General features: G+C 42.6%; 1 protein-coding gene across 1 annotated transcript; it reads right to left on the reverse strand.

The window, feature by feature from the left end:
• Window positions 1–26,628: 26,628 nt before the first annotated feature.
• Window positions 26,629–56,982, reverse strand: ISOC1 (isochorismatase domain containing 1). The gene is made up of 5 exons (XM_075835806.1): window positions 56,279–56,982; window positions 46,604–46,723; window positions 44,001–44,204; window positions 39,459–39,575; window positions 26,629–28,682 (listed from the first exon to the last, which is right to left on the reverse strand). Exons 1-5 carry the CDS (start codon window positions 56,585–56,587, stop codon window positions 28,536–28,538), a joined length of 897 nt encoding a protein of 298 aa, XP_075691921.1. The 5' UTR covers window positions 56,588–56,982; the 3' UTR covers window positions 26,629–28,535.
• Window positions 56,983–72,089: the final 15,107 nt, after the last annotated feature.

A 72,089-nucleotide genomic window follows, 5' to 3' on the forward strand; every position in this document is an offset into this window, starting at 1 on the left:
TCGTTCAGATAAAGGCATAATGAGGAAGGTTTCTGCCAGACAATTAATAGGAATAGGAGAGCAGCTGCTAAAATGCCATTGCAAAGCAGCAAACAGGTATTTGAAGCTGCTGGTGCCTCTGGAGTCCCGCGAACCTCAAGGTGTAGGATCCTCCAGAGGTTTGCAAGTGTGCATAAAGCTATTGCAGAGAAAGAGAAGGATGATCCAGCGCCAGTGGTAGTATTTAAAAGGGAAGAACAATTCCCATGTTTATTAGAGAAATATATTAAAATCTGTGGAGCGAGATGCAGTCTCAAGGCAGGAGTAAGCAGGGAATATACCCGAGCCTACGCGTTTCGAACGCACACTGCGTTCTTAATCATGGCAAAAAGAAGTTGATTGGCAAATAAAGCTATTATTCGGCCACCCCTAAACAATGCTCACAAGCAGAAACGGTTGCAGTGGGCTCAGAAATACATGAAGACTAATTTTCAAACCGTGTTGTTTACGGATGAGTGCCGTGCAACCCTGGATGGTCCAGATGGATGGAGTAGTGGATGGTTGGTGAATGGCCACAATGTCCCAACAAGGCTGCGACGTCAGCAAGGAGGTGGCGGAGTCATGTTTTGGGCTGGAATCATGGGGAGAGAGCCGGTAGGCCCCTTTAGGGTCCCAGACTGTGAAAATGACCGCTGCAAAGTACGTAGAGTTTATGACTGACCACTTTCTTCCGTGGTACAAAAAGAAGAACCGTGCCTTCCGTAGCAAAATTATCTTCATGCATGACAATGCACCATCTCATGCTGCAAAGAATACCTCTGTCTCATTTGCTGTTATGGGCATAAAAAGGAGAGAAACTCATGGTGTGGCCCCCCATGTTCCCCTGACCTCAACCCTATTGAGAACCTTTGGAGCATCCTCAAGCAAAATATCTATGAGGGTGAGAGGAAGTTCACATCAAAACAGAAGCTCTGGGAGGCTATTCTGACATCCTGCAAAGATATTCAAGCAGAAACTGTGCAAATACTCACAAATTCAATGGATGCAAGAATTGTGAAGGTGATATCAAAGAAGGGGTCCTATGTTAACATGTAACTTGGCCTGTTAAGTTTTTTTGGATTGAAAGAGCTTTTGATTTCTGTAAATATGACCTCCTGATGCTGCAAATTCAACAAATTACCATTGGGTGGTTTTCACCCACCCACTTAGTAAGTATGGCCTTTTTTGTGGTTTTGAAGTTTTCTATGTCCCATTCTTTCTATTGGTGTTTTTAAATTAGGAACGAAAAGTTCTAGTTAGGGACTCGCAAGGCACTGGGGACCCTTGACGTTGGGTTGCGAGCTTTGTGTATTTTGGCCAAAATAACAACTAATACCCCATGTTTCATGGATATTTTTACTATATATACGTTTTTCAGGACGCGGCCAGGTCTTATATGCTGGGAGGGCATGATGTGCTGGCGTTTGGGTTGGCATGCAGAGCAGCCCGCCTTAGCTAACAGTAGCGGCGTTCCAAATAGGCTGTTATCTGGCAAGATATGCTATGCCTGACGACCAGCACATTATCTCTCCACGTATTACACATAGTACTGACACCCCATGTACTATTCACAGCACTGACCCCTATTCATCACACATTTACTTTTTATTAGATTATCACAGTTCTGACACTTCCATACATACACATTTCTTTTTTTTACCACACATTCACACCCTAGTACTACACTGACACACATTTATTGCACACTTGTGAGCACTTAGTTCGCCACTCCCCTCACTGCTAGTGGGAGCGGCTATCACTATTTAATGCACCCTCCTTCTGCAGCATTTCTTGACCTGTCTGCGTCCTGCTGGGAACGGGTTTTCACCCACCCACTTAGTAAGTATTGTCTTTTTTGTGGTTTTAATATGTAACTTGGCCTGCTAAGTTTTTTTTGATTGAAAGCTTTTGATTTTTGTAAATATGACCTCCTGATGCTGCAAATTCAACAAATTACCATTTTAGAACTCTTTACAACATTTAAAATGTTTTGATCTCTGTTGTGCATAATTTGAAACAGTGCAATTTGAGTTTTTTACTTCTAAAAAAAAAAAAAATCTGTTATCATTAGGAGATTTGTTCAATAAAATTAGCATTATACTCCAACGGTTGATGGCTTGAAGATTATACGGACTGTCATTTGCATCGACCATTTAGGAAAATCAGCAAAAAATTGCATAATAATTTGGAACGCGGTGTAGATACCGGATTAATACCATAAAAAAAAAAAATTTTTTACTAAAACCTGGCATAAAACTAACAATGTTCAGGCAATTTTCACCTTCTTCCCGTCTAAATCTGTAAATACTCATCTGTGAGTGACGTCACTTCGGCCTCCTGTGCAGATTTGCTGGAGGGGAATGGAGTCTTACACAATACCTCATATTAAAGGGAACCTGTCACCAGCATTTTAGCTATAATAAATATGTTCTAAGTAAGCTCTGTAGCTTTAGTATTCAGTTTTTCAGTGGTCCCACGCCGTATGCAAATGAGCAGAAAAGAGTCAAATCTTCATCTGAAAAGAGTCAGGTTTTCATTCCTCCAGCATCTCAGAGTGGACTCCACCTCCTTCTTTTTGATTGACAGCTCCTTAGCCAGTCAGGGCCGGACAGGTGGTGGCAGTGGGCGTGGTTAAGAAGCTGCATCCCAGAGGGAAAAATAATTACCATAAAAGGCGGGAAAAGTTTAAACGACTATATTTACTGACAGAGGAGGACTTCTGGAAAGAAGAGAACAGGAACGCACTCTGGACAGCTGCGGCCATTGAGGGGTCATGCGAGTTTAACAGGTAAGATGTTGATGACAGGATCCCTTTAAGAGGTGAATACAGCACAGCAAACCCGGTGCCATATTGGCCATTCTGAAAGTATCTTGAATCATCTACACAGAAAAACTCAAAATCTGGGTTACTCATTGGGGTCTCACACACACACATTTTGAAGAGCTCCCAGCTCTAAATTCATTAATTCAAAACAAAATTGTGCGTGGTCACGGAGACGAGACGTACCTGATCAGTCTCATCACTACTCCACCCTTTTTGGACTCTGTGAAAGCAATGTAGCAGGGTTCAAAACGACATATGTCAACATAGTGAGGTTGGGCACTCAATCTGGTGGCACTAGTTTGGCCTCCTGTAATACGCAATAGCATAGTACAAAAGTGACTTTCTCCTGTCAAAACTTAATTTTATCTTTTAGATAACTTGCAGCTGCTTGCTTTTAAAAAACATACATTATCAAAATGACATTTTTGGCAGTACTATACCACTTGCCTGCATGTGTAAAAAAAACAAAAAAAAAAAAAAAAAAACAGAAATTTTTGTCATTCTTTATCTAGTAAAACAGAGAAGAATATGTCTGCGAGTAGGGTATAGAAGGGGTACATAAATTTTCAAGATATTCTCACAATATCTGTATTTTAATTCATTTGAATTAACTTCAAAACATTACAACGTCAAATCATATCTTATCATAACACATCAACATTCCAAAAGGTCCATATTTTATAACTTATTCCTTTATGCAGCTGTAATATTTTACTCCCTGCACACTTACAGACAAGAGGACACAGAGGTGAGGAACTGATTACATTTATAACTAATTATTTAACCCCATACACAAGACACTAAACTTTACACAGTACCGCTGTTAAGAAGGAGAGCATGCAATATAGACCTACAATCAATGCTATATTGTGGCCACTGGTCTCATCAAACTTTACACTGCACACATTACATCACACACGTCTCACAGATGTCCCATTACACTCACCCATTCCGACCCACATTTGTCACTGCAATGTACCTAGCTGCTCCGTATTCTTCACTCTTCATGTCAAAATCTACACCTGTATTCACATCTCTCTCTCACATCTACTTACTTGTAACCACCGGTAATCACTTACTCTGCCATTTTAAACTACGCCTACTTAACTCCTGGTCCTCCACCATCCCCTGTTCATCTCTCAACAAACCATTCTATTTACCACATGCAAACAACCAACTTTTCTTAACCCGTTAGTGACCGCCCCAGTGTTTTTACGGCAGCCACTAACTGGCTTTATTCCGATGAAATAGCCTTTTTACGGTGCTGCATCGGAATAAACAGAGCAGGGAGCCGTTAAATCTAACTGCTCTCAGAGGTAGCTGAGAGCTGGAGGCATCCCTGCTCGAATGGGTGAGATCGATAAACAGAAATCGAGCTCACTCGTTTAACCCCCTCAGATGCGGCGCTTAATAGCGAGCGCCGCATCGGAGTTGTTTGAGAGAGGGAGGGAGCTCCCTCTCATCCCACCAGCACCCGGCGATAAGATCGCCTAGTGTGGCGAAATTGTAGGTTTTTTTTCTATCCCCCCCCCCTCCAAAAAAAGTTAATATAAGTTAATAAATCCTATGTACCCCAAAATGGTGCTATTAAAAATTACAACTTGTCCCGCAAAAAACAAGACCTTATACAGCTATATTGACGCAAAAATAAAAAAAAGTTATAGCTCTTTGAATGAGACAATGGAAAAACTTAAAGGTCTAAAATAGTCTGGACATTAAGGGGTTAAACTAATTTATTTTTTTTTTACAGTGTGTTCTAAACCTTTTTGAAGCACGCTCTTCCAACGTTTCACAAAATCCAACTCCCATCACTTTTTAACATTCTTTACAATCACAGCGTCAGCTCCTTTTGTTCTTTCTGCTATAATGATGACCGGGAGCCATGCCTCAAGGCTGTCCCGCATTTTTGTCTCACTATCTCCTGACCCCACGGTCGGAGAGCAGTAGGGTAATTACCGTCAAATTCCCCACCTCCAAAAAGACCGGCTTAGTCTGTTGACCCGGGGTATATCTTTTGGTTCATATAGCCTGTGATGTAGCATATATTCAAAAGTCTTTCCTCTAGCACTGGACAATGGTTTTACATGCAAATTATATTTGGTCACATATGTCTCATCCTCCCCGCTCAAGCACTCTCTGGGTTGTAGTCTGGGGTTTGTCATGTATTTTGGTGAGGATTTCTTTAGGGGCCCTGGGTGTGAGCCAATACCAATCTCCTTCACTGTAATTTGTGTAGGTAGTTATACTACTACGATACAAGTGGCACTTGGGGTATGTGTCACGGTCGTACATTGAACGTAGGTTGTTATTTTACAACGGTATTCAATCCGGACAGTCTGATGTTATACTACTACAGACTTACCTGGTTGTTTTTCTACAAAAAAAAAAGTCTATAGGACGGATTATCAAACGTGTGCTAAAAATCAGTCTGTACTGATTCCTACCTTATGCCAGTCGGACAATGCATACAACTGGTGGTTTTTACACACAATACTACAAGCTAGCAGTATGATAGGAGTGTATCAATGGTTACTCAATACAACATTCAAATTTTTCCTTATTACACTAAGTTCCCCATTATCAGGACTTAACCGTAGAAGCCCTTGTGGTGCTACAAGATATTACTTACAAATATCCAAGCTTTCTGTCACCCAGACAGTCTGTACCTCGCCTGATACTATCTCAGAGCAAATGGGAAACAGGATAGCCTTCAATCCTAACGATTTCACACAACAGCTAAACAACAAATGGCACACTACAACAGATCAGCACACGTTTTTTCCTCACTGTCCAAGCTGAAATCCTTTAACTTCACATGTAAATTACAACTTCTCTCAAGCGTCCGCTATGTCACTGCATTCCAAAAGGGGGGGGGGAACTCATCACTCCCCACAACTTATTCTTGTTAACAGTTTAATTGCCGGCAAAAATCATAGCAACAATTCAAGATTTACACATCTTCAACAACTCAAGATAACGTAGGCACCTGCAATCACTCATCACACAAAAAGCTTTAACATGCCTTTTTTTGATCCATTCTTTCATACCATTTCTGGATACATTTCCCGGTATCCGAGAGATGTTACGTCATGACAGCAGTCCAAAGGCTTATGCAATACACGTGTGAAAGGTTGTGTAAGAGTAAGCTCCTTACCTACTGCAGTATTGTTTTAATTCACAAATGCAATGCCCGACCTCTCCTGTGAAAGCTATCAGACGATCAATCTCCGGGGTTTTGGCGCCAAAAAACAGTTGCAGAAGTCATGGCTCAAAATATATTAGACTGAAATTTAGACGAGTGTTCCAACAGACACTCCAGGAAATTTATTCAGATCCTAAATCATTAGATTTTCGATCGATATATATTGGAGAGGAATAAGACACACAGACTCTGCTTGTATGCCCATAATACTGCTCTGAGGTTTATTGCCAAAACAATTACAGTAATATCATTCATTAAAGTGAGTCGGCTTAATTTCAGCCACTCATTTACAATATGACAATAACTCTGATTCAGCCAATAGCATACAATGAATGATATTTCATATTGAGCCAATCACAGACATACAATAAATTTCAAATGCAATATTATAATGCTCATGAAACGGACGTCAGGTTTGCAGCTGGGTTATTTCTCTTGGCAAAAATATAATGGATTGTTCTTCTAGATATGTAGGAGTTATATTCACTTACATAAGGAATGTTGCGACAAAGATAAATACAGTGAAGAAAATAAGTATTTGATCCCTTGCTGCTTTTGTAAGTTTGCCCACTGTCAAAGTCATGAACAGTCTAGAATTTTTAGGCTAGGTTAATTTTACCAGTGATAGATTATATATATATAAAAAAAACAAAAACAGAAAATCACATTGTCAAAATTATATATATTTATTTGCATTGTGCACAGAGAAATAAGTATTTGATCCCTTTGGCAAACAAGACTTAATACTTGGTGGCAAAACCCTTGTTGGCAAGCACAGCAGTCAGACGTTTTTTGTAGTTGATGATGAGGTTTGCACACATGTTAGATGGAATTTTGGCCCACTCCTCTTTGCAGATCATCTGTAAATCATTAAGATTTCGAGGCTGTCGCTTGGCAACTCGGATCTTCAGCTCCCTCCATAAGTTTTCGATGGGATTAAGGTCTGGAGACTGGCTAGGCCACTCCATGACCTTAATGTGCTTCTTTTTGAGCCACTCCTTTGTTGCCTTGGCTGTATGTTTCGGGTCATTGTCGTGCTGGAAGACCCAGCCACGAGCCATTTTTAATGTCCTGGTGGAGGGAAGGAGGTTGTCACTCAGGATTTGACGGTACATGGCTCCATCCATTCTCCCATTGATGCGGTGAAGTAGTCCTGTGCCCTTAGCAGAGAAACACCCCCAAAACATAATGTTTCCACCTCCATGCTTGACAGTGGGGACGGTGTTCTTTGGGTCATAGGCAGCATTTCTCTTCCTACAAACACGGCGAGTTGAGTTAATGCCAAAGAGCTCAATTTTAGTCTCATCTGACCACAGCACCTTCTCCCAATCACTCTCAGAATCATCCAGATGTTCATTTGCAAACTTCAGATGGGCCTGTACATGTGCCTTCTTGAGCAGGGGGACCTTGCGGCCACTGCAGGATTTTAATCCATTATGGCGTAATGTGTTACCAATGGTTTTCTTGGTGACTGTGGTCTCAGCTGCCTCGAGATCATTAACAAGTTCCCCCATGTCGTTTTCAGCTGAGCTCTCACCTTCCTCAGGATCAAGGATGCCCCACGAGGTGAGATTTTGCATGGAGCCCCAGATCGATGTCGATTGACAGTCATTTTGTATGTCTTCCATTTTCTTACTATTGCACCAACAGTTGTCTCCTCACCCAGCGTCTTACTTATGGTTTTGTAGCCCATTCCAGCCTTGTGCAGGTCTATGATCTTGTCCCGGACATCCTTAGAAAGCTCTTTGGTCTTGCCCATGTTGTAGAGCTTAGAGTCAGACTGATTAATAGAGTCTGTGGACAGGAGTCTTTTATACAGGTGACCATTTAAGACAGCTGTCTTTAATGCAGGCATCAAGTTGATTTGGAGCGTGTAAGGGCGGGTTCACACATGGCGGATTTTCACTTAAATTCCGCTGCGGACACTCCGCAGCGTTAATCCGCAGCGGAGCCGTTTCTCCATTGACTTTCACTTTAATTTAGCAGTGTTCGTTTACACGATGAGTACAATTCCGCTGCGGAGCATAGGCTGCGGAGCGGAATGTGGTGTCCGCAGCATGCTCTGTCTGTTGCGGAGCAGTGGCGGACTGGTTGCGGACTCATTGCGGAAGTTCTCCATTCACTTCAATGGAGAATCGAAATTCCGCAATGAAGTCCGCAGATGTTATGTGTGGTGCGGATTTCGTTTGTGGTGCGGTGCGTATTTCCTGCCGGAGCAGGATATGACATCAGCATTCAGCATATTAGAAAAGGAAGACGCCATTTTCGGCTTGCAGCCTGCCAGTGTTTTTTGAAAAAGTTAAGTGACAACTCTGAACACAGGCTGCCATGTCGAGGTATAGACGTATGGACATGGAGGTTTCGGCCCTCATTAATCTGGTAAGTACATGTATATGTTTGTGTCATGTTGTTTCAAGATGTCTACTATGTATGGATTAACACTAGCAGCACCTGCAGAATGTCCATTTTCTTAAGGCAGATCACCATGTAACAGCTCCACTGTGATTCCAGAGTACCAAGCAAACTGCAATATGCCATTTTTTTGGTTTTTTATAGGTGCATAGTAGGCCAGAAATCTGGGACAGCTCTATAGCTGCCTACAGCGACCGCAACGCCCGTGACGAGGGATGGTCGTTTGTGTGCCGCGGTCTGTACCCCGAGTGGGACGGGATGCTGGAGAGGGAGCAGGGAGTGATTGGTAAGTTTGCATTTAGTTTGTAATGCAGAGAGGTCAAAACACAGTTTCCAAAGGTTGTTTTGCATCATTAGCATGCTGGCAAAAATCAGCACTAATTTCCTTTCCTGCCTTGCTAAACCATACCCCAACTTTTGGCATGTCACTATGGCACATGCGCAGTTGCTGATCACTTTTTCCCCGACTGTAAGGGTATGTGCACATGGCCTATTGACGGCACTAAATCCTGCCTTACACACTCCATTTAACGACCTGAAGTACCTTTTGCAAGCGTGGACAACCATATGCACATTTAAATGCATGGGCAGATGTTTGCCAGCATCTTGGCGGCGTCGTGGCCTATTTTTGCCATGGCAAGAGGTCGTGGGAACCCAGCCGTAGCCATAGTTGCTGGCTACTCAAGTTCTGCCCCAATGATGTGGTTGCATTGATGATATATCCTCACGACAGGCCAGAGGACGCAATTGATCTGTATACACCTGACTTCATCCACTATGCCCTAATTTTAAACACATCCTTCCTTTTCCAGAAAATGATGTGCGCAATAGGTGGAGGACAGTACGCGACCGGTTCCGCAAACAGGTATCAAAGACACCTGCAAGTGGCTCCTCTCCTTCACGGGGCCGTGCCATAGCCTACTATGAAGAACTGGCTTTCCTCATTCCCTGCAGGGAGCTACGAAGGTAAGTCTCTATTCGCACACACACCTGGGCTATAAAAGGGAGCGCATGAACCATGTGATTCAAAACGAACGGAATGCAATTTCTATTGTGTGCAGATTATATTCCACATGTTTGTTTTCCTTTTGCCAGTGTTGTCACGAAAATGCCCCTTGACCGTACACATTATCACATATCACTCTGTGTTGCTTATGTAACTCATTCTCTTCATGACGAGAATACGTCTTTAGTTTCCCCCCCCCCCCCAAGATTGGTGTCAGATGGGGTGTGTGTAGAATGGCAAAAGGATATGTTAACGAGATTAGCGACTGACAAACTGTCTGAGAAATGTCTTCTGAATCCCCAAAGTCAATGAGCGTTTTTTTCCCTGCAGAACGTCCGGGAATGTACCACCCCGGACGCCACAAGGGAGTGCACGTGGCCAGGTGCAGCAGCAGGCCGTGGCAGGCTCGTCATCAATTGTGGCTGAGGAAGATGCGCCCTACCAGCCAACCCCGGCACCAGCAACTCCTCGTGGCGACACCTCTCCAGCCCCCACGGCAGGAACTTCCCGACCGCGCCAAAGAGTGGGTGGCCGAAAGCGCCAGACGCCAGCGGACCAAAGCGACACGGTAGAGGGCCAAGCCTTGCGCATGATTCGGAGGGTGGAGGCAGAAGATCAATATACCAGTTTCGGGAATGCCGTTGGTGGCCGATGTCGCGAGATGGAAAATACTCGCCGGGCAGCATATATGACGTGTGTCTTCGCCCTGGCCGATATCTTTGAGGCCCCCCAGCCCCTACCCGATGTGGGAGATCTCATTTTTCACATGCGCACATTAACTGGCCGTAGGGCTGACACGTCTGCCGCTGTGCCGCACGCCCCACCTCCTGCCTCTGCACCCTCCCTGCAGCCCGATCCCTATTTTTCCCCCTGGACTCATGGACATCCCTCTGGTTCCACTTTCCGCCCATACCCCAATGTCCCAAACCCTTTGCCCACCCCATACTCGTCCACTCTCCCACCTCTTCATATCCATCCTCCCACCTCTGCGGCATACATGCCCCCTACCTCAACCTCCTCCTCTGCCCCCTCGTCGCATCCCCAATTAAGCCCCCCGCGCTTCCACATCTTGTAGTATGTTTGGGTTTTTGTTTGGTCGCTAGTGTACCACGTATTTAATGTTTGTTACAAGTAGTTACGTGATTCTACTCGTATATAGTTGTGATGTGCATACGTTCCATCAAAGTTCCGTTTAATTTATGACTCTGACTTGTGTATTTGTTGTTTTGGATGGGAGGAGGCCAAAATGCGGAAGGGCATCAAGGGGACGATACCGATTGTTCACGGTGTGGCCGTTTTCATTTAGTAAATACTGTGTGGTTTGAGATGCTATGGTGTGCTCAACCAAGAAAGGCAACCTATACATCATACTCCCTATTCAGACATGCGATTCCTCAAATACACACACTTAGGCCAAATCCAAGTAATAGTGCATTATTTTATTGCAAAGGAAGCACATCCAACACACAATTTTCCATTCCATAGGAGTATCATTGACAGAATTGCCTACTGTTTGGACATTAAACCGATTACTGCTGGGTAGGCCGCACACCGCCAACACAGGAGTATTGCCAAGGTACGGCCCCTTCAGAAGTGAGGAAATAATCCGAGTAAATATCTCGTACGCGTACACCACTACTGGCCTGACCAGCAGAACCCCAGTTAATGGCACTGCCAACATAGGGCAGAAGTGAGTCGCCCTCAACTTCTTGACGGTATTCCTGGAGGTAGTTATGGAGGACACAACATGCCTTGATGACCGCATCAACGGTGGTTTCCTCCAATTGCATGGCCGAGGTAAAGACCCGCCACTGATTTGCCATGATGCCAAACGTGCACTCGACGAAACGTCGTGCCCTGCTCAGCCTATAATTAAAAATCCGACGACGGACATTCAGTCCCCTTCGTGGGTATGGGCGCAGCAGGTTAGGGCTCAAAGGAAATGCCTCATCCGATACCATAACGAAGGGGACTGGACGCGTGGTTCCTGGAAGAGGTGTCGGAGGTGGTAGAGACACGTTATCTATGAGAATTTGGAGGCCAATCTGGGAGGCTCGCAGCACCCGTGAGTCCCCAGTACTACCATAGGCACCAACATCAATGGTAACAAATTTGTAATGTGCATCAGCCACCGCCATCAGGACGACCGAAAAATACTTCTTGTAATTAAAGAAGCGTGATCCTGAGTGCGGTGGCTGCTGCACCCTTACATGCTTGCCATCAACTGCGCCTATGCAGTTTGGGAACTGGGTGACATTTTGAAAGCCAGCTGCGACATTTAACCAAATCTCTGGAGTGGGGCAAGGCATGACAATGGGCTGCAACTCTTCCCACAGAACTTTGCATGTGCTCTTCACAATTTGGGAAATGGTGGATTTGCCCACACGAAATTGGAGGTGCAGGGATGCATACGTCTCGCCTGTGGCCAAAAATCTGAAAAAAAAAAAACATCAGGCATTACATTACATCCCACTATTTAGGAAGAACAACATGTAGGGAGACTATAATACATATGTTTGGGGAAACAAGAAACGTACCCAATCTCGCAAAATGCACAATAGGGAAAATGATTGTATGTTAGATGACACGCAGAAATGTGGCAACTTACCGCAAGGTGATGAGCAACCTTTCCTCAGCAGTAATCGCCATCCTCATCCAGGTATTCTGCTTGGTAATGTGTGGCCTGACAATTTCGAGCAGCCTGTCAAATGCTTGGATGCTCATCCGGCAGAATCCCGTAAATTTGTCTGGATATCTAGACCAAACCACAAAGAAGATTAACCTAAATGCGGGGTAAACAGCCTAAGTGGGAAACACATGCCAGCATTTACACACACCATGTGGTGTGCACTAATTAAACCCTTCGTCCGTCTGTACTACTTTTACGTAGGTTTGCCCCAGGTGTGGTCCAGACACCAGTAATGAATGTGGTATGCTCAGGATAGGCCATCAATATATCATCCCTCTGGGTCCTCCACACGAGACCGTCAGCAAATAGCTGTTTGGAAGCACACGCTGTGCTCGGACGACTGATACTACCCCTGGATTTCCTTGACTTGATTAGGCTGTCAATCGCCAATGCACATGTAGTGTATGTAGTGACTATGCGATCATTCTCAGATGCACTTCAATGGGATAGTCTTTGAATTCGTGGGATTGGCCAATGCAGCTCTGTGAGCTATTGAATTGTGAGTAACTTAAGCCAAAGAAGGGTATGCGAACACTATGGACCCTTCACGGCAACTGATCGGTGACAGGGACGACTGTCCGAGGGCAAGCGCTGATAAATCAATGGCCTATCCACTGCACAGAACAGCGCGTTTGCAAGCCGGGCACTTTACTCTACACCCTACTCTCACATATAGCAGCCAGGTGAGTAGAGGTGAGCAGAGACTCATTACAAAACATATGAAGCATGTTCTGTTAAGTTACCCAACAGAACAACAGGGGCAGTGACAATTAAAGATTGTATCCCAAATATATACCTTCTTAGATCGCAGCAAAGAAGTGCAAAATGACCTTTGGTTGATCTTTCAGCAACCAAAGGGTGAAGCCACAGTCGAACACGGCCTCGTTCTTCAGCCTGTGTGCAAATAATGATTGTGAAATCCAAGAAACCTGTTACTATATCATTAGCAGACAGAAACATATACTTTTGCATAGGACGTGTGTAGGTGACTAAATATTACTTACACGTTGCCTTTGCCGACGACGGACAATGCTGACTATGGTGCGCAGCAGCAGAATCAAATATTGTCGGCGTAATTGAAGTGGTCGCTCCTGGATGTCAGCCATTATCCAACACTTCGGACTAGTATACTTCTCCGGCGAGATTCACTTCTCTTTCTGGCCACACTTATACATGCCATGGGTGTGTCCAGCACGTCGTCATAGGAACTGAACTCACAAATGATGTCAGTTCCCTTTTTGGAAGACTTGCCTTTGAAATCCGCAACGAAATCCGCAACTAAATCCGCAAGGCAATCCGCAGCACTTTGCCAAAATCCGCAGCGTAATCCGCAATGCGGATTCTGTGCGGCATTGATGCGGACAGTTGCGGAGGAATTCCGCCATGTGTGGTCATGCCCTAACTGGTCTGGAGGAGGCTGAACTCTTAATGGTTGGTAGGGGATCAAATACTTATTTCTCTGTGCACAATGCAAATAAATATATATAATTTTGACAAATGTGATTTTCTATTTATTTATTTTTTTATATATATATATAATCTATCTCTCACTGGTAAAATTAACCTAGCCTAAAAGTTCTAGACTATTCATGTCTTTGACAGTGGGCAAACTTACAAAATCAGCAAGGGATCAAATACTTATTTCCTTCACTATAATTGATAACTTTATGTCTGAGCGTTAAGCCATATTGCTAATTGCAAGGTTACAGTAGAAATATTCAAAGATTACATATATTTCTGAAATAGAAGGTGTGCGTGTGTGTGTGGGGGGGGGGGGGGGGAGTCATTACAGGTGGAATACAAAATACATCTCTGCATGATTCAGCATCCTGCTTGATAATTCACAATGTAATTTAATAAAGAGAATATAAGCAAATTGACCATCCACCACACTGTAGTTCTGAGCACTTTTCAATTTTCCAGCGAGTTTTAGAAAATCAGAGGCAACTGCTGATTGGTTGCTAAATGAACAAGGCCATTTTTTCATATATGTGGCACATTATACATTTTTAATTGGGTCGCTGCAGTCAAAGAGCGATAATATTCACGTATTTTTTCCGTCAATGGAGCTGTAGGAGAACGTATTTTTTTTTTGTGGGACAACTTTGTTTTCATTAGTAGCATTTTGGACTGTTTGATCGCTTTTTTTTTTGCGAGGAAGGATGAACAGGAGTTTTTTTTTCACTTTTCATAATAAAGCATTTTGTGAGGGAAGAAATATTTATTTATTTTTTTACTCTGAGTTTTTTTAATAATTTTTTTTAGTCCCACTATGGAACTTTACTATGCGATCATTGGATCACTTTTATAATACACTGCAATACTTCTTTACACGGTTAATCGGACTGGCATACACGGATGGCAGACCTGGGGGTCTTTGTTAGGCCTCGGTCTGCCATGGAAACCAATAGTCACCCCGCGATTGTGTTAGGGTGACAGAGGGAGTACTCTCCCACTAAAGCCACAATCACTATTTATTTTCCATCGATCCCTGTCATTGGAGCAGAAGCTCGGGTATCATTAGACACCAGAATACCCACTCTACCTGGCATGGGACACCTGTGCCAGGCTTAATCCACAGCAATGTAAAAAGGTTGTGCTGTGGAAGAAGGCCTGAAGTGACCACCGTAAAAAAGCGTATTGGCGTCTTTAACGGGTTAAAACATCACATGTGCCCTCTGGACACTTTTGATTGGAACAGTGTTACTATTAGGGTACATTTACACATGCAGGTTTTGATGCTTTTGTGTAGCAGTTTTAATCCATTTTTCCGTACTACTTTGGTAGAAATGGCAGAACAGTTTCATATCGGACAGCGAAGGGAATGTACAGTGTGTGCCAGATTGATCAACAGAGCACATGACATGTTGATGAATCTGACAGACTTAAAACAGTGCCAGGTCAGACCTGGTGTTGTTTTCTGACACTTTTCTAAGTAGATGATGTTTGGTCTGCACATCATATTTTCAATATATTTACATCAGCAAACAAATAAAATAAGTACATTGATAAATCAGTCCAATTTTGTATTATTTCCCATTATTTCACAGTAGTGTAAGAAGCAGTCATACTAACTCCTGGACCATAAAACTGGGGCTCCAAAATCGCTGGTATTAGGGTAGGAAATCAAAGTTACATAATATTACAACATCAGTAGTCTGTCACTGTATTGTGCATCTAAACCAGATGTCACAGGGCTGATCAATGGCAGTACTTTTTTTTTTTTTTTTTAGACAAGTTATATAAAAAGCACTCATTGAATTTGTTGAACGCAGACTGTAATGCATTACAGGTCAGTGGCTCAGTCTACTTCATTTACATTGATCACTTTGTTGGCACATACAACTAATGCTGAGGCTGTGTCCTAGTTCTGAAAAGACATTGATCTGACCTATTTTTAGGAAGCAGTCTGTTGGGAACAAATTTGCAATATAAAAGTGTAAAAAAAACAAAAAGCAAAAAAACAAGAAACCTACTCAAACATGAAAACAAAAAACTCAGAACTTCATGGTAGCTCACAAAAAAACACTTTGCTAAAACATGTAGGTCACAGAAAAAAAAGGAACTCATTCAATTTAGTGGTATAACTACCGCTGTAGCAGTCATAGCGGTGGAGACAGAGCCTGCCACATGAGGGGGCCCGTGCAAGCTGGCCGAACATATTATTGGCGGGGCAGCATGGCCCCCTCATGCCCGGTGGTGTCACTAGCACCAGGCATCACGGGTGACTGCCACATTTAATTGCATCCGCGTCCATGGGACGCAGATACAATTGAATACTATTGCAGGGCAGCGAGCTTGTCACTGGGACAGGATCCCTGCGCAGGCTGGATCACGCCGGCATACGCTATGGTCCCATCTCATAGGCTGCGGAGGAGGCTCCGTTTGTCGCGGGAATGGGGTTGAGAATAAGGTTTTATTTTTTTTAAATAAAATTTGGGGAACACTATCTACAAGGGGGGCTTCCAGGTCTGTATGGCACTAAACAGGGAGGTTGTGTGTGGCACTATATACACAAGGGGAGGTTGTGTGTGGCACTATATACAAGGGGAGGGGGTAGGCGGCAGCATCTACAAGCAGGGGGTAGGCAGCAGCATCTACAAGCAGGGGGTAGGCAGCAGCATCTACAAGCAGGGGGTAGGCAGCAGCATCTACAAGCAGGGGGTAGGCAGCAGCATCTACAAGCAGGGGTATGCAGCAGTATCTACAAGCAGGGGTATGCAGCAGCATCTACAAGCAGGGGTATGCAGCAGCATCTACAAGCAGGGGTATGCAGCAGCATCTACAAGCAGGGGTATGCAGCAGCATCTACATGAGGCAGTGTGGCACTATATACAGGGCTGTGTCCCGAGGCTTTTTGGTCAGTTTTTTTAATAACCATTATGGCTATGAATATTGTAGTTGAGTGCACAAGACCAGGGTAGGTGCACGAATAGGGTCCCAACCCAATCTTATAGCAAAGAAGTATTCAGCACACAAGTAAATGATTTTTGAAAATCTTGAATTTTATTTAATCAAAAGGTGATGCCAGAGGTTTAGTGCAACGTTTCGGTCGAGATTTAGACCTTCATCAGGCACTATCTTGATCCTTCTGGTGGCAAGTGCATCCAGTCGTTGGCGCCAAGTCTCTCAAAGGCGGCTGACCGCTGTGTTTGCCGCTCACAGCGGTCAGCCGCCTTTAAGAGACGTAGCGCCCTTTAGGCGTTTCACAGGAAATAGAGCAAAGTGAAGGTAAAATTTACAATTTCTTTATTTTTTTCAGAGTGGTGGCCGAGCATGCACACTACCGCTCCGTTCCAATAGGGCTCCAAGGAACAGCAAGGTAAGCCCGTTCTCATGATCAGTGAGGGTTCCAGAGGTCTGTGCCCCACCAATCAGATATTTATCACCTACCCTGTGGAAATGTGATAAATAAAGATTATGGGAAAACCCCTTGAAATTAATATTTGGAAATATTATTAATGGACCCTATCTTAATTCAAACAATGTAAGATTCGATCTTTTTAAACAGAAGCTTAAAAATGAGTATATTTATTCAGGAAATAAAGCGGAAAATGATATTGTGCATAAACATAAGCAATCAAATGATTACATGAAGACATCATTCGATGCTAACAGATTATGCTTTCTGATTAATGACTAGGTCACATTGTCATTTATTTGATGGAATAAACGGCGGTGTCCTTTTTGTGGATTAATACATTGTATAAAACCACAAACATTGAAGTGATATAACAGCTCAGATCATACTTCATGTCCATTGACTTGATCTAATTTGATTATCACTTACCAAATTTGTAAATTTCACCAAATTTCCTCTTCAGTCTCCTTTAGGATAATATATGTGGAACTTAGACATAGAAACAAAACCTGTCATACTGCTAAAACCTTAGGGCTTTCTTCTTTGTCCTTTCCCATTTGGTGTACTAAAATACTTTTATTCTGTATTATTTAGCAGTTTTCCCCTCTGCAGGTTTTAGATCTATTCTCAGTTGTCTCTGAGCTAGAGGGCAGAGCCCATCATGTCTTCTATACACTGCACACAGATCGAAGAGGAGAATCCTGCTCTCCTATCTATTACATATATAAAAGCTGCAGCAGCATGGAGGACATTATACAGCAGTACTGAGCCTTATAGCTGAAAATCCAGCACTGGAGTAAGATACAAATCTTACCAGCAGTCTGTGCCTTTTACACTCTACTCCTGCTCCCCCTTCCCTTATTGTGATGATCAGTGTGTCCAGTCTTTAAAGGATATGTACACCTTCAAAAGTGATATTTTTTTTTATATAAAAATGTATATCAGTGCAACTTTGTAATTAGTTTTTATTTAAAATAATTTTTACATTTTGAGATACAGCTGCTTTGTATACAGAGCAGCTGTATCATGCGCGGAGACATGAATCCGTCAGGTCAGCGGGTCCTGTGTATCACAGACTCGCAGGATCCACCTCTAATCAATAATATGTGATCGGTAACACCTCGATCAGAGACACGCAGGACCCGCTGGTCCTGCTGACCTGACGGATACAGGATTCAGCGCAAGATAGAGATGCCCTGAATACAATGCAGCTGTATCTCAAAAAGCAAATATAATTTTTAATAAAATTTAAATGACAAAAGTTGCAACACACTGATACACATTTTTATTTAAAAAAAAAAAAGTATACAAAGCCTTTAAAGGGAACCTATCATCGGCATTTCACCTATTAAATCAACAATACCTGGTGGTAGTGGGTGAACGTCGCTAGGAGTCCCTGCCTCGCGGCGGGACAACTGTCCTGTACTGTAATCATGATTACAGTGCAGGACAGTAGTTCCACGGAGAGGCAGGGACTCCTAGCGTCGTACATAACTATGATGCTAGGAGCCCGGCTCCCTGCAGTGTGTTCGGTCCGGGACTTGCGGCCGAAACACGTTCCGTCCTTTACGGACCGAACATGCTCGTGTCAATCCAGCCTTATGCTGATTATACTTTTTTTCCATGAATGAAATATATTTTGATAAAAAGAAAAAAAATATGACAAGTATTTTTCTGTGCTTTCCTCTTTATACTATGTTAAATCATAAACACAGGAGGAGTCTCTTACAGCACACTGCACCTATTTGAAAACAAGGTCTACAAATTAGATTGCTTAGGCCCCATGCACACGAACGTGGTTTTGCGGCCGCAATTCCCCCGAAAATCCACGGGAGAATTGTGGACCCATTCATTTCTATAGGGCCATGCACACGACTGTAGTTTTTACTATCTGTGCATGGCCCGGGATCATTGAAAATAATGGCCGCAGCCATGTGCATAGCCCGCGATTTGCGGGCGGCTTGCGACTGAAAGTCTACTGCCGGCCGACCCGAAAATCACGGCCGTGCACATGGCTACAGTCGTGTGCATGAGACCTTACACTAAAAAAGAACTGGCGTCATGCTCCATAGCACGCGAATAGGGTGTTTTTACAGTTGGCTACTGGTCACTGTAAACTCACACAATTATCCATAAGGAACACCACATAAGTACACAGAGCTTATACGATACTCATACAGGAAAACTATACGGAAAAATATTGTAAAAAAAAAAAAAAAAAGCACCATTTGGAATTTATGGTAGTACATCCATACAGAGTGGCAATTGGTAACGATATATTATACAGCAGAGCACACGAGGCCTAAGGGCTCATTCAGAAGAGCGTGTAACTAGTCAGTGTCACGGCCGTTACATGGACATGTATTTCAATGGGGCCGCTCACACGGCCGTTGTTTCAATGGAGCGTGTGAAGGGTCCGTGGGAAAATAGGACATGTCCCATTTTCTTGCGTTTTCAAGAATCTCTCCATAGACTCTAGTCTATGAGGGATCAGTGATTAGGCGTCCAAGCAAGGGTGCACCTCGGACGTGAAAAACTGCAGTTCCTTATCAGAGGTTGCACACGTTCGTCTGAATGTAGCCTACGGGAATATTCACATGCAACAGATTTTTGCAGAAATCTATGTGCATGCCGCAGAAACAAACCCATTCAGACATATTGAACAGATTTTCAGTCACAAAATTTTTTCCACCAAATCTGCCAAGTGTGAATATACTAATAGGCCAGGATCACACAAAGTTTTGATGCAGCTTTTGACTTGTGTTTTGGCTAAAAAAAAACAAAAAACAAAGTGGAAACAAAAGAAAGGAGACGCATCAGTCCTTTCTTTTTATTTTTTTATTATTCACTTCTGGCTTTGGCTCAAAAAACGGAGCCAAAAGCTGCAACAAAGTGTGTGTATGTGTGTGTGTGTGTGTGTGTGTGTGTGTGTGTGTGTGTGTGTCTTTATGGGACAAGATGATTGAAATGATAGCTCAGGTAAACTTTATTTTTTTTTGCTCTCTCAAACTCGAATGTGAGCTTTATCATGAGCAGCAGGCTTTCTGCATTCTGTTCATGACAAAGTTCACAATATAAAATAAAAATTAATTTCTTACTTATCGGTAATTGTTTTTTCTGGAGCTCATGACAGCACCCATGTGAGGAGACCGCCCATCCCAAGACAGGAAACCTGATGAGATAAAAAGGTTCACACCCCCTCCACACCTCAGGTGATTTGCAATAAAGGAAGTAGTAACTGGAGGAGTGGAACAAAAAAAAAAAAAGTAAAAAAGGTATCTTGAAAAGGTAACACCACAAGAGGTAGAGCTGAAAGGGACCCAAATCTGGTAAGTTATATCCCTATTCTGCCTAGGCCAGACCCTGACCTATAGACCTCCACATGGAGGAAAGGAGAGAGAGAGTTAACGAACTCCAAGCCAAATAAAATTTTATAAAAAGGGAGGGATTAGGGAGGATTGCTCATGACAGCACCCATGCGAGACTAGACTAGTAGTCATCAGGGAGGAACAGCCTGCAGGAATTTGGTACCAAAAGGAAGCATCTGCTCCAAAAAGAACCTGAAGACGATAATGTCTAAAAAAAAGGTATGTGGGGAACTCCATGTAGCGGCCTTACAAATTTGAGAAAGAGGCTCCTGCTTTCTCAGCCCAGGAAGTGGCCACTGACATGGTTGTATAAAGTCCAAACCCTACTGGTGGAAGGAGCGATAAGGACACAAGCTAAATGTATTGCCTGCTTAATCCACCTGGCAATGGATACTGTAGAAGCCTTACTACCTCTACGTGGTCCCTGAAACTGTTGAAGATTTTTATCTTTCCTACAATGAGATGTAACCTCTAGATATCACAGAAGACATCTCCCGACATCCAGGATGTGGAATCTTTCTTCCTGAATGTTCTCGGGGCTGAGAAAGAAGGAAGGGAGAATGACATCCTGTGAAGTATGGAACTTTGACACTACCTTTGGAAGGAAGGAGAGGTGAGGTTTAATGATCACCCTGTCATCCAATACCTTAGTATAAGGGGGTGAGCTGGAAAAGCCTGAATCTTAGAAATCTTCCTGACAGAAGTAATGGCCATAAGGAAAGTACATTTGATGGTTAGTAGTTGTAACGTCTATGGCCGCGGACCGTTGTTCTGACTTCCCTTCTGACGGCCGCGGCCATGGACGAGAGTTTTCAGCGGCTTCTCCCTCCTGAGAGACGCCGGCACTCACTTCCTGGTTAAAGGGCCAGTGCGCATCCAGTTGCAGAGATTCTGCAATTAGCCCAGACTGCTGCTGGACTATAAAAAGGGCTCTGCCCTCTTGATCATTGCCTGAGTGTTGTTGTGTTACCTATAGTTTGTCTTGCAAATTGTCTCTAGTGTTTCCCAGTGTTACTTGTTCCTGCTGCCTGTACCCTGTTTCCCGCGCTACCGTGTCTCTGTGCCGTTTAGAGTTTAAGTCGAGTTGTGTCTTCCGCTGCATCTACTATGTCACACCCACCGGGTGTCTGTCTACTGCCGGAGCCTCATCTTAAGCCTGAATCACCGCTACTGTCTACATTGCCTCAGGTACCCTTTCTGAACTATAGACATTGTATTATACCTGTTTGGCCAGCGGCTATCCCGCTACTCCCCAGTGGGTCCACACCCTGCGCCGTGACAGTAGTCGAATAGAAATATTTTCAATAGGCTCAAAAGGGACTTTGAGAAAGACCCAAAAGGACAGTATTTAGATTCCAAGGTCGTACTACAGACCTAAGAGTGGAATTCAGACGTGATGATGCTCATATAAACCGGTTTACCCAGGGGTGTTAGGCTAGCCGAACATCAAAAAAGGAACTCCATGCCACGATCTGGACCTTCAGAGAACTGGGTCCAAGTCGTTTGTCTATACCTGCCTATAGGAAATCTAGAATGACTGGTATGTTAGGATCGTTCAGATGTTAGAGGTCACTTTCTTCTTACTGGCTAAGAGTGTCTACTACCTTGTCCGAAAGACCTTTTCCAGAGAGAATTAACCTCTCAAATTCCATGTAGTCAACTGAAGTTTGTTTAGATGCGGATGGAAAAGGGGACCCTGAAAGAGAACATCCTTCCTGATGGGAAGGACCCAAGGAGGAGCTACTGACAGAGACATGAGCCAAGTGAACTAGGCTCTTCTGGGTCACCTTGGAGCAATCATAAACACTGCAGCTCTGCCTTCCCTGATTCATGGTTCATACCAAACGCTTTCAAAAGCCATGCATTTCCTGATAGACACCCTACACAATATAAAATGTGGCAAAAAGATTAAACCACCCATTTCTCACCCCAAGTAAACACGACCCAATATTTGAACAAGTCATGTGACATTTTAGCTCTTACCCTGTTCCGCTAGGAACGATCAAATTGCCTAGAAACGCCCCAAGCAAACATGCACACAAGGTCTGTGTTGAGCCTCTGTGCACATTAGTATGCTCTCCTAGAAGAAAACTAGTATTACCTTTTCTTTGGTTTTCTTCTCCCATCATTCAGGTCAGCTATTAACATGTAAATATATTCCATTGACCGTTTTATACATACCAAAGACTTTTACAATGCACACTGCGTTTCTGCATAACACAGCATTACTTTTACTTTCTGATACCTGTACTGTATTGCACTGCTGGTCTTTTCGGTTTGAAAAGATGTATCAAGTTTGTATACCTTTTTCCACTTCTCAGTCGATTGACGGATCGGTCAAACGTTTCAGTATAGGCTATACTTATTGTGGAGCCCCAGATCTACCATATGACCAAGGACAGGCACTTTTTCTTTAGATGACCCAGTACCCCCATAAGGATGGTAGAAACCACATTTCGTTAATTATTGCACTTACTCCACAGCTATACCTTTCATGCCCTCCTCATACATAACTCTGCTCAGTTTGTGGTTAGAGTGTATAATAATTGTCAGAGAGTGTGTGAGACCCACACTAGCTAATAGCTCTGATAAAGACTGAAGTCTTTATATATTGCATGGAGCATTTGACTAGAAAAGAGGGGACACAAACAGAACCCCGAGAGTGGGTAGTTTTCTTATTCCGGAGAACAGCTTGGTGGCCTCACTTGAAAAATTACTGGTCCCCATACTGTTTAGCCACAATTGACTTATTGGGTATACTAAGGAAGGTATGAAAATGTATAATGCAGATCATGAAATACATGAGTGGGCCATGAAATTTGATGTGGATTGAGGGACAATCAAGAATAGGCAACAAGTGGTAGTATTATGTGGCAGAAACTGCAGCCTTGCCTCTGAATCTATGACATAAAACCTAAGGTTTTCTGAGTATGTCCCAAAACATACCCACTTTTCATTATTCATGTGGTAGTTGATTGAGAACTTCAGTGGCCATGAACAGGACACCCACATTTTGACAGCTGGACAGCCTAGTGGGGATGGCTTGTACTTTGTAGTCATTCCATCTTTAATATAAAGGAAAATCAGCACTGACCTAATTTAGAATATACAGCATAAGAACAGTAGGATTGAGGAAATACACAGAACTCAATCTGCAAAAGCAGAGCAGTGTTGTAAAGCGTAGGAGGGAGGGTGAGAGTTAAGACAGGAGCAACAGACTGAGCCTCGGACATAATCATAAATAAGACAGGAGGTTCTTTTGCGAATCTAAGACTACTACAGATCAAGCCATGCAATATGCCTTAAGAGGACCATACACAAGATAGCCGTCAGCCGAACGTTCGACTCCAAACATGTACGCTTGACTATGCAATTTTATTTCAATAGAGAAGGGTAGAAGCCGCTGCCAGACCCCTAACAAAATATCTGCAAGTAAATCTCAGACCAATCATGGAGACTTTGAAATTAGTGATTGGTCAGAAATCGGTGTGTGAAAACCTAGCTTTACGCTTGTACAGCCGTATATACAAGGTCAACTGAGCATGCATGTTTATTTCAATGGATGAGAGGGAGACAAGCTGCTGCCAAGCACCTCTGGCAGTACTTATCTTCCAGAACAACAAATGGATCAGACATGCTGAAATATAACATGCCCAATCCTTATTTCTCATGACATCTGCTTTCAAGGGAAAGTCTGGATGCCCCTAGACGTGTTTGATTGTTTGCGGATTCACCGATATTGATCAAATGTATATGGGCAGTATGTCATTTAACCTCTTCAGGACATTTAACGTAAATGTAAACTTCTGTCGGGAGGGGGGGGAAGAGTATGGAGTGGGCTTAGGAGTTGAGCCAGTTCTATGCACAACGGGTGTCAGCTGTATATTACAGACAACACCTTGCTCTAATGACCAGGATCGGAGAATAATCCAATCCTGTCTGTAGATGCTCCCAGCGATCACTGTGTGCAGATTGGTTGTGATGGTAACTGGCGGAATAATGAAGATACCAAAGTCTTTTATCTCGGTCCTCCTATTAAGACCTGGGAAATAGAAACACTGAAAGGGCAATGGAAATACATAAGTAATGCAGTGTACAAGCGATCCAACAAATCACATGTTCAAGTCTTCATATGGGACAAAAAATAAATAAAAATTAAATATGTCGAAAAAACGTTTAATAAAAGTTTAAGAATTAAAATATTAATAAATGACTATTAACTGTTGAAATATGATGTTATTTATCCAGCAAATTAAACACAGTTAAAACAACATATAACTGCCGTTTTCTGGGCACCAAAAAAATGGAATATAAAAAAAAAAAAAAAAGAAGAAGTGATGCAAAAGTCGTATGTACCCCAAAATGATACTAAGAAAAACTACAGCTCCATCACCGGAAAAAAAAACCCAAACTTTTGGACACAGAATATGGCAACACGACGCAAACATTTTAAAATTGTTTTTATTTTGTTAAAAGTAATAGGTCGTCATTTTTACTGTATGGTCGGCTATGTCGATGGTAAAATAAAAAAAATGTAATGGCTCCTTGAAAAGGTGAGGATGGAAAAAATAAGAAAAGAAGAAATAAAAACTAACTGCAGCGGGAAGGGGTTAAGACCAGTGCTCATACTTGGCAACTTTTGGGAGGAGATCATCAAGAAGATTCTGAAAAGACTTTGCCTTAAGTCCCACCTATTTTTATAGGGCCTCTCCCAACCAACAGCATTTGAATCATAAATAGTGCTTAGGACACCGACATCACACCCTAAAATGAATGCAGACCCCCCCCCCCCCCCCCCTCCCTAAACAACAACAGACCAAACTCCCTAAAGTAATACAGACCCAAGATCAGCCCTCCAGAGTAATACAGAACCCACAAAATTAGATACTCGCTTCTGCAGTCACATCCTGATGGCACACATGGGAGATTTGTCTGCTCGACAGGAGGGCTCCTTTTTTTTCGGGAGTCTCCTGAACATTCCGGTAGAGTTGGAAAGTATGCCAATACTGCACTGAAGGAAATGATGCTTCGATTAATGAAAAAAAAAACAAAACAAAAAAAAACGACAAATGCAGCCAGATAAAAATATATTTTTCTACCAATAGATGTGTAAAGAGGGGAAACAAAAGAAAACATTTACATTTCTAAAATGATGTAAATCACATGAAATTACTCTGTTGCCCCATCTGGAATCAATTTCTCTCCACTTGCCATGTAATTTGACATTGTAAGCACTAAACTGAAGTTCTGTGTTAATCTAACATTTCATTAACAAAGCAGACCCAACCCAGATTGAAGTCTTCCAGATGGACCGTTATGTGAGAGACAGAAAAGAATGAGATTAGGGCAGGATGTAACCACATTTTCTGCAGGACAGCAACCAGCATTAATCTAAGCTGCACAAGGTTTATGATCGGAAGAAAAGAATAAACTATAGTAGAGCACCAGTGGAAAAAAAGGTCACATTTTATTTAACAAGGACAGGTCATAAATGGAAACATACAAATGCAAAGTGTACAATCTGGAAAGATTTTCACAAAAAAACTGCACTTTATATAGATATACTCCAACTGAGGTACTGTATAGAACAAGCAGGCATCTTATTTCGTTACTCTAAGTGACAGAACAGTAATAACATAGTAATAATAATAATGTTACAGGAGATACAAAGTTTAGATTTCAAATGGAGCCAAAATATATCAATTGACTGACATCTAACATTAAAAGGATCCTTCCCCGTAAAAAAGAAATGGATCCTACACTACAGAACCACATATCAGCTAAGATGGTGCAATACGAATGAGACCTGTGTTTTTCAAATACAAACTCCCACTACAAGTAAGAAAGTAAAACTTGGAAAGGAGGAAACCTAAATTGTTTTTTTTTTTTTTTTAACACTGCAAATATGTTTGTTGTATTGCTAAATACTATAGTCAAACAGGATTTCAAGGATTTTACATTGATGACCTATCAAGCAAAATTGTATAAAATAGGCCATCCCTGTAGTAAAAGGGACTGACGCCCGAGACTCCCACTGATCGGCCAAACAAAGGGGCAGCAGTCACTAGAGTGAATGGCTAAAGAAAGGCCATCAATGTAAAATCTAAGAAAGCTAATTTTATCTGTTGTCATTTAAAACACCCTTCTTAAATTTAGATGTTCTCAGAACCCAATATAGAACATTCTCAGTTAGAGGATAATGTCTGTCACTTGTCAGTCCATAGATATAAAATAAGAAAAAAAATATATATAATATATATTTTGCATTACTACAAATACTGAGGAATTGTATCTGCAATATTTATGGAATAATTTTAATAAAATGTGCAGTTTTTGAGTATACAGCCCATATTGGAGATTTTATCCTATATCTGGACCAACAGATTGACAGGATGTGGATACAATTCCCAGTGTTACTTTTTCAAACTATGAATAAATCATTACTGGAGCATAGATACACAACAGCTTCCACACAGAAATGTCCCTTAATAATGTAGAAAGGATAGACAGATCTTTTTTTTTTCCTTTTGTAGCAGTAGTAGTAGTGTTAGTTCTAGTCCTTTTGAGAATAAGGTGGACAGAAAGGAACAAAACTTGTGGATCATTGGCCAACTCCATATCTAAAGTTCAATTTAAAGCATCTTCTTTATTACATGTTTTTGGAAAAGCCAATTATGCTCAAGAGAAATTAGAGGGTAAACAAAAACAGAACCACCCGCAAGATGGATGTATACTGGTATATTGATAAACGTGAGGAAACTAGCAAAAAACACAACATAGGAAAAACTCACCCAGAGAAAGAATATACTCAACTGCCCTTAAATATAATAAATAATAGTCTTTTCTACCAATAGGTTAGTGGACGTTGAATATAGTTTTCCCAATTTCTGTAACACAGCATTTACCTTATAGCAGGTCTGTGCAGATCCCAGGAGCCAGGTAGCAAAGTGTTCGTTTTTGCTTGTTTTTTTTTTTTATGAAAAATTTCTATGAAAGTTCTTATTGGCAGGCTACTAAAAAGTAAATTAAAAACTGATCCGACTAGTTTCTAAAATGTACAGTCTGTGTCTATGCCAGCCTTATTATATTTTATTGTATTTATTTTTCTTCTAACTGGGTTAGAGCTGGAATCTAATAGTGCAAAGTATGAACATAAAAGACGGTAACCTAAAAGACTTCAAATAAACGCTATAACAATTTGGATGATTACTCAAAATACATTGATTTTATGTAAATTATAGGCATCAGGTAAACTATCATTAATTTCCATTAATGGATCAATATGCTTCTTAAAGGGGTTGCCCACCTTCTGACAACTCATGACCTATCCACTGGATAAGTCATCAGTGCGGGTCCGACACCCGGACCCACGCACGGATAAGCCGCTCAGGTGGCCTGCGGGCACCGGATGTTGTGCCACATAATGTTATGTACGGAGGCCAGAAGCAGTTGGCTCCGTACATAGCATAGCGGCCGTGCTGCAGGTCTGCGCCTAGCCGCTATTCCGTGGCCGGAGCAAACTGCTTCTGGCTTGTTCGTCCGGTGCACGGAGGCACCGGAGCAGCTGATCTGCGCGGAGCCCGGATGTCGGACTCCCACAGATCATGTACGGATGACCTATCCGGTGGACAGGTCATCAGTCCTCAGGATCTGGAAAACCCCTTTAACATGTGGATGATATTTAATGAAAATTTATAAAAACAAGTTTTGGTGGACAAATGGCACAATATGTTTTCTCCCAAACTGTGGAGGTTGCACCAATTGACTGGCACTTATTCAGGTCATATACTTAACATTTATCCAACCTCTAATAGACTTACAGGCTTCCAGCTGTCGTCGTACTGCCTATTCCAAGTTAAATAGTAAATACAATTTGTTCGTAAAAGGGGAAACACCAAGATTGTACACAAATCTGACCCCGATCTACCACACAGAACCACTTTCCTAAGGAAAAAAAATATACATTAGAAGCTACGTACACAAATTACAGTATTCACTTCAGTTGACAAGCAGGCAAACAATCATTTAGTTTACGGTCCATGAAGATTTTGGAGTTATTAATTACTGCAAAGAATTCTCATGCAGAACTGTAATTTTGTAAGGGAAGAGACCACAAGTAAAAGGAATCCAATAAGCAGAGTCACTCATTTTGTAGTTACACTTTAGAAAGGAGTCCTGACTCGGGAGCACTTGCTTTAATAAGGTTTTGGATTTCTTTGAACTTCGGATGGTCCTTATCAGCAACCAACTGCAACAGTACAGCCTCACTTGTGGTAATTATAATTCCGTTTCTTGCAAGACGCTGCAAAATAAGAAGAAAATGAAACCGTGAAATACAATAAATCACAAAAAAAAAACAAAAAAAAAAACAAACTGTAAAATATTTTTTTTTTATTCCTTTCTGCTTTTGGATGCGGCCGTATAAGAACTTGTTTTTTGAAGGATGAGTTGTATATCTTTAATGGCACCTTTTCAGGTAACAATATATTGAATAACGTATTTTTTATTTTTTTTACTCAGGCCGGGCCTAATAAGCTTACATACATTATGTATGTTAAAGCGAACACAGACTGCTGATGGCACAGTCACAGCTCCTGAGCCCACATCATACGTTTACACATGGAGTAACCTGGAATTTACAGGACCTGATGGGTTGTAATTGTTCTGGATTATTTTACAGGAATAAAAAAAAATTAATAAAAGTATAGCAAGTAGAGAAGCTCCAGGAAAATAACTAAATATAGTTCCATCACTATTTGATCAGAGGGATCTTCTGGCGGTTTAGCCTTCAGTTTCCAGTTTTTCCAGCTTACAAATTATTGTACTGGACTGTGCTGTGCTAAGTAACGAATTATCACAATTTCTGTACTGCCAGAGGACGTCAAAAAGGAATTTTACTGTATATAGTAAGTTAAAATATGCCCCTCTTGCACAAGAGGATACAGTAACCTAAAAGGGTATCCTAACTAATCTAAAACTGGGTATAAAGTGCAAGTACGTGAAGTTCTTCCACTTTGTAATATATACCTTAACATTTTGCCACATGTGGTTACACAAGAACAGGGGTGAGGCGTAAGCAGGCAAAGAGTCTACAGTAGAGTCCGTAATATGGACATAATCTACAAAAGAAGATGGATTATCACAACACCGGAAAACAGTGCAAAATAACGGGTGCAAGCCTCAAAAGGAACCTGATTTCAAAGTCCCACAAATGGTATACACAAAGAAGAGACGAGGCAGCACTTCCAAAATGGGAATGTTATGCACCAACCAGTGCGATGTTTCAGACCAACAGGACCTTTCTCAAGCATAGAAACACCAAAAAGTTATCCTTACATGCTACAGTAAGACCAAATCAAAACGTATCTTAGAAAAATACAAAGAGACTTTATTGAAGACAAACAACACAGTTGATCAAGACACTTTAAAATTTAAAGAGGCTCTGTCACCAGATTTTGCAACCCCTATCTGCTATTGCAGCAGATCGGCGCTGCAATGTAGATAACAGTAACGTTTTTATTTTTAAAAAACGAAAATTTTTGGCCAAGTTATGACCATTTTTGTATTTATGCAAATGAGGCTTGCTAAAGTCCAACTGGGTGTGTTTAAAGTAAAAGTCCAACTGGGCGTGTATTATGTGTGTTACATCGGGGCGTTTACTTCTTTTACTAGCTGGGCGTTCTGACGAGAAGTATCATCCACTTCTCTTCACAACGCCCAGCTTCTGGCAGTACAGACACACAGCGTGTTCGAGAGATCACGCTGTGTGTCTGTGCACTGCCAGAAGCTGGGCGTTGTGAAGAGAAGTGGATGATGCTGATTCGTCAGCATCATACACTCCCATTCCTAACTCCCAGCTAGTAAAAGAAGTAAACACGCCCAGATGTAACACACATAATACACGCCCAGTTGTACTTTTACTTTAAACACGCCCACTTGGACTTTTGCAAGCCTCATTTGCATAAATACAAAAATGGTCATAACTTGGCCAAAAATGCTAGTTTTTAAAAAAATAAAAATGTTACTGTAATCTACATTGCAGCGCCTATCTGCTGCAATAGCAGATAGGGGTTGCAAAATCTGGTGACAGAGCCTCTTTAACACCCATAAAAACAATGTACAGGCAGTACAAAGAAATAGACAGTGTTGAATAGAAGGCAGGGCAAATAATGGTGGTATAATGCATACTATATCATAGAATATGAAGTATGTATGGTAACAATCATGGGAAAATCACCAAGACCTCAAAATATGCATACCAGAAACCCACCATGAGCCATTTCACTGCCACAACACTGTCAAAACACTCCAACGCGCGTTTCGCACCTGGCTTCGTCAGGGGGTGCTGGAAAAGTGTGACCAGAGTATTTAAAGAGGCTCTGTCACCAGATTTTGCAACCCCTATCTGCTATTGCAGCAGATAGGCGCTGCAATGTAGATTACAGTAACGTTTTTATTTTAAAAAAAACGAGCATTTTTGGCCAAGTTATGACCATTTTTGTAGTTATGCAAATGAGGCTTGCAAAAGTCCAAGTGGGTGTGTTTAAAAGTAAAAGTCCAAGTGGGCGTGTATTATGTGCGTACATCGGGGCGTTTTTAATACTTTCACTAGCTGGGCGCTCTGAAGAGAAGTAACATCCTTCTGCAGCATCAGCGTTTGCAGGTAAGTAGCTACATCGATCTTACCTGCAAACGCTGATGCTGCTGCAGAATCAACTGTAGCCTCTGGTGCCGATGTGGCCGTCACGATGCAGGACCTGTGAGTGACATCACAGATCTGCACTGTCAGAAGCTGGGCGTTCTGAAGAGAAGAGGATGTTACTTCTCTTCAGAGCGCCCAGCTAGTGAAAGTATTAAAAACGCCCCGATGTACGCACATAATGCACGCCCACTTGGACTTTTGCAAGCCTCATTTGCATAACTACAAAAATGGTCATAACTTGGCCAAAAATGCTCGTTTTTTAAAAATAAAAACGTTACTGTAATCTACATTGCAGCGCCTATCTGCTGCAATAGCAGATAGGGGTTGCAAAATCTGGTGACAGAGCCTCTTTAAATAGGTCTCACTTTTAGAGAACTTCGTGTGAGAATCCTTGAACATGTAAGGGACATAAAGGGAGCCATGAAAACTGATGATCCTGAAAAACTAAGCAAACTAAAACCGATACCTCGCCATTTTCGTGATCACCACCAAGGTAATTGGAGACTTCAGGGGAATTGACAAGTTCTCTTTAGGAAATAGAGGGGGTAATGTTCAGAGAATCCTTGTCCAACGTGAATGCAAATGGATTGTGAAATTACAGACAGTTTTCCCCAAGGGGTTAAATGAAATGGTCAGCTTTGCTCCGTTTTTATAAATGTTTATCTCTAGTAGGTGCCAACCTCTGTTATGTTTTATCCTTGTGTGTAGTGAGGATTAATTATTTAACTTTTGCTTGCTTGTCTTTTCAGAGTGGACTTTACTGGTCATATCGGAGTTGCATGAGGCGCATGGTTATATTGAGGCGCATGGTTGCATTGGAGGCACATGAGGATAGTTATCTTATACTTTCTGATATGAACGTGGTTTCGGTGTCATCATCTGCTAATGTCTTCTATGAAGTGATTGGTTCTTCTAACCCCCCCTTTTTCTATGACTTCGTGGCTATGTGATGATTGCATTAGGCGGCAATAGTAATATTTCTGCTATTGACCTGGTACAGTTATCTTTTGAGTGAATTGTCTCTATATTTTGGCATTCTATAGATGCATTATAACATTGATGGAAGTTTCGTTTAACACTGTTCCAATTATCATATGCTTTTTTCTATCCATAGGTCTTTTCACCTTTATTATTGTTGATGCTTCGAAGCTACACAATTGTGCTTTAAATGCACTACTAACTTAATTTATTTAGTATTTGACGGTTTGCAGTCTCTTTTTTGACCTATTGGGTCTATTTATGCACATTTATTACATATTCTAACACTCATTTTTATGTGAGCATGCATGCGATATATAAACTATATATATATATATAAATAAATAGTGTATGCGCGTATACATACATGCTTACTTATATTTTTTTATATATACACTCATAAATATATCCTTTTATATATTTACTTATTTTTCACCTACATACCTCTAAACCACATGTCACATTTTTATTCACATTTTTTATTTTTTGATTCATCTATGCAATATGGTATGATGTTTGGTCATACAATCCTATGTATATATGGTGATATTTCACCTTAAAAAAAAATATTAAAAAAAGTGATGTGTGTGCACAGTGGGCTCCTAGGCATGCATTGGGTCCCCCTTTGTACACTTTCTTCACATATTTTATTGCCCGAATTGTTGTTATCTTAGCTTTACCTGTCGGAACGAATTCTCGAGTTATAATATATATATATTCTTAAAGAGGCTCTGTCACCAGATTTTGCAACCCCTATCTCCTATTGCAGCAGATTGGCGCTGCAATGTAGATAAGAGTAACGTGTTTTTTTTTAAACGAGCATTTTTGGCCAAGTTATGACCATTTTTATATTTATGTAAATGAGGCTTTCTAAAGTACAACTGGGCGTGTTTAAAGTAAAAGTACAACTTGGCGTGTATTGTGTTAGTTACATCGGGGCGTTTTTACTTCTTTTACTAGCTGGGCGTTCTGACGAGAAGTATCATCCACTTCTCTACACAACGCCCAGCTTCTGGCAGTGCAGAGACACAGCGTGTTCGAGAGATCACGCTGTGACGTCACTCACTTCCTGCCCCAGGTCCTGCATCCTGTCGGACGAGCGAGGACACATCGGCACCAGAGGCTACAGTTGATTCTGCAGCAGCATCAGCGTTTTCAGGTAAGTAGCTACATCGACTTACCTGCAAACCTAAAATAGGTCAAAACAGCATTTATTAAAATAAATAAATATAAAAAATGATAATTATTATATATATAAATATATTAGTAATAATGGAATGCTAGTGTATACCCAAAAACTTTACTTACAAAAAATACAGTATGTCCTGCAAAAAAACAACGCCTCATACAGATTTTGTGTTAATGCAAAAAAAAAAAAAAAAAAGAGTCCGCTGTGGGGAAACCTGGAAGTAAGTTTCCTGCAAGGTCACCACAGGGGAAATTATGCATTACACAGTGACCATTTATATCAATGGACGGTCTGTGTAATGCAGGACAGGTACTCTAAAGTGAGACACGGATTCTATAATCGCTCTCCACATTAACCGAGAGATCAGAATCCTGAACAGAGGACCTTGTCCCATCTACTCGAAATTCCATAATAGGGTATATAAAAATGGGTTGTCTAAACTGGACAACATCTTTAAATATAATAAACTTAAATATTTTCTGTAAGAGATAGCAATACAGCTATATATATATATATATATATATATATATATATACACACACACACACACACTTTGTACAGATCAGGAACATTTTAAAAGCTTTGGCTCTACAGCAAATACAACCTTGTTTGCCTCTAATCCTCGACTATTTGCACAAAATGTCCATTATATTTGTGTAATGATTTCAAAGTGCACGGCAAATGATGCGTGGATTCTGCCCGCAGTGACTGCCTTTCAAAAGCTGTAAATGTCAGCAGTGTGTGTTTATTCGGATAATTCAATTTGCCCTTATGCCACAATACTTTAGTGGCAAACGCAGGGACCACCTAGGGGGCACAGAATGCAAGGTCTTAATGCATTTTAGCTGGGTCATTCAATGCTCTAAAGTTTCTACTCACTTTTACCCTCTCAACTAGAATATATCACTTAGGGCTTCATTCACATTTGCTCACAGTTTACACGGTTCTTCTCCGGGATCCAGCAGTGCCCGACGGAGCCCATTGATTTAAATGGGTTCCGCCGAATTTCCATCAATGTGTCGTTTTACCGTATAAAATAGAGCAGTATGCGGTCCGCCCTCCGATGGAGATGTGAAAAAAAGCCTTACAAAGCATGTCAGCAAACTGCTCATAGCGAGCTCCAACATCTCAAAGATTACATTGGAGAGAGTGGAATTATTCAGAGAAGTACTTGTACTTAAAAAAATGCTACCCTTAAAGGGTTTGTCTTACGTCATGCCCTATTATGGTTTGTAGACATCATAGAGGGAGTCCTCCATTCGGGACCCCCTCTATCAGCCAGAACAGAGAGCCACTCTGTAAGAAGAGAGCCACTTGGTGGACTTGAGCCATTCCTGTATTACACAGACAGTCATCAAAATAGCTGGCGGGTGATACTACATTCCTCTGCAGCGGTTGCTGTAGGGGAAGAGTTTGGCCAGAGAAGGCTAATCGTGCCGAGGGGGCTAGGAGCCGGATCTGCAAGCCAGAATAAATGCATGGATCAATCTACAGTAATCTAGTAACCATAGCTTGTAATATTACTACACTCAGGAAAAGGTGCCAGGCCTCTTTTGAACTCTTTCAGTGAATTCACCATAACAACTTCCTCTAGCAGAGAGTTCTATAGTCTCACTGCTCTTACAGTAAAGAATCCCCTTCTATGTCGGTGTAGGAATCTTCTTTCCTCTATACGTAGAGGATGCCCCTTGTTATAGTCCTGGGAATAAATAGATAATGAGAGAGTTCTTTGTATTGACATTTGATATATTTATACATAGTAATTAGGTCACCCCATAGCTGCCTTCTTTCTAAACTAAAATAACCTTAATATTGATAATTCTGAGTACTGTAGTCCACCTATCTATTTATTACTTGAGTTGCCTTTGAACCCACTCAAGCTGTATGTCTGTCTTGAGTGCTTGTGCCCAAAAATGTAAAATCTTCTCTGCCCAAGCCTCAAACTTCTCAAGATCCATTTGTAATTGAAAACTGTACTCCTGTGTTACTTTCAATTTTTACAGGGGATACTAAATTGTGTAAATTTGACTGTGCAATCCCTCTACAAAAGTCTTTAAGTTACTGCATAAACACCATTAATATAGAATGGTTAGCTGCACTTCATAGATCGGATTGTGGCTGTATTTTTATTATAATTATGATTTGTGTGAATATCCAGGACAGACTGACTTCGTAACATATGAATAGCCGACAACCAATTAGTCTGATGCAATATCAATATGTAATGATATACATGTATTGAGCATTAGGCTGTTTTGTGGATCCATCTAAGAGCTGTATATTTTACGCAAAACAAAGAATGAGATTGGATCCCATCAAGGAAATGTAGGAAGTCTTTACCAAAAGCTCAGTTTTTGTCACTAAATGTATGGCTCTCACACACAGTCGTGTGAATAAAGCCAAATTCCGTCAACGAGAAAGACTGAATGGGGTACTAAGGTGCTAAACTAGCCAATCAAACCGGCAACCCATTCACAGCAGCTCACTGTAAGGCTGGGTTCACACGACCATGTTACGTCCGTAATGGACGGACGTATTTCGGCCGGAAGTCCCGGACCGAACACAGTGCAGGGAGCCGGGCTCCTAGCATCATACTTATGTACGATGCTAGGAGTCCCTGCCTCGCTGCAGGACAACTGTCCTGTACTGTAATCATGTTTTCAGTACGGGACAGTAGTTCCATGGAGAGCCAGGGACTCCTAGCATCATACATAATAAGTATAAAAAAAGAAATGGAGACAGCACTACCAAATTTTCAAAGTGAAGATCCTTTTATTCCACGGTGCAACGTTTCAGCGCAAATTTATTTATTTATTATGCTTGAGAAAGGCTCGAATTGAGCTGAAACGTTGCACCGTGGAATAAAAGGATCTTCACTTTGAAAATTTGGTAGTGCTGTCTCCATTTCTTTTTTGTCTTGACTGAGGGGTCACTCGGACTGTGACCCAGGAGACGTGCACCCTCTTGAAAAATTTATCCTGTGCTGCTGATCTATACATATAAATAATAAGTATGATGCTAGGAGCCCGGCTCCCTGCAGTGTGTTCAGTCCAGGACTTGCGGCCGAAATACGTCCGTCCATTACGGACGTAATGTGCTCGTGTGAACACAGTAAGGCCCCATGCACACGACCGTAAAAAAAAATCGTAATAAAAGGTCCACAATTACGGACCCACCCGGTTCTACTGGCCGCGGACACCTTTCCATATCGCTACGTATAGGCTTCCGCGCCATAGAACCGTTCCGGGAATTATGGAGCATGTCCTACTTTTTGTATGTTACTGCCATGCTCCCATACTTTGTATGGGAGCACAGCCCGAAAATGCCGCCGTCGGCAGCCAGCCGTGCCCGCAAACCGCGGGCCGTGATTACAGGCACGGCCGTGTGCATGAGGCCTTAGAAGGAGAGATTAAAATTGACAGATCTGTCAAGGGCAACTAATTTATGGATTCCTTATAGCATTAGTAGATTTATTTTTTCTGATATGCAAAATCTGAATTTGCCCTCCCACCCCTATTGAAATAAACTGGAGAAAAAAAAAAAAACAGAATTGTGTGGCGCCACATAGTACAGGTAAACAACGGAAGAATAGGCAAAAAGCAGAAGAGCATATCAAGTGCTCACCTTTTGATATTGTGCAAACACAGGCACAACTCTGATGTAGGCTAGGAAATATATGATCCAGATAGTCAGCTGCAGCCATCCGGTACCGCAAGCAGTAACCGCAGTGGAAGAGACACGAGGTTAGGATAAAAAAATTTTAAGAGGCGCTGCTGGTATGATATGAATAAATGGAATCAAGGATAGAAGTGTTGCACCCAAAAGATAATAGATTTATTGAGGCTATGCATTTCGAGGTTGAACGTCTTCATAAGGCCAAGAACACGATAAAACACTTTATATAGAAAATTAAGTTAAAGAGGCTCTGTCACCAGATTTTGCAACCCCTATCTGCTATTGCAGCAGATAGGCGTTGCAATGTAGATTACAGTAACGTTTTTATTTTTAAAAAACAAGCATTTTTGGCCAAGTTATGACCATTTTTGTATTTATGCAAATGAGGCTTGCAAAAGTCCAAGTGGGCGTGTTTAAAGTAAAAGTCCAACTGGGCGTGTATTATGTGCGTACATCGGGGCGTTTTTACTACTTTTACTAGCTGGGCGTTCTGACGAGAAGTATCATCAACTTCTCTTCAGAACGCCCAGCTTCTGGCAGTGCAGACACACAGCGTGTTCTCGAGAGGTCACGCTGTGACGTCACTCACTTCCTGCCCCAGGTCCTGCATCGTGTCGGACGAGCGAGGACACATCAGCACCAGAGGCTACAGTTGATTCTGCAGCAGCATCGGCGCTTGCAGGTAAGTCGATGTAGCTACTTACCTGCAAACGCTGATGCTGCTGCAGAATCAACTGTAGCCTCTGGTGCCGACACGATGCAGGACCTGGGGCAGGAAGTGAGTGACGTCACAGCGTGACCTCTCGAGAACACGCTGTGTGTCTGCACTGCCAGAAGCTGGGCGTTCTGAAGAGAAGTTGATGATACTTCTCGTCAGAACGCCCAGCTAGTAAAAGTAGTAAAAACGCCCCGATGTACGCACATAATACACGCCCAGTTGGACTTTTGCAAGCCTCATTTGCATAAATACAAAAATGGTCATAACTTGGCCAAAAATGCTCGTTTTTTAAAAATAAAAACGTTACTCTTATCTACATTGCAGCGCCGATCTGCTGAAATAGCAGATAGGGGTTGCAAAATCTGGTGACAGAGCCTCTAAGTCATAAAAAAAACGCCAAATCACAGGTCAAAGCTCACCTCTGACATCAAGTGATGCAAAACAAGCTAACAACTGATAACAAACAGTCAAAATAACATAAGTGGTCAGGGTCTCGAGAATAAATCAGAACAAGAAAAAAAAATACATAACTATTGGGACAAAAATGTATAAAAACGGACAGGCGACTGACAGAAAATAGTCAACAGGCTTAGAAGGTAAGAGAAGTAAAGCGTATATGGGTAAAGTAGGCATAAATGAGATATGAGGGCGAGAGCTCACCCCTCTCTACCTGATACTTATGCATTATTTGTGCTTATTATTCTCGAGACCCAAACCACTAGTGGTGTTATTTTTACTGTAGATTATGCATTTGACTGTTTATTATCAATTGTAAGTTTGACTCCAGTTCTTGTTTTGCATCACTCGGACCCCACATGACGTCAGAGGTGAGCTTTAACCCGTGTTTGGCGTTTTTTTAATGATTTAAGTCAATGCTTCACTCCCTATATAAAGGGTCTGATTTTATCATTGTGTTCTTGGGCTGATGAGGACGTTAGTTCAACTTCGAAACGCGTAGCCTCAATAAATCTTATCTTTTGGATACAACACTTCTACCTTGATTACATTTACTCATATCATACCAGCAGCGCCACTCCTCATAGGGCCACATTTTTTACCCTAACCTTGTGTCACAATTGAAATAAACGGATCCCAATGTGAATGTTTATGCACCATCTGCTGACAATTTGAAATGGGTGCTCTGTTTAATATATGCCTAAAACAGTAAAAAGTTTAATATACTCACCTTACTGTTTTCACAAAATTTTACCACCACCAGTCTTGTTCAGTTTCTCGCTGCTCTCTGTGTACACGCCGATATGACTTCTCATCCACAAGGACGACATGTCATGTTACTGTCATGTCTCCAGTCACATTATCATGAAAGTTGGTGCATTCTGTACGCAGAGAGCGGCAAGAAACTGAGCAGGATTGGCAAAACAGGAACAGTATAAATACAGGAATACAGTAAGATTCCTTTAATCCAGAGAGTTTGATAAAACCAAAGAGTTTGACAAGACCAGAAAAAGACAAAAACAATTAGGTATTTTAGATCAAAATGTGAACTAGAATATATAGCAATATATTTTGTGTTTAAAATATTATTTTGAGCTAGTGAATATAGCTAATGTTTCCCTATGTACAATAATTCAAAAGGGTTAAAAACATGGAGAAACAGACATGCTATATAGAAATAATCTAGGGTCATAGGCAAAATCCCCCAGAATAAGACTTCGAGAAACAAGCACAACAGGCTGTTCGAATTCTACAATTATATACATTGCAACAATCTACAAACTAAATGAAACATTTTCTAGTCCTAAAGAACTCAAAAATGAGACAATACAATGAATACAAACAAACAGTCCATTCTTACCTCTAAGGCAAACATTCGATCCATCATGCTTCTTGAAGAGGAAGCATCTGCCACAATATGAACTTCTAATCCACGGCCAATGAGATCCAGTGCCGTTTGTTGAATACATACATGAGTCTAAAAACACAAAGCTATTAAATTAACAAACACAAAATGCACGTTATTAAAAGTCATTATTTTTCAACGGTTGTATAAGGTCAGAAACAGCGCCACTTTTGTTTATAGGCTGCTTCTGGTATTGCATCTCAGTCACATTCAAGTGAAGTCCCTAATCTTATATAACCTTTTTAAAGTAAAAAGCATCTCTCACATGCCCCTCAAGTGTAGAGCTATCAGTAAACGGCCCTGCACCATATCAATTTTTGGGTTACTACACCATGCACCACATATGCTAATGAGTGTACATGAAGCTCCTGTCTGCCACCCCTCTTGGCCAATAAGCAGCACTTAGAGGTCTCCCATATCACAACTCCCCATGTATGAAACATTTCATGTTCTTTTGCCCCAAGCCCGCTGTGCAGATGGCCCAAGTGTGAATGACATGTCAATATAGCATATGAATGATGTAAAGTAGGCCAACTCAGACAAGGTGGCAGTAATACAGGGTGAGCAAAAAGTCAATGTGTACCTATGCTACAGATGGTAGAACTGCCCAAGTCTTGGTATTAGGGGGGATTCACACGAGCGTGTATTCGGTCCGTGCGGGCCGTGTGGTTTTCACGCGGCACGCATGGACCAATACAAGTCTATGGGGCAGTACAGACAGTCCGTGCTTTTTGCGCAGCGTTTGTCTGCTGCGCAAAAAGCGCGACAGGTTCAATAACTCTGCGTATTTCGCACATCACGCACCCATTGAAGTCAATGGGTGCGTGAAAACCACACACCGACTGAAACAGCGCACCAGCTGTCAAAAGGATGAATGTAAACAGAAAAGCACCACGTGCTTTTCTGTTTCCGAACATCCAAACGGAGTGTCTTTGCGATGAGCGAAGCCGGACAAGCGAACCGAACTTCACCGGGTTCGGCCGAACTCGTTTTGGCCGAACCCGGCAAAAAAATTATCGGTACGCGACGTCAGGAGATAGTCACTGTCCATGGTGCTGAAAGAGTTAAACTGTTTCAGCACCATGGACAGTGACTTCCGATCCCAATATACATGAACCTGTAGAAAAAAAAACGAAGTTCTGACTTACCGATAACTCCCGGCGTCTTCCTCCAGTCTGACCTCCCGGGATGACAATTCAGTCCAAGTGACAGCTCCAGCCAATCACAGGCCAAGCACAGGCTGCAGCGGTCACATGGACTGGCGCGTCATCCAGGGAGGTGGGGCCCGATGTCGAGAGGCGCGTCACCAAGGACGCGTCACCAAGGCAACGGCCGGGAAGTTCTCGGTAAGTACGAACTTTTTCTTTTTTTTCCAACAGGTTTTTCGATATTGTGTTCGGCATTCACTGTCGAGGGTGCTGAAAGAGTTAGCTCTTTCAGCACCTTGGACAGTGACGGGCGTCGACTAGCCTCATCTCTATGATGGCGGCTGCGCGAAAGTCACGCAGCCGCGCATCAGACACGGATGACACACGCAGCTGTCAAATTGTTTTTGCGCGTGCAAAAACGCAACGTCCGTCTGTATCTCCCCTTAATCTTATTAAATTAAAGACGTCGCTGGTAACACAATCAAGCATTGGCCAAAGCATAATTGGTACAGTGACATTGGCCTCTCCTGAACATAGCTATTATATTTGTATTGTCAACAGTAGGTGCTAAATCGATTTTAAAATTCTTATTTAGTGAAGAGCTATTGTAGAATATATTTGATATTTTATAAATAGATATTTCCGTACAGACATTTCCTTAATTAAATACATTCATTTTTGTTTGCTTTACTGGGATGTTTCTAGTGCTTTCACAATTTCTCCTGGAAGCCTCCCTAGATTCAGGACCACTGACTGTGCAAGTCTCACAAGCTGGATTTGTGGAGTAAAAGAATAACCAGGAGAGAACATAGTGATGTCTATATGGGCTAGCCTCCCCCAAATCCCTAGATTTATCTTATTTCATATGATCATCAAGACCAGCGACACAAATAATGGCTCATTTAAATTGATACATTTAATACATTTTACTTATGGTATATTTTTCCAAAGCTAAACTGCTTAAACAATGTCAAAATTAGCAACATGTTGTTAGTGCCACAGAATCAGTTGGAAGGACTGCAAAAGTGGACATTTAACCGCTTAACAGCCGCCTATAAGTGCCATTGCCTGGCAATGAGAATTGTCGGGAGAGGGGACATGTGAAAGAGTTGCTAACGCAGCACAGCTCTGGTTGTGAAAACAGCAACTAAGAATTGAGTAATCTCCTAGATTTGCAGTGAATCTTCAAGAAGATGCAGACTTTTATTCCAGACTAAGTGATTCACGAGGATCTAAACTTCTTGTAGTTTTGTGGTTATGGAGGGGAGTGTAAAATAGATACCCTATTTTTTTTCAAATATCTTTTTATTAAAAAAAAAATATATATATATATATATATATATATATATATATATGCAGCACTCTGCATTCCGTCAGTGTAGGGTGCAAAAGCTCCTGTTCAGACACACGACCAGTGTCCCAAATAACCAGCAATGCTTGAGGAAGGCCCCATGGAGTAGGGCTGATTAAAGTGATCCTATTTTTCACTACATTTGGAATGCTGTCTTGTATCTTGGATTTTGAGATATATATATATATATATATATAAGCACCGTAGATACATACAGGGCTCGCATAACAAAATTGAGGTACATAAATACCCTATTCTAATAACTCCTCCACCAATCGTATCCTGCACCTTGAACACTGTGTAATTTCTCTATCTAGGCCATGTTATATATCAAACTACGCTCTGTGAGCCTAGACTTAGATTAAAGGGGTTATCCAGTGCCATAAAATGCTATTGCAATAATAAGCAAACCTAAAATAAGGTGACTTCCTAATATACTTCATGTTCTTGTTGTGCGCCAATTTCAAGTATAAAGATTAGGGACATGGTCCCGGAAGTTCAGTACTTCTTTCCGTATTGATGATGCACCAACACCAGCCCACGTGATTGAGAAAGCTCTCCCTCCTCCCCGGTGTTGGCACATCATTGAAGCATGTGACCGCAAGGGGACTGGCACTGCGAGGATGTTGAGAAAGTTAGCCAGCCCCCTTCTCTCACAGCACTATCTTGATTCCCTGCACATGCGGATTGTTCACACAGCGCCGGGAGCAATGACAACAGCAGAGCGGAACATGTGCAGAGCAGCGGGTGGCCGTGCCTTGAGGAGCTGAAGGAAAACTGCAAGTCCCGCCCAGAACACGGAAGGTTCAGAGCGGCAACATCGTTACACCGGAGTGCGGTGAGATATAAAAAAAATAAAAAATTAAATATATGATTTCTTGCAGGCAGAGTTAAATTAGCAATGTGTAATGTGGATTACACGTGTTTTTTTGGTTTTATGGTCCCTGGATAACCCCTTTAAGTCAACCAGCAAACCCCTAAAGTTCTGCTCATACTTTGTCATATACGCCGAACATATATCTGATGTATGCATCTGTACACCATATAAAAGATGCATATGTTGCCCATTGGCTCCCATTTAAAAAAAATATATATATACCGTGTGGTTGACTTTTTTGCGGGAACCCTCTCTTAATGAAAAGTGTAGTCGCACACACTTTTAAATACAGTACAAAGATAAGGTAAAGCGACATAAACCTCCCAAACGAATGCCAAAAGGACTCTTTTAGCATATCTCATACAAAAATCAGCGACAGCACACGAAAGAACCAATTGATGCTGATGTTGAAGGTCTTTTTTTAATACGTTAGGTCCATTACAGTCTATGGACTTGAACAGCAGCATCAATTAGAGCATTCCCTGGTGTATACACTGGACGCACACCCCAATATAACCAGTGAACATGGCTGAGCTTTTGTGACATTGTTATTTTATTACATCATATTACTATACAGAGCCTGACGCTCCCTACACTTCATACTTTTAGGTTCAAACCATATTGCTAAGAAATCAGTAGAAGTAGAAAATGTTAGAGGAATTCTTAAGTGCATACTCTATGTACCCAAATAACGTGCCCATTGTCTGCACAGAATTTCACATGATAGCTGGAGTTTGTGCCCAGAGTTGCTCTTCCTATGTTAATGGAGACAGGAGGTTACAAGCATAGCTAGTCATTCTGGAGGCTATAGCAAACTGTATTTGGCTATCTAGTATACACAGATACATCCTTGCTATCTTCTCACAGGAAACTCTACCAATGTTGCAGATCAGCATATATCTATGTGAAGAGACTAAAAGCGGTCCCATCGACCCAATGATGTTTGAGGTCTTGTGGAACTGTTCACTAGAGCAATAAACATCTTTTTTTTTTTAATAAAAGGTAAGAATCTACTTCATTTCACCAGGACTTTCCAACACTTGTCTCCTAAACCATTGTAAATATTGCAAGATGAGGGACTGGTAAATGCAACTCAAACCAACAGACCGAGCCAAACTTACCTCAACTCCAAACAGTACAACACTACGAACTCCAGGAATTTCACCTAGCGCAGCCTCTACCTCTGGTAAGACCATTGAGAATTTTGTTTTCGGGACAACAAGCTTAACTCCTGTAAGGTCAAGTTCTTGCACAGTGCTCCCAAGTCCTTTAGGATACTGCTCGGTGACAATCACTGGTATTCCTAATATACGTGCACCTTGTAGCTAAAATAAAGACATTGGAATATCCAGTTAAAGAAACTATAGATGACAAGATAAAGCACAAACTTGCATATTTTTATATGAAGTATACACCCTTATGGTTCAATACAAGTCAAAGCTTTCAGTTAACAGCTACAACAATTATAAATCTTTAGTTACACAGGCTAACACGACTAAGGGCCCTTTTACGCAGTCCAACGATCGGGTGAACGACATGTTGTATTGTCGACCGGCGATCATTAAAGTGGTTAAATACGGGCGAATATCTGCCTTTGTTAAAGGGAAACTGTCACCAGCATTTCACCTATTGAACCAGCAATACCCGGTGTGAGTGTGTTAAAAATCATTTTTATGTAACTTATAATTATGTTCTAAGTAGGCCCTGTACCTTTAGTATTCCCGCACCGTATGCCAATGAACGAGAGTCATATCATTCCTCAGGCCTTTCCGAGTTTATCCCGCCTCATTACTTTTGATTGACAGGTCCTCGCCTCCCCACAGCACACACGAAACCCCACGTTTGCGCATCTATGTCCTATTCTGGTGCGTGCACCATAGCGGCACATGCGCAGTAACTAGATTTGAGGAGGACGAAGCAGGGAAGGGTGTCGGACCATACATGACGGGCGCATGCGTGCTATCTCAAATGACATTTCGGCATTCAGGGCGGGCCAGTTTTTGGCGGTGAGTGGGCATAAGAAGAGTAACAAACAAGACTGCCGGATTACTACCATAAAAGGCGCAAAATGTTTGCAGACCATTATTTAAGGTCGGAGGAGTTTAGGGGAGGGGATAACGACAATGAACTTTTGACAGCAGCGGCCAGCGAGGGGTGAGCAGAGGTCAATAGGTGAAATGCTGGTGACAGGTTTCCTTTAAGGTGGTTTTATATGGGCAACTTGTCAATCGGCGCTCGTTTGTTCTATTCGAACAGAGAAATGATCAAGAGAATGGGGGTGAACGATCATTACTAAGATAGTTCGTCCCCACTCATTAGCATCTTGCCGGCAGCATACATCGTTTACACAGGGAGATGTGCTGCCAACTAGCGACCATTTTTTGGCCGCATAAAAGAGCCGATCAGCTAAGGAAGGAGCGTATGCTCATTTATCAGCTGATCGCTGCCATATTTACACGGGGCAATAATCGTGTGCGATCGCTCTTTCACTAGATCATTGGCCAATGTAAAAGGGCCTTTAAACCACCTTAATGCTCTTATATGTAAGTGGAAAATACTTATATTTGTAAGTGGTACAGTAAGAGCCAAGTAAAATCCAAACTAAAAGGTAGTATTACACAGCCATCGTTGATCGGCGCTCCTTTCACAAGGAGCTAGTATGGGGACGAGCGCTCGGCCCCATACAGTTCTATACATTTAAAACGATGCATCTAGCCGATGAACGAGCGTTTGCTTGTTCAATGGCTTATCGTTGCCCTGTTTACACAGGGCAATTATCGAGAACGAGCGTTCTATGAACACTCGTTTGCCCGATAATTGGCCAGTGTACAAGGGCCTTAAGCCCAATTATAGTGGCCCTATAAAATAAACGTGCAGCGTATTGAGGTTAAAACCGGATTTCATGCATAAAAAAAAAAAAAATGCTTAAAGTGACCAAAACATTCCCTGCGTTAGGCCACTTTTAAACTAAACCCCACTGACAGTAAGCCCCATATGGTGATTGAAATTCGGTTCAGTTGAACTGTGGCAGGTCCCAGTGTTGCAGCCATAATATGGACCCAAAAACGTGCACGCAGTGTTGCCTTTATAATAAGATTCTGTGTAAAATATGAGGCTCAACGTATGCAAAGGTCAAAACAATGAAGCAACTAACAATAAAGGTGACCATATACATTAGATTCAACCGTACCTGCTGATTTCGCTGGAACCGGCGACTAATGTATAAGTGGGTGTCCTGACTCTCCCCCAATTGCAGATGTTGGGGGAAAAAAAATTATTGGGCACATTGGATTTCAACATATCCGATCCTTTGTTCCCACAGGAGATCAGATACCCTGGCCAAGCCGTGCGTGCACGGGGAAAGTGGGGAGGAAAAGCTGGCGGCCGAACACTATAAAGTGTATGGCTGCTTTAAGGTAATAAGATGGGTCTGAAAATCAAGACCATGTCCTACTGCTTTCTGATTGTGAAGAGGTGTAGCTAGGGGTTCTTTAACACAGGGCAAAGATTCAGTTCTGGCTGCTCCTGCAGGACTGTCTCCCAGCTGTGTCAGTTTCTAACTTTAACCCTAGATTACTTAGTTCCTAGGGCACATGCCTGGCCAGCCCACCATAGCTATGCCCTTGTTTAAGGTGGTATGAACGGCCGTGACTTGGTTTGAAAGTGGAGGCTTGGTTTTTATTATCCTTCTATAGCCTTTGTTCGCAACAGTCACAAGACTTACCAATCTTTGCCCTACGCTTATAATATCTCCAAAATACTTGATTGCTGGTCTAAACCGCTCTTGCATGTCACAACAGAAAAACACAGTACTAGCAGGAATAAGGTTCCCAAGTGTTGTTAGCTGTCAAGACAAAAAACACAAGATCAAATTAAAATATACACATTATAAACTGTGTAGGATAGATATAACATTAATATTTCCAAAAATAATAAAAGGGAATGGTTTACCCTCTGGTAGTATAAGCGGACCATACAATATTGTATAACATTACAACCTTGCTGTAACATGGTAGCCTCACTTGAGGCAACACAATAAACAAATACCATAAAGAGGATGCATTTGAAATGTACATATTTATCTTATTATTTAACTCAGGTTTTTATGTGGCTATCTACATAAAAACGAATGCTGACATAGTCCCGTCTGCTCACTGGCCAGTACAGCTCACACAATAGCCTGAGATTTGTTTTCTGCAGCTTGCCGTTTCAGATTTGCTGTGTAGACTAGGTCATGTCAGCAGAGTTATTTCATTATCATTAGAGGGTAGGGTACTTAGTGCTTTTCCAGAACTTTGATATTGATGGCCTTTGGTTTACTGGTAGTGGCCGTAGCCTACAACTTTTAGAAATATTTTTTTAACACTAAAGCCAGAAAACCAAAAATCTACGCCTGCTTATAGCTGGCATAAATTTTATTTCTGACAGTCCACAATGCACCAAATGTATTACGAGGTGTGTTCCTTTTAATACGTTTGGTGCAATTCACTTTTCTTTTTTTTTTTGACAGGCATATGAAACCCCTTAATGTGGGCTCTTAAAGGGGTTGTCCAGGATTAGAAATACATGGCTGCTTTCATCAAAAGACATTGCCACACCTGTCCACAGGTGTGGTATTGAAGCTCAACTCCATTTCAGTCAATGAGCCTGAGCTGCAACACCATACACAACCTGTGGCGCTGTTTTTGGAAGAAAGCAGCTATGTATTTCTAATCCTGGACATCCCCTTTAAGTCTGACCACTAGTAGGCCTCATGCACACTTCCGTCGGACGTTGTACGGCCGATAGTGACAGTTCAGGCAAACACGGGCCGCACACGGATGGCTTCCGTGTGCAGTTCGTTGTTTCACAGACCAAATTCAATGAAAAGGCCGAGACTGTTCCATCAAAAACGGGCAGGAGTAGGACCTGCCCTACTTTTGACGGAATGGCCGCACGGTTCCGTTAAAACAGAAGTGTGCGTGGCCCTATTGAAATGAATGTGTCAGGGTGCTATCAGTTAAAACAACGGATAGCACCCTGATGAAAAAAACTGAAGTGGGCATGAGGCCTTAGGGTCAATTACACAAATCTACCATTAGGAAAGCTTTGTCGTCCAGGAAGAATAACCTTGATCTAATAATGTTTGTGCATCAACACCCAAGCATAAAACAGAAGTTCAGACAAAAATAAAAAAAAAATAAATAACTTCTGCTGGAGTATGTTTTTGCCAAAGGGGGACGACGACATTTTCACACATGCAAATGGTATATAAACAAATTTTTTTGTTAAAAAAATTGCAAAGTCAGTTTAGTTATTTAAAAAAAAAAGGACAAATGCCCCATCTAACAGTCTTTGATTATCAGCACTTTTAGCCCTCCGCCCCTCTGACACAGTTCGGCAGTCTATTTCGTGATTATTTGCACTGCGGTCTATACCTTAAAGGGGTTTTCCCATGAGCAACATTTATCGCCTATCCACTGGATAGGCGATAAATGTCTGATCACTGGGGGTCCAACCACTGGGACTTCCAGTAAACCAAGAGAAACGCAGTTCCCCTAGCCCCGTGTGAATGGAGCAGAGGTTTGAATATGTGACTACCGCTCCATTCCTGGTCTATGGGACTGACGGAGATAGAAAAGTGCTATACTTGGCTATCTCCGTCAGTCACATAGACTTATAAAAAAAAAAAAAAAAAAAAGATCAATTTTCTATCTTTAAAGCATACCTAACCAATCAGATGACTTTTCAGAATAAGTGGTCATATGTGTATACATGAGGAATAACCCTATTTCTGCTACTGTACACATTGAGAAGAGAACATCCTGCTCTCCTATCTCGATCACAAATATAGAAGCAGCAGCATGGAGAACATTATACAGCAGTAATAAGCAGTGTAGCAGTGAATACAGCACTGGGGTGTGATATAACACTAAGCGTGTTCGGTCCGTACGTCGGACACATTTCTCAGACCGAACACACTGCAGGGCGCTGGGCTCCTAGCATCTTAGTTATGTACGATGCTAGGAGTCCCTGCCTCTCTGCGGAACTACTGTCCCGTATTGAAAACACGATTACATTACAGGACAATTGTCCCGCAGCGAGGCAGGGACTCCTAGCATCGTACATAACTAAGATGCTAGGAGCCCAGCACCCTGCAGTGTGTTCGGTCCGGGAAGTGTGGCCGACGTACGGACCGTATACGCTCCTGTGTGAGGCTCCGAAGGCTGGGATTCCACAGGGTGTTTTTATTGTATTTTTCTAGCGATTTTCATGTGCTTCTTAGAGGGGTTCTACAGGAATAGAAAAACACAGTTGCTTTTCTTCAAAAAGAGCACCACACACGTCCAAACGGTGTAAGTGGTATTGCCGCTCAAAAGGTATATATTTTTGAATGAAAAAGCAAATGACGAGCAGATGGAGGGCTGCCCACAGCACCAACGTTGTCCAAACACATCAGATAGAATTTAGCTGAAATTGTCGATTTCGACTGGTTCAGCAGATGGTTTTGCAGGAAACATCCAACACATATGCTAAACGGCCAATCAGACATGATGGATTTTTTTTTAAACCATTCATCACCTACAATAGAAGGTGCATGGTGGTAGAGTGGTACATGCATATCTCTATTGTACAACTATAACTGCACCATGCCATTAATACATACAGTATGCATATCATGCTTTAGTTGTATGTTGAATTTGTCCTGTTTTATGTTATCAAAGGAGATCACTGAAGATCGATAAAATCTTTTAATATAGCACAGATGACATTCTTTAAAAAAAAAAGTTGTCCGCCCCAACAACTGGTGGTAACTGGCATTACGGTGTGCTGTGATTTAGATAAATACAGTGTATTCAAGTCTTTACTGTGGGATTATTTAGTGGCATATCTAATGAACTGTGATTATATTTAAAGCACACAAACATGAAACAAAATACCCTTTAATTGCTTTCTGTGGCTTGATGCCAACCACACGTTGATGTTATTAGATCACAGAAAATATACTGTACATGTACTGGAGCCTTGTAATCTCCTGACAATTGTTCTACCTGTAGTCTGCCCCGGTTCTGTCAAACTGTCTTCAAGACACAGCCGCTAAGTATTATCCAGGGCAGCAGCAACAAGACCCTTTGCCGTTTTGTTTTTTTAAGCAGGCAGCAGCTGAGCGAGCATTATTCATTGGCGCTTTGGCTACCAAGGAAACAAGCTGCTTCTTTCGACAGAATATTGGTGCATATTTTAATCCACATCACAGTCTCTGTGATACAAGTAATACAGGACAATATTGACTCATTTTGTTACCAATTAAACCTCAAGGGACACTTCGGGCTCATTCACAGGAGCGTGAATCTCATCCTTGTGCTGTGCGTTAAATTCAAGGGGGCTGTTCACACATGCGTGAGTTTTCATACAGCGACTGTCCGTTGTATGAAACTCACTGCATGTCCTATATTGGTGCGTTTTCATGTAGTCAATGGGTGCGTAAAAACCACGGACAGCATAGTTTTATGCATCAATTACACGAAAAAAATAAAATAAAGTGCTTGCGAGTGCGTGAAAAACATGGCACTCGCAACGCACACAGATTTACGCGTTTCAAAAATGCGCGTAAATCTGGTCCGTGTGTATTGCGTTGCATTATAGCATCTGTGCTTTGCAAGTGGCATGCATTTTTCACGCACTCGCAAACCATTTTTTTTTTATGGAATTGATGCGCAAATCACACAGATGTGAATTTGTGTGCGGTGCGTGGTTTTCACTCACCCATTGACTTCAATGGGCGCGTAGGTGCGTGAAAATGCACCAATATAGGACATGCAGTGAGGTTCACGCAGTGGACTCTCGCTGCATGAAAACTCCTGCATGTGTGAACGGCCCCATTGAAATCAAAGGTTCCCATGTGCTGTGTGTGACTTCCATGCACAGCACATGGACAGTGAATGGGACCTAAATTTGCAGTCTATCTTAGCTCTACCTATCTTATCTGCAGTATCTTTTGTTCAATGTAAGGCCCCATTCAAGGAGCGTGAATCACGTCCGTGTGCGGTGCGTTGAAACAGAGTCTGCTGCATGAAACTCACTGCATGTCCTAGATTGGTGCGTTATCACTCACCTACGCGCCCATTGAAATCAATGGCTGCGTGAAAACCACACACCGGACACGGATGCACATGCGTGATTTGCCCATCAATTCAGTTAAAAATAAATTTTTTTTTTTAAGCTAAATTAAAAAAAGGATGTGCTTTGCGAGTGCGTGAATAACACATGCCACTAGCAAAGCACATCAATGCATAACGCAACACACACAGACCCAATTCACGCGCGTTTTTCACGTGCATGAATCGCATACGCTCGTGTGAATGAGGCCTTCGCCATTTCAGGCTAGGGAGAGACTGACTGTAGTGTGATTACTGACAGGTAAGGCTTCGTTCACATCTGCGTCAGGGATCCGTTCTGACGGAGCGTACCATCGGAACGGAGCCCTGACTGATACAAACAAAAACCATAGGTTTCCGTTTCAATTGATTTAATGAATGAATAGCGCAGTTGACTACGCCATTGATTCCGTCAAAACGACGAAACCCTTGCACAACTGAGACAAACGGAAACTATTGGCACCGCATCCGTCACCATTGAAATCAATGGTGATGCAAACGGAAACCTATGGTTTCCATTCGTATCAGTCAGGCTCCAGTTATGACGGGAGCCTCCGATGGAACGTCAGAACGGGACCCTGACGCAGATGTGAACGAAGCCTAATCCAGAAAACAACTACCCCTATCAACTCTACTTTTTCATGTTTGAGTATCAGAAAGTGATGCTGGATGCGCTGTTTGGCATACATTACATACTTAAAACAAGAGTTGGAGGGGGCTGTTAAGCGGGTGCTGTAGCACCCACGGGCATTTCTCAAGTAGAGTGTAACATGACGTGCAGTGCCTGTCCCAAAGAGACAAAAACAACCCAATACTGCACATGCTTGCCAAACAAAACAGAGGAAAAAGAATTAAATAAAATGTACCAGAAATGGCGTGATGCAAGTCAAATTATGTAAATGATGTATGCACCATTTAGTCTTGATCTGTGACGTATGACAAATGTGGAAAAAGACGTAAGTCTATTATACAGCATGCACCTTCTGAATAAGGGTTTATTCACACATTGCAATCATATCGGGTTTTTTGCAGCGATTTTGAAAAATTACTGCAAAAAACTGTCGTTTACCAGACCACAATCTTTAAAGAGACTCTGTCACCACATTATAAGTGCCCTATCTCCTACATAAGGAGATCGGCGCTATAATGTAGGTGACAGTCATGCTTTTTATTTAATAAAACGATCTATTTTCACCAGTTTATTAGCAATTTTAGATTAATGCTAATGAGTTGCTTAATGCCCAACTGGGCGTATTTTTACTTTAGACCAAGTGGGCGTTGTACAGAGGAGTGTATGACGCTGACCAATCAGCTTCATGCACTTCTCTCCATTCATTTAGGCAGCGCATAGGGATCCTGTTAGATCGCTATGTGCGGTCTTATACTGACACATTAAAGAGGCTCTGTCACCAGATTTTGCAACCCCCATCTGCTATTGCAGCAGATAGGCGCTGCAATGTAGATTACACATGTAGATTGGGCATTAAGCAACTCATTAGCATAAATCTAAAATCGCTAAGTGGTGAAAACAGATAGTTTTATTAAATAAAAAGCACTGCTGTCACCTACATTATAGCACCGATCTCCTTATGTAGGAGACAGGGCACTTATAATGTGGTGACAGAGCCTCTTTAAGTTAACCCTAAATTTAGAGAAAATTGTGCCAGAGTACACTACTTGTCCTCTCTTGTTGAATTCATGTTTTGTTTTTTTGTTTTAATTCTTGGGAATATTCACACACATAAATAAAATATGTTTCTGGAAGGTCTCAGAGCTGGAGAAATGTGATATAAAGTAGTGATTATGGGAGAAGGGACTTTTCTGGACCTGTTCGTAATCCCATTGAAGAAGCCTACAGTCAGCCTCCTCCAACCGGAAATGGTTGATAACAGAGAATAATAGACCACATTTAATGGAGATAACATAAAAAGACTGAAAATAAAAGTGATGTTTCAGGGTCAAACTGTCTAAATGGTGCGAGTTCCATTTAGATGTGCACTGTATGCTCTAAAACCTCTAAATATCAGATGAATATGGCACAACTGAGATTACTTAGTGCAACTATTCGCTATAATACATTTCTGCCACTTTTTAGTAGGTGAAAATGTCTTTCACATGATGCACAGGGCGCATCACTCCAGCAGATGTAAGGGGGCGCTGCGGGGGCACCGGGCATGAGGGCAGTGGCGCCGCTAGCAGTCGCTGCTACAGCGTTAGCACTATAGCAGAGCAGGGAGGTATCTCCCTGCTCTGCTATCTACTAGCGCCACTGTAGCTCCCTGAAGGAGCGGAATCCCCGTTATGGGCAGTGACATCAGGGGAAACTCCGGAAGCGGAATCCCCGTCCACAGCGTTGCAGAGGGATTCCACTCCAGGAGAAGCCAATGATGTCACGGTCCATAAATGGACACAGATGACAGGAGCTTCTTCTGGAGTGGAATCCCTAGTCACAGTGTCGGTAACACGGGGATTCCGCTTCAGGAGTTTCCCCTGATGTCACGGTCCATATATGGACAGAGACATCAAGGAGCGCTCCAGGAGCGGAATCCCCGGCCACACGGGGATTCCGCTCCTTCAGGGAGCTACAGTGGCACTATCTATAGGAAGGGGGGTGGTATCTACAAGGGGGCTGTGTGGCGCTACCTACAAGGGGGCTGCGGACTGCGTGGCGCTACCTACAAGGGGGCTGTGGACTGCGTGGCCCTACCTACAAGGGGACTGCGTGGCCCTACATACAAGGGGGCTGCGGACTGCGTGGCCCTACCTACAAGGGGGCTGTGTGGCCCTACCTACAAGGGGGAATCTGTGAATGGTGGGCTGATGGTCATTTTACTGTGAATGGCGGGCTGATGATCTTTAAGTGGTTTCTGCCTCTGACCTCCAATTGAAATTAATAGGAAGCAGAAAATACCTGCGGCGCCCATTTGGAGCTTTTTTTTCCTGCGTCTTTTGCATTCGCTTTAACGGCATAAAGAGGCTCTGTCACCACATTATAAGTGCCCTATCTCTTACGTAATGAGATTGGCGCTATAATGTAGATTACAGCAGTGTTTTTTGTTTTTTTTTTAAAAACAATATATTTTCACCAAGTTATGAGCGATTTTAGCTTTATGCTAATGACTTTCTTAATGCCCAACTGGGCGTTTTTACTTTTTTGACCAAGTGGGCTTTGTGGAGAGAAGTGTATGACGCTGACCAATCAGCGTCATACACTTCTCTCCATTCATGTATTCAGCATATAGTGATCCTGCTTTGTTCACTATGTGCTGTCACATACTTCAGTAACGTTAATGTGGGTGTGTCTTGACCGTGAATAGACATCACCTCCAGCCAGGACGGGATGTCTATTCACAATCCCGACACTTCGCGAACGTTTGTGTGGGACTTACAGCACAGCAAGCGTAATCTCGCAAGATCATGCTGTAAATCACAGGTTACAGCGAAATCACGCTCGCTGTGCTGTAAGTCCCACACAAACGTTTGCGAATTGTCGGGATTGTGAATAGACATCCTGTCCTGGCTGGACGTGATGTCTATTCACTGTCAAGACACTTCAGTAACGTTAATGTGTGTGTATGTGGCTGCACATAGGGAACAGCGCAGGATCACTATGTGCTGAGTAAATGAATTGAGAGAAGTGTATGACGCTGATTGGTCAGCGTCATACACTTCTATCCACAACGCCCACTTGGTCAAAAAGTAAAAACACGCCCAGTTGGGCATGAATAAACTCATTAGCATAAAGCTAAAATAGCTCATAACTTGGTGAAAATATATAGTTTTTCTAAATAAAAAGCACTGCTGTCACCTACATTACAGCGCCGATCTCATTATATAGAAGATAGAAGATAGGCCACTTATAATGTAGTGACAGAGCCTCTTTAAGAAAAAACAAAAAAAAAAAAAGTCAAACGCTGTAAATTCCTGAAGGAATTCTGAGGCAGATTTTTTTTGCCTTACAAAAAAAAAATGTGTGTAAACATATACTGTGAGTGTAGTGTTTGTTTGTTTTTTTAGCAGTTTCTTGTCTTTCTCGAAATAATTTTTGGTAGGGGTGGCCTGAGGAAATTTTATTTTTCCAGTGCTGCCTCGAGTCCAAAGAGGTTGGGAAACGCTGTACTAGGCTACAGGGTCCCGTCATGGAGCAGCTCAGTTTATGGTGGGAACGGGGCCTAGGTGAGTACAATTTTTGTTTTTGTTTGGCGGCACGGTCTACAAGGGGGAGGGGGGGCTGTATGGCACTGTCTACAAGGGGGAGCTGTATGGCACTGTCTACAAGGGGGAGCTGTATGGCACTGTCTACAAGGGGGAGGTGGGGGATTATGGTACTGTCTACAGGGAGGCTGTATGGCAAAATCTACAGGGGGCACTATACTGTGTGGGGGCCACTAAGCGAGCATTATACTGTGTAGGGGTACCACAGGGGGCATAATACGAGGACAAAATACTGTCTTTGAAGGGGTTATAACATTATATTCGATGGAGGCACTAAAGGGGCATTATAATTTTTTATGGGGCATTTTTATTTATTTTTTAATGATGGGGGTTGGGCGTGGAAAGATCATTTTGCACGGGGCGCCGTCTATCCTAAGGCCAGCCCTGGGCTCGGTTTACACTGCCGTTATTGTGAGTCCATTCGGCTTTCAGGTATTTTGAACAGCAAGAATAGTGCAGTCTGACATTATCAATCATGGAGGTCTGTCAGAACCGGTCGGCATACACTCAAAAACAGCTTCGGCATAGAAGACATGACGTTCATGTGAACAGAAACCATGACGTTAATGTGAACAGAGCCTTACACACAATCTGACAAGTTGATAGAGATATCTTGCCATTTTCTTGCCCATCAGCAAAAGTGTTGAAGTTTCCACCACAAATGTATAAAACTGTATGTGTGCTGCCCTTCAAGAAATCTCTTCTCCAGCGTACACCTGATGTATCTGGGCATAGGCTGCCCAGGCGTTAGCTGCCCAGATAATACTGCACATACTTTATAAATATGGTGCTTGCCATTTTCAATTCCATAAAACTATCTGCAATGCTTATGATTAATATGCCCATTGACCAACACAAAATAAAATGACAAACCGCTTTTCTGCATATAGCGCCAGTTTTCCATGTAAGTGTCCCCTTTATAGTTTAATGGACAAGGGTGACCCCAGGAAGTGACGGTACATGTCCCGCAAGCTGTATACAGGATACACAAGCAGAAAAGTGCCAAGACATGACAAGGGTGATGCCAGGAACAGGCTGCCACTCACCTGGATTTGCAGGGGCACTAAGCGGACCTTGCACCTGTCACTGACCACAAAGCCTTTGGGTAGATCGATGTACTGGCCCCATTCTTCAGCGAAGAGCTGCACTACAAACTTGCGGTGCATGTCTATCTGGCCCCCGTAGAGACTGAGGAACTTCTGGATCAGGACTTCATAGCAAGAGCTGTGGGGCACGGAGGAAGGCCGGGCAAAGACGGAGAAGCAGAAGAGGACGGGCACACTACTGCTGCTGTGGATGCCAGGGCAGCTGTTCACCTGTGCAGCACACACCACTGGCTGCTCTGCCATGTTCATTCACCAAGTGCTGCGGAGAAGGACATGACAATGGGGGTGGGTTATCTGTACTGTTATTACCTCCCCCTGGAGAAATAGCCACAGCCCTCCAGCTAGAGGAGGAGAGACACAGGAGGCGGGAATAGGGGCAGCCTAGGGGCTTGCCCTTTCCTGAGACCCCTCCCTCGCAATGTAGCACATGGCTGTGATTGGAACCTGAGCTGCATGGCATTCACCCACACACTGGCCCTCGCAGCGGGACTGCAACCTGGGGCTGTGCGACTACAAGTCCCAGAATGCCACCAGCACTGCTCGCTGGCACTTGTAGTTCCACAATTCCTGTGACTGCAGCAGCCCGTCTCTTCCGTTCATTCTGCCTTTTGTGCAAACTCACTTGTGTCCAGGCTCTCACACGTGCGGTGACGTCAGGCGGGCTGCATACGTCACCAGAGGCGGCTTCCTTCACTTCAGAACTGGGTTGCATTGGAAGACGTGGAGCAGACTGAAGAAAAGTCGCGTGACAGATCCTTCGATCTCCAGTGACATTGTGTAGCTCCATGACCGCATACGGAACTGACTCATAGTTTACGGCAGATGAGAGACGGTTTTATGTACTATACTAGACGGACTGTTCAGTATATGCTGTATATATACTGTAACTATTTAGCTTTTTGTATCATGTATTGATTATAAGGTAAAACATGTTTTCTTCTCCATGCATATCTAAAGCTAAACTCAAAATGCTGTTGGTTTTCTGTCACCAGAAAATTTTGGGAGCTTAAAAATGGCTTGAAATATGCCTGAAAAGCGGTAGCTGAATACATACAATCATCCGCCCATTGAAATCAATGGGAAAAACGGCGTTCTGTTCAGACGGGGCATTTTTTACACCGCGTAAGAAAACGCTGCATAAAAAGAGCATGTCACTTGAGCTGTTTTTCATTGTCTCAATGGAAAAACAGCCTCAAAAAATGTTTTTGGCTACAAACCTGAAAATCAGACGCTGTTTTCCCTTGAAAACAGTAATTTTCAGCCATTTTTGATTCTGCGTGTGAACATACCGGAGGCCCCATGTACACGACCGTGCCCACAATCACAATCCTTGGTTACGGGCACGGCCGGCTGCGGACTGCCACCCGCATTTTCGGCCCGTGCTCGGATGCAAAGTATGGGAGCACGGTCCGTAAAAAGCAAAAGATAGGACCAGTCCTATCTTTTGCGGAGGCTTTCTACAGCCTCCGCTGCAAAATATATGGGAAGGTGTCCGTGGTCAATAAAAAATAAATGGGTTCGTAATTGCGGACGAAATCTACGGTCGTGTGCATGAGGCCTTAAAGTGACTTTTCCACCTGATCCAAGGATCACAGCACCTTCAAGTGTAGCAGTTTAGTACCGAATATTTATGATTCTATTCATCGATCAGCTGAATTGAAGAATATGAATGAGGGAGCTTCTGAGTCTTACTTTTGCCCAAAAGGCACTTGACCGCTCCGTGTGTCAGCCCCGTATGATGCGCGACTGCGTGATTTTCGCGCAGCCGCCATCATTATGACACTCCGTTTGGATGTTTGTAAACAAAAGCACGTGGTGCTTTTCTGTTTACATTCATAGTTTGACAGCTGTTGCGCGAATCACGCTCGCCCAACGGAAGTGCTTCCGTGGGGCATGCGTGATTTTCAAATATAGGACATGTCGTGAGTTTTACGCAACAGACTCATGTTGCGCAAAAATCACGGACTGTCTGCACGGCCCTTTAGACTAACATAGGTCCGTACGACACGTGAAAATCACGCGCGTTGCACGGACGTATATCACGTTCGTGTAAATCCTCCCTTATATATACTAGTCCTTCACAATGAATTAGAATACAATCAAAAAGTTAATTTATTTCATTAATTCAATACAAAAAGTGAAACTCCTATATTATATAGATTCATTACACACAGAGTTATCTATTTCCAGCACTTTTTTATTTTAATGTTGATGATTATGGCTAACAGTTAATGAAAACCCAAAATTTAGTTTGTCAGAAAATTAGAATATTATATAAGCCCAATTTCAAAAATGATTTTTAGTACCGAAATGTTGTCCTACTGAAAAGTATGTCCAGTATATGCCCTCAATACTTGGACCTCTGGGACTCGCACTCTCTAGAACTGGGCCCCCTAAACCCCGTTCTAACTTACTTGCTCGGCTGTCTCCCAGCTACTTCCTGGTTAGGTGGGCGGGAGTTACGGAAACAACCGAGTGCTCGCTATGCTACGCTGTTTCCATAACTCCCATAGAAGTGAATGGGAGTTATTTTAACAGCGTAGCACCGTGAGCTACGCTGTTTCCACAACTCGGCAGACCCGAAAGCAGCGTACATGGTCGAGTTACGGAAACTCGTCTGACCTAAACCCCATAGAGAATCTATGGTGTATTGTTAAGAGGAAGATGAGAGACACCAGACCCAACAATGCAGACATGCTGCAGGCCGCTATCAAAGCAACCTGGGCTTCCATAACACCTCAGCAGTGCCACAGGCTGATCGCCACCATGCCACGCCGCATTGATGCAGTAATTCATGCAAAAGGAGCCCTGACCAAGTATTGAGGGCATATACTGTACATACTTTTCAGTAGGCCAACATTTTGGTATGCTGCTTCTGTAACTGCCATTCACTACTATGGGAGTTATGGAAACAGTGTAGCTCAGCGAGTTCCGGATTTTCCGTACCTCATCCATGTATTGCAGTGTATTGTACCAGAGATCTAATGATTGCTGGTTCAAGTTCCCTAGGGGAACCAATAAAATGTGTAAAAAAAATGAGGATGTTAGATATATTTTCATGAGTGTAAAAAAAATATTAAAAGTTAAAAAAATAAAAACCTTTTCCCATTTTTCCCTATTTTCTGTTGTCTAAAACTTAATGCGTCTTATAGTCCGAAAAATACGGTATACTAGAAAAAGTACCCTGCGCTTCACGGGTATAATGTGTAGGTCTGTCTATTTGTGTGTTCATTGGATTTGTTCCATTGGTGCCCAGGAGGCTAATCCATGCCCTCATATGTTCTTTGTTTACGGAGAAATCGCTAGTAGCCCTATATACCCCGGCAGCTACACACTGTTTATTTCAATTTTAACTTCCTAAATGCAACAGCTAAACTAGTAGGAAATGGAGTCGTAAGACTGTGACAGAGCCTGTTGATTAACAAAATTGGCAGTTTTATTACCATTTGGCCATAGTCTATGGTTGGATCATAATTGAAAACCGCATCATGCATGAAAGCCCACTCATTAGCACGCTGAACATGATGTGCTCTATCAGCTTGCTGACTGGCCTTGGTTCGGGCAGGAGTCTCTGCGCTTCTGAGAGCCACCTGTCTGACCTGTTTCTGAGAATGCCCGAGTATGCTGAGGAGTTTCAGCAGCTTGAGCAGCAGTATGACGCATTTGATCAGCTTGCAGTTGGGCAAGAGGAGTCTCTGCAGCTAGTAATGCAGCTTTTCCTCCAGGCCATCAGTAACCTGATTGGTTGCTATGGGAAACCGCTCACCTGTACCTTCCTATCTAGGATTATCTTGTAAAGTGCCCTACCTGCTACTGCCAGATAAAAACAACTTTACTGTAAAAGTGAATGGCTGTATTCGCTTTTAAAGTATTAGATCGTGATAATGGCTGATAACTGAGAACAACAGCAAGGTCGGGACCTTTACGGAAAGCTTCTAGAACACCCAATGTACCTATGAGCCAAATTTGGGGTCATATAGTTCAGGTGTTTGGATGCTTATAGAGGACAACAAACAGACATTCGCTATAATGGCTGCTAACAGAGAACAACGGCACGGTTGGGACATTTACGAAAACCTTCCCGGACACCCGATGTACCTATGTGCCAAATTTGTGGTCAAATGGTTCAGGCGTTTGGATGCCTATCGAGGACAGACAAACAGACATTCACTTTTACAATATAGAATAGCAGAGTTACCCGGCTTCCCCTGGTTCTATTTGTTTGTTGTTTGTGTGTGTGGTTAAAAACTTAATTTCCTACTGATATGAAGCCAACATATCCAATAAAGTCCAAGTGTAGGGTTCCTTTTTGGAGGCATGACTGGTCTGAAAGGGGTTTAATTTATGAGAATGCTGAAAACCACAGCCTTGGTTCTGTTGAGAGATTTCAGCAGCTCGGGCAGCAGCCATACTCTTAGACAAAAGACTCCTGTGGCAAAGTGCAGGGTTCCTTTTTGGAGGCATGACTGGTATGAGAGGGTTTCAATTCAACAGAATGCTGAAATCCAGTATAGGTGCAGTTCGTTTACGGCGAGTAACACGTCGAGTAAAGAAAAATGGCTAATGGTCTAAAACTGCGTGTATGTGAGTGGGGCTAAAAATGAAGGACCTGCGAGCTTCTATTGGCTAATTCGGGTCATGTGATATGGAGGAAGGTCCTTGATGTGGAAGCCAGTGGTGTCATATTTGCTTTTGTGAATATGTCGAGAACAGTAGGTCCTAAGGGCATGCCCCCACGTGGCGGTTTTCCTCTGCAACTGTCCGCATCAATGCCGCACCTAATCCGGGTTGCGGATTACGGCTGCGGATCTGCCCAAAATGTGCAGTAAATTGATGCGGACTGCGGTACAAGTACTTCCCTTCTCCCTATCAGTGCAGGATAGAGAGAAGGGCCAGCACTTTCCCTAGCGAAAGTAAAAGAATTTCATACTTACCGGCCGTTGTCTTGGTGACGCGTCCCTCTTTCGGCATCCAGCCCGACCTCCCTGGATGACGCGGCAGTCCATGTGACCGCTGCAGCCTGTTATTGGCCTGTGATTGGCTGCAGCCTGTGATTGGCTGCAGCCGTCACTGAGGGTATGTTCACACGGCCAAATTTCAGACGTATACGAGGCGTATTATGCCTCGTTTTACGTCTGAAAATAGGGCTGCAATACGTCGGCAAACATCTGCCCATTCATTTGAATGGGTATGCCGACGTACTGTGCAGACGACCTGTAATTTACGCGTCGTCGTTTGACAGCTGTCAAACGACGACGCGTAAATTTACTGCCTCGGCAAAGAAGTGCAGGGCACTTCTTTGCCACGTAATTTGAGCCGTTCTTCATTGAAATCAATGAAGCACGGCTCAAGGTTTACGAGCGTCTCAGACGCCTCGTAAATTATGAGGAGGAGCTTTTACGTGTGAAACGAGGCAGCTGTTAACAGTCTGTCTTTTCACACGTAACTGCCTCTCAGCGTGTGAACATACCCTTAGACTGAAACGTCATCCTGGGAGGCCGGACTGGAGACAGAAGCAGGGAGTTCTCGGTAAGTATGAACTTCTATTTTTTTTACAGGTTGCTGTATATTGGGATCGGTAGTCACTGTCCAGGGGGCAGAAACAGTTACTGCCGATCGCTTAACTCTTTCAGCACCCTGGACAGTGACTATTTACTGACGTCTCCTAGCAACGCTCCCGTCATTACGGGAGCCTCATTGACTTCCTCAGTCTGGCTGTAGACCTAGAAATACATAGGTCCAGCCAGAATGAAGAAATGTCATGGCAAAAAAGCAAGACGCATCCGCAGCACACATAACATGTGCATGACAGCTGCGGACTTCATTGCGGAACTTAGAATCTCCATTGAAGTCAATGGAGAAATTCCGCCATGAGTCCGCAACCAGTCCGCCACTGCTCCGCAACAGACAGAGCATGCTGCGGACACCAAATTCCGCTCCGCAGCCTATACTCCGCAGCAGAATTTTACGCATCGTCTAAACGAACACTTCTAGATAGAAGTGGAAGTCAATGCAGAAACGGCTCCGCTGCGGATTAACGCTGCGGAGTGTCCGCAGCGGAATTCAAGTGAAATTCCGCCACGTGTGAACCCAGCCAAAGAGTTGAAACCTGATTTACTTGTGTGCCAAATTTGGTCCAGTCGTTTGGCCGTGCAAACAGATCAGACAACAGACAACAGAAATTCATATATATATATATATATATAAAAAAGAGAGAACAGCAGCACTCACAGAATAAATATGAATCGGGTGCCAGCAAAAAACTCTTTTTTCTATATATATATATATATATATATATATATATATATATATATATACACACTACCGTTCAAAAGTTTGGGGTCACACAGACAATTTTGTGTTTTCCATGAAAACTCACACTTATATTTATCAAATGAGTTTCAAAATGACTAGAAAATATAGTCAAGACATTGACAAGGTTAGAAATAATGATTTTTATTTGAAATAATAATTTTCTCCTTCAAACTTTGCTTTGGTCAAAGAATGCTCAATTTGCAGCAATTACAGCATTGCAGACCTTTGGCATTGTAGCTGTTAATTTGCTGAGGTAATCGGGAGAAATTTCACCTCATGCTTCCAGAATCCCCTCCCACAAGTTGGATTGGCTTGATGGGCACTTCTTGCGTACCAAACGGTCAAGCTGCTCCCACAACAGCTCTATGGGGTTGAGATCTGGTGACTGCGCTGGCCACTCCATTACAGATAGAATACCAGCTGCCTGCTTCTTCCCTAAATAGTTCTTGCATAATTTGGAGGTGTGCTTTGGGTCATTGTCCTGTTGTAGGATGAAATTGGCTCCAATCAAGCGCTGTCCACAGGGTATGGCATGGCGTTGCAAAATGGAGTGATAGCATTCCTTATTCAAAATCCCTTTTACCTTGTACAAATCTCCCACTTTACCAGCACCAAAGCAACCCCAGACCATCACATTACCTCCACCATGCTTGACAGATGGCGTCAGGCACTCTTCCAGCATCTTTTCAGTTGTTCTGCGTCTCACAAATGTTCTTCTGTGTGATCCAAACACCTCAAACTTCGATTCGTCTGTCCATAACACTTTTTTCCAATCTTCCTCTGTCCAATGTCTGTGTGCTTTTGCCCATATTAATCTTTTCCTTTTATTAGCCAGTCTCAGATATGGCTTTGTCTTTGCCACTCTGCCCTGAAGGCCAGCATCCCGGAGTCGCCTCTTCACTGTTGACATTGGCGTTTTGGGGGTACTATTTAATGAAGCTACCAGTTGAGGACCTGTGAGGCGTCTATTTCTCAAACTAGAGATTCTAATGTACTTGTCTTGTTGCTCAGTTGTGCAGCGGGGCCTCCCACTTCTCTTTCTACTCTGGTTAGAGCCTGTGTGTGCTGTCCTCTGAAGGGAGTAGTACACACCGTTATAGGAAATCTTCAGTTTCTTGGCAATTTCTCGCATGGAATAGCCTTCATTTCTAAGAACAAGAATTGACTGTCGAGTTTCACATGAAAGCTCTCTTTGTCTAGCCATTTTGAGAGTTTAATCAAACCCACAAATGTAATGCTCCAGATTCTCAACTAGCTCAAAGGAAGGTCAGTTTTATAGCTCCTCTAAACAGCAAAACTGTTTATAGCGGTGCTAACATAATTGCACAAGGGTTTTCAAGTGTTTTCTAATCATCCATTAGCCTTCTAACACAGTTAGCAAACACAATGTACCATTAGAACACTGGAGTGATGGTTGCTGGAAATGGGCCTCTATACACCTATGTAGATATTGCATTAAAACCCAGACGTTTGCAGCTAGAATAGTCATTTAGCACATTAACAATGTATAGAGTGTATTTCTGATTAATTTAATGTTATCGTCATTGAAAAAAACTGTGCTTTTCTTGCAAAAATAAGGAAATTTCTAAGTGACCCTAAACTTTTGAACGGTAGTGTGTGTGTGTGTGTGTATATATAAATATATATATGTATATATATATATATATATATATATATATATATATATATATTATCAGAGTTACCTGGCTTCGCACGGATTTAGATAAAGTAAACCTTTTACTACAAAATACATACATTTTTATAATAAAAGTTTGGCAGTGATGTATCTTGTCAGCCTGGGGATGGGCCTGGGTCTGTTGAGAGATTTCAGCAGCTTGGGCAGCAGCCATGCGCCTTGCTGCAGGAGTCTTTCATCCAAGTGCAGGGTTCCATTTTGGAGGCATAACTGGTCTGAAAGGGGTTTAATTCATGAGAATGCTGAAATCCAGTATAGGTGCAGTTGTTATGGAAACCCGGTGTAAAACAAAAATAACTGGGTTGTTATGGGAACCCAATGTGAAACTGTATGTCAGTGAGGCTAAGGGTATGTTCACAAGCTTCGCAAAAAACGTCTGAAAACACGGAGCTGTTTTCAAGGGAAAAGCTGAAAATGAAGCTTCTTTTAATTTGGAGCTTCTTTTGAGGCGTCTTTTCAGGCGTTTTTCATAGTGTTCAATGGAAAATCAGCTCCAAAAAAATGCCTCAAGAAGTGACATGCACTTCTTTTTATGGAGCGCCTTTTTACGCTCCTTTTTTTAAAACCGGCGTAAAAAGACGCCCCGTATAAACTAAATTCTGTTTTTCCCATTGATTTCAATGGGCAGATGTTTGTAGGCGTTCAGCTTCCGTTTTTTCAGGCGTTTTTCAAGGCGTAAATGCCCCGAAATACGCCTGAAACCACTGAGTGTGAACATACCCTCAGAATGAAGATCCTGCGAGTTTCTATTGGCTAATACGGGTCATCTATACGGGCTGTTAAGCTATCTTCACACGCTTAGCAAAAAACGTCTGAAAATACGGAGCTGTTTTCAAGGGAAAACCACTCCTGATTTTCAGATGTTTTTTTAGCAACTCACGTTTTTCTCTGCTTTTTTTTTTACGGCCGTTTTTGGAGCTATTTTTCTATAGAATCAATCATAAACGTCTAAAGAAGTAAAATGCACTTCTTTTTCGCAGCCGTTTTTTTACGCGGACGTTTTTCAAAACGGCCACGTAAAAAAAAGACCTGTCGGAAAAGAACACCGTTTGGGCAGATGCTTGGAGGCGTTGCACTTCCGATTTTTCACCCGTTTACGGCCCGAAAATAACCTGTGTGAACATACCCTTAAAAGGCACAACTGTGTTTATTACTCGACAGAAAACCCCCTTGCAACAATTGAAGAACAGTTGAATCAACCTGGGGTTACAGTTTTGGCGGCTTTTTCATGTAAAGGTGTAATTGAATCTTCTACAATACAACGTTACCTCAGACCTGTACCTTAACATTCTCCAAGAAAATGTAATACCACAACTGCAGTCTATTTTCAGCACGATGGAGCCCTTCCTCACTATGCTTTAGCGGTGTGTAATTTTCTTGACGAAAAATAACCCAGTAGGTGGATGGTAGACGAGGCCTGGTTGAATGGTCACCACGATCACCAGCCTTTACCCCGATGGACTTTTTCTTTTGGGGAGTTATCAAAGATAAGTTATATTCAACAAAACCACGCACGGTTGATAACATGATTCAGTTCATAAAAGAAGCATGCCAAGAAATGAATGGCAATGAAGAACTTAGTGCCAAAGTGTGAATGTAAAAACTAGATTACAGCAATGTCTAAATAGTGAGGGCCACCAATTTTAGCATATAAGAGGTTGTAATTAATTGTTTTGTTATTCTATAAAATATTGTTTAAACTGTGTATATATATATAGGAATAATATAAAAAAAAGTGCACAGACGCATAAGGTGCTGCATTAAAACCATGCTCATTCCTCGGAAACAATGCTTTAAGTATAGAATACCTCCGTGTCATGTTCGCGGCTGCGGGCCGTCAGTTCCACTCTCCCCCTGACAGCCGCAGCCACGAGTTGGCAAGGGCTAGCTCCAGTCTCCTCCTCAGGAGAAGCCAGCGCTTGCTTCCACTCACCTCAGCCGGATCCCGTAGGGTGCGCGCGCACGCTCTTAATGAGGCAGTGCGCGCACCGGACTTTAATGAACTATCAGCCCATAAGTCCCTGGACTATAAGAGCGGTTTAGCCCCTTGCTTCTATGCCTGAGCGTTGTTGTTGTTGTATCCTAAGTCTGTCTTGCAAATGGTCCCCTAGTGTTTCCTGCTCCCAGTGTTCCCTGTTCCTGTATCCTGTAACCTGTATCCTGATCTAGTGCCGTGCTGAGCTGTTGCCGTACTGTGCTGTATACCACGCCTGTCCTGCTACTCCACGCCTGACGTCTACCTGCTGCCTAGTCTCAGCCAAGCCTGCCTTGCTATTGTCTGAGCTGCCACAGGTACCCTATATGAACTATAGACTCTGACCTGCGCCCTGTTGGCCAGCTGCCATACTGCCAAGGCGGTACGGCCCTGTGGGTCCACGAACCCTACGTGACACTCCGTACATATGGAGTCCAATGGAACATGTCACAATCTTTTAGGAATGTCCAATTAGAACAACACCTATCTATCAGCCTTATGGAAAGGGGTTGAATGTTATAGTGGGGAGGGCCCTACTCGGCAACCCATTCTATGAGAAATTGTGCTGTAAAGACCAGCTCCTGCTCTGCGAGACTCGTGTGATCATGTATTACATGTCCCCCATCTATTTGAATTGCCAGCTTGTAATAATACATTTATCCGATATTGTCAGCTGCAGGGAAAATAAAAAGCTACCTGCTGTACTAACCCCTGGGAACAGCTGCTCACCGGGGGTTAGAACAGCCAAAGCTGTGGATGATAGCTGGGGTGGCTTACATATGATAAGGTGTATTTTATATGAGTTGGTTTATTTACCTGAGATGTAAAAAGAATAACAATCCTTTTGCACTGGGGAGAATTTAGAACGTTAATCCTGATTTATAAACTGTATTATTATTACATTTATGGAAATTATTGCGGGACAATGGAGCGACATGTGAATGTAAGCTGTCTACGGCAGAATAAAAAAAGAATAATTATCAGACAACTAAAATGAAGCTTAACAGTGCTGATTTATGTTGACAGGGAGTTTAGAAATCAGCACTTTACAACCCCAGATAGAACATTGAAATAATAATATTTGTGCATTGCAGAGTACTCTGAACAGAGAGGATTATCACTATAAATTCAGAGTTTTGGCCATCACCTAAACTGCAGGTTTCTGCGTTGCTTTGGTGAAAGTAAAGCTAAGGCCGTGGCTCTTTGTAGTTAATTCTTAGGACCAAGGGAGCGACAGATCATTGATCTCTATGGAGTAAATAACTGACCCTCTACAAAGCTGCTTAGAGTGAAAGATGACAGTGCAGGGACAGATGAAAGTAGAAAGGTATAACCCCCTACTGTACTCTCTAAGGTCCTATTACTTCATTCTGTATTTCTTATTTATATAGCGCTGACATATTCTCTCCACAGAGCTTGCCCCCACTACCCAGTAAATCTCACAATCTAATTTTCCTATATCAAGCTCTCACATACACTACCGTTCAAAAGTTTAGGGTCACTTAGAAATGTCCTTATTTTTTAAAGAAAAGCACAGTTTTTTTTCAATGAAGATAACATTAAATTAATCAGAAATACACTCTATACATTGTTAATGTGCTAAATGACTATTCTAGCTGCAAACGTCTGGTTTTTAATGCAATATCTACATAGGTGTATAGAGGCCCATTTCCAGCAACCATCACTCCAGTGTTCTAATGGTACATTGTGTTTGCTAACTGTGTTCGAAGGCTAATGGATGATTAGAAAACACTTGAAAACCCTTGTGCAATTATGTTAGCACCGCTGTAAACAGTTTTGCTGTTTAGAGGAGCTATAAAACTGACCTTCCTTTGAGCTAGTTGAGAATCTGGAGCATTACATTTGTGGGTTCGATTAAACTCTCAAAATGGCTAGAAAAAGAGAGCTTTCATGTGAAACGCGACAGTCTATTCTTGTTCTTAGAAATTAAGGCTATTCCATGCGAGAAATTTCCAAGAAACTGAATATTTCCTACAACGGTGTGTACTACTCCCTTCAGAGGACAGCACAAACAGGCTCTAACCAGAGTAGAAAGAGAAGTGGGAGGCCCCGCTGCACAACTGAGCAACAAGACAAGTACATTAGAGTCTCTAGTTTGAGAAATAGACGCCTCACAGGTCCTCAACTGGCAGCTTAATTAAATAGTACACGCAAAACGCCAGTGTCAACGTCTACAGTGAAGAGGTGACTCCGGGATGCTGGCCTTCAGGGCAGAGTGGCAAAGAAAAAGCCATATCTGAGACTGGCTAATAAAAGGAAAAGATTAATATGGGCAAAAGCACACAGACATTGGACAGAGGAAGATTGGAAAAAAGTGTTATGGACAGACGAATCGACGTTTGAGGTGTTTGGATCACACAGAAGAACATTTGTGAGACGCAGAACAACTGAAAAGATGCTGGAAGAGGGCCTGACGCCATCTGTTAAGCATGGTTGAGGTAATGTGATGGTCTGGGGTTGCTTTGGTGCTGGTAAAGTGGGAGATTTGTACAAGGTAAAAGGGATTTTGAATAAGGAAGGCTATCACTCCATTTTGCAACGCCATGCCATACCCTGTGGACATGGCTTGATTGGAGCCAATTTCATTCTACAACAGGACAATGACCCAAAGCACACCTCCAAATTATGCAAGAACTATTTAGGGAAGAAGCAGGCAGCTGGTATTTTATCTGTAATGGAGTGGCCAGCGCAGTCACCAGATCTCAAACCCATAGAGCTGTTGTGGGAGCAGCTTGACCGTATGTTACGCAAGAAGTGCCCATCAAGCCAATCCAACTTGTGGGAGGGCCTTCTGGAAGCATGGGGTGAAATTTCTCCCGATTACCTCAGCAAATTAACAGCTAGAATGCCAAAGGTCTGCAATGCTGTAATTGCTGCAAATGGAGCATTCTTTGACGAAAGCAAAAGTTTGAAGGAGAAAATTATTATTTGAAATAAAAATCATTATTTCTAACCTTGTCAATGTCTTGACTATATTTTCTAGTCATTTTGCAACTCATTTGATAAATATAAGTGTGAGTTTTCATGGAAAACACAAAATTGTCTGGGTGACCCCAAACTTTTGAACGGTAGTGTATGTTCACACACGTTTTTTGTAAGGCAAAGAAAATCTGCCTCAAAATTCCTTCAGCAACTGATAGCGCTGCATGACCTTTTTTTTGTGTTTTTTCTTAAGCTGTTGAAGCGAATGCAGAAGACGCAGGCAAAAAAAGCTCCAAACGGGCGCCGCAGGTATTTTCTGCCTCCTATTAATTTCAATTGGAGGTCAGAGGCGGAAACCACTTGAAGACCATCGGTCCCCCACTCACAGTAAAATGACCATCAGCCCCCCACTCACAGTAAAATGACCATCAGCCCACTACCCACAGTAAAATGACCATCAGCCCACCACTCAGATTCCCCCTGTAGGTAGCGCCACACAACCCCTTGTAGGTAGCGCCACACAGCCCCCTTGTGGGTAGCACTATACAGCCCCGTTGTAGGTAGCGCCACACAGCCCACAGCCCCCTGGTTGGTAGTGCAAGGACTATGAAATGACGTGATAGCTGGCGGGCAATAGACATTCAAAAAAGGACAGCTGTGCAGGAGCACACAAAATACCCAGCTTACCCAGCTATCAAATAAATGTGTGGAAATAAACTAAGATATAACTTTTATTAATTCTAGCTAAAGGATTAATCCTTTTAGCTAGATTAAATAAAAGTTATATCTTAGTTTTTTTCCACACATTTATTTGATAGCCGGGGAAGCTGGGTATTTTGTGTCCTCTGCACAGTTGTCCTTTTTTGTAGGTAGTGCCACACAGCCCACAGCTCACATGTAGATAGCAAACCCCCCCCCCCCCTTCCAGTATAGATAGCGCCACTGTAGCTCCCTGAAGGAGCGGAATCCCCGTGTGGCCAGGGATTCCGCTCCTTGATGTCTCGGTCCATATATGGACAGTGACATCAGGGGAAACTCCTGAAGCGGAATCCCCGTCCACAGCGTTGCCGACGCTGTGACCGTCGATTCCACTCCAGGAGAAGCTCCTGTCATCTGTGTCCATGACGTCATTGGCTTCTCCTGGAGTGGAATCCCCGGTCATAGCGTCTGCAACGCTGTGATTGGGGATTCTGCTTCAGGAGTTTCCCCTGATCTCACTGTCCATATATGGACAGAGACATCAAGCAGCGCTCCAGGAGCGTAATCCCCGGCCACATGAGGATTCCGCTCCTTCAGGGAGCTACAGTGGCGCTAGTAGATAGCAGAGCAGGGAGATACCTTCATGCTCTGCTATAGTGCTGTCGCTACCGCTATAGCAGCCGCAGCGGCGTCTAGTGGCACCACCTCCCTCATGCCCAGTGTCGCCGCTATAGCTGCTACAGCGGTAGAGATGGCCACTAAGTGAAAAAGCGCCCGGGCGGGAAGGCGACTGCCTAAGGCCGGCCCTGGGTGCAATTAGCGAGTGGCACCTGACCCGCTGGTAGTTGCAACGGTGCGGGGATACACACACCCGCTGGCGCCCCTCTTGCAGTTTGGCGGTTGGCGCCCTGTGCGACCGCACTGGTCGAACGTATCTAAGGCCGGCCGTGACTACAGACAGCAGAAAATAACACTTGGTCTTAGCGGACTGTCTATAAGTTTATAGAGTGTTGACAAACTAATGTTAATGTCTCCTTGTGGGGGAAACAAGGGCTGTACTTTAACCCAATATGATTCTTTTTTTTACCCCTATTGATACAACATGCACTCGCAGAAAAGCCAAACATGCATGTTGGGGAATTAGGTGTAGGGTGTCAGGAAAGATACCTGTTGGCCAATTGTTCACCCAATAAGCGACCGCTGCATTTAAAGTGTTTGTAGCCAATCGCCACCCCAGCAACGTGATCGCTGTGGTGCGATGGCTGCAATGGTGGCAACTGGAAGCCTAACACTGGCCTGCCGGTCTGCCTAATACAGAAGCATCCTAGGCCCCGCCTGGAGGCATGGCCTAAAAGGTTTCCGGTGCCGATTGGAAGATGGCGCGCACTCTGAGGGTGTCAGCAGTATGTTACAGCTGAAACCCTGCTGTAATGGCAGGGACTGGAGCTAACTCCAATCCCTGCCATTAGCCTCTTAGATGCAGCGATCAAAAGCGATCACTGCATCTTAGTGGATGTAGCCAAATCGCCACCGATGCGATCGCAAGGGTGCAGATGGCTGCTATGCCAACAGGCGGCCTAACAATGGCCTACTGGTCTGCTATTACGGAAGCAGATTAGGTCCCGCCCAGAGGTGAAGCCTAATCGGCTTGCTGTCAGGGAACAACTGACAGTTCTAATACATTGCACTACATAGGTAGTGCAATGTATTAGAACACAAAATGAGACAATTAGACCTTCAAGTTCCCTAGTGGGATTAAAAATACAAAATGTAAAAAAAAACGTAAAAAATAAAATAAAAGTTTCAAGTAATAAATGAAAACACAATCGCCCTTTATTACCTTATCAAGTCCTTTTATTACTGAAAAAAATAACTAAACCACACATATTTGGTATTGTCGCATCCGTAATGGCCTGAGCTATGAAAATATAATATTATTTACCCTGCGTGGTGAACACCCTAATAAACAAAACTATGCCAGAATTGCTGTTTTTTGGTCACCTTGCCTTCCAAAAATTGGAATAAAAAGTGATCTAAAAACCCGATTATTATACCCTCGTATTATGCCCTAATGTACACCGCACAGCCTACATATGCCCCCACATTATAAACTGACATACCAG

Source organism: Rhinoderma darwinii, chromosome 1 (genome assembly GCF_050947455.1).
Source record: "Rhinoderma darwinii isolate aRhiDar2 chromosome 1, aRhiDar2.hap1, whole genome shotgun sequence".
Lineage (NCBI taxonomy): Eukaryota > Metazoa > Chordata > Amphibia > Anura > Rhinodermatidae > Rhinoderma > Rhinoderma darwinii.

Coding starts and splice junctions, on each gene's coding strand:
- ISOC1 (XM_075835806.1), bottom strand. CDS start 56,587: ATGAACATGGCAGAGCAGCCAGTGGTGTGTGCTGCACAGGTGAACAGC. Junction 46,724..56,278: donor TAGTGCCCCTGCAAATCCAG/GTGAGTGGCAGC, acceptor TTGTCTTGACAG/CTAACAACACTTGGGAACCT. Junction 44,205..46,603: donor TAAGCGTAGGGCAAAGATTG/GTAAGTCTTGTG, acceptor TCTTTATTTTAG/CTACAAGGTGCACGTATATT.